The sequence below is a fragment of the Adiantum capillus-veneris genome, chromosome 6 (assembly GCF_014529385.1).
Source record: "Adiantum capillus-veneris isolate H3 chromosome 6, ASM1452938v2, whole genome shotgun sequence".
NCBI classification, from domain to species: Eukaryota; Viridiplantae; Streptophyta; class Polypodiopsida; order Polypodiales; family Pteridaceae; genus Adiantum; species Adiantum capillus-veneris.
In genome coordinates, this window is record NC_140936.1 from 132,712,232 (window position 1) to 132,784,320 (window position 72,089).

A 72,089-nucleotide genomic window follows, 5' to 3' on the forward strand; every position below is an offset into this window, starting at 1 on the left:
ACTCCCTGTCCCCCCCCCCCCCCTATTCGCGTTGTTGTCGGGCCCCCCCTTCGTGTCACCTGCCTGGCTTCCACGCCATGGTTTAGGTCCTTTGGACTGCCCATTGAAATGGTCTCCCTCCACCTACCCATTGACCCCCTTTTCACGTGACCTCCCCAGTGGCTATAGCCCATCTGTGTGGATGGGTTTCCTAGCCTCACTCTTATCTTATTGCAGACATAGCGAGAACCATGAACATAATTTTTAATCCATGGAATGAAGCTGACTCGACTAGTGCATGGAGGCTACAAGAGGGTGTCAATCTCTTGGAAAACAACATACAACTGGCATCTAACACAAGCTACACTCAAATGACCTAAGTTATCAAAAGCTAGTCGCTAATCGGCAAGCAAACCATGATCGTTACAACATCAAACGACATCCGAATGCTATGAAACTTCTAAAACAAGTATATAAGACCTAAGCACCCGTGCTTATGGTCTCAAATCTCACTTTCAATGAAGTGCAAAAATTGCGATTATTAACTGCAGTGAGATTTTGACCTAATCGTTTCTGACCCCAAATGCATCTAAATGCTTAGCGATGATGCCCCAATACCCTATGCTTATTTTGTGATTTCCTAGCTTAATTCCTACTTATGATGAAATTAGGCCACGGATTGATGACGTCAAAAGCTACGATTTATCACTATATGTTTACGTCAATGCGTAGAGCTCTTACCTGTGGTTACAACGCAACAGATGGCACTACAATGTGACAACCGACAAGAGAGATAGAAGCATGAGAAGGAGAGAAGTGAGCTCCATAAGCTCATACTGTGTATTTCTTATCCAAAAACTTAATAATAACTTTACGAAATTGGTTTTTATACCTTAGCTAAGGTTTCTTTGGTAAAAAACTAATCATCTGGGAGCTCTAACTAAAGATAAATTGATACAATCTGGAAGCTTATAGCTCTGGCTCATGGATTACAATATTCACTCATTCAATAGGAGTTACAATATTCTCGATTTATCAAAAGAATAAGTGTTTTTACAATAAATTTCCCGAAAAATGTTACATGGGTTAGCTTGCTACTAACATTCCCCTCCTCCTCGACTTTGTCGTCCCTTGACATTGTTTCATGAACTGAAATAGTCTTTGGTGGACGGTTGGTGAGGTGGTCTTTAAGTGCCTAAAGCGCTTTTTGATATCTGATGCGTCGTTCTTTCTCAGGGACTTGCAAAAATTGAATGGTAGCTTTATTTTTGAGCTCTATGGATGGATATTCGACGAACCTTGCTGTCAGAGTGCTTATCACTGGTCCGAAAATCTTTGTACGCCAAGTGAAGAACCCGGTGTAAAAAGTTTCTTCGAATGCTAACATATTGCTTGATGGCAAGAACATGTATCTAGCATAGAAGCCGTAAAGAGCTTCTTCCCACTCAAATCATAGCATAAGCCTTGGTTACCTTCTAAAAAGGACATCCATGGGGCTCCTGCTTGTTCAGGCTCGTGAAAAACTTGGATACATGTGAGCAACATTCTACAAATTTTAAAAAGAACGGCACACGAGAGGTCAGGGAGGCTCTTAAAGATGTTCATGGCGCCCGTTAGGGTTTTCACCATGTATTCCTCAGTTGCCGGTCCTTGCTCTAGAGCTAGCAGTTTCGGGTAGTTAAGCAAAGTCGGTCTTTTCTTCTTTAATGCTTCATGTGCTTGCCATGTCCTTACCCTTGGTACATGACACAATGTTGGGTCTTTCTGGATTGAGGGACGGTGCCCTTGTAAACAAGATGGATACCTTGAGTTTTTGTTGATTCAATTTTTCCTCCATGTGGGGCAAAGAGCATCTGACCCCTCTTCTTGCATTTTCTTGTAAAGTCTTTCTTTTACTTGCAATAGCTTCACCTTTATCAAAGGATAAGGCAACGATTGTTGATGCCACTGAGAATTGATTTGATTGGGAGTGAGCTGAGCTACATTGAGAACCCTCAACTCCCAATCCATAGCCGCTTTCCATTCAGCATCCACTTCTTGAACAATCTGCTCTTTAAGTGCACCTTCTTCAACTTTAAAGAGCTGGACCATTGGCACTTGTTCCTTCTCTGTGATTGGTACCTGGAATTCAAATCTTCCTGTCTGCCCTTCAATTGGTTGTGTTTCCATTTCTACAAAGGAGATTGATGGTATCTCTAGATTTGGTTGTTCAGATGTACATGCCTCCTCCCGAGTTTCCACATTCCCTTGTCTCAGCAACTGATTGGCTTTCTTTAATTTCTCTATCTCTTTAAGCAACGACTTTTCTCTTTGTATACGCATTAGGGCGAGGTCCCTTTTTTGTGCTTGTTACAACTTCAACTCAAGTTTCAAGTCTTTGTTTCTCCTTTCTAAAGTCTTGTAAACTTCATCAGTCCCCTTGAGTGAAGCTACTACTAGGTTTTCCCTGATTTTCTTTAGAAATTCCGCTTGGTCATTGATTCTTTGTTTTAAGTATTGCAAAGAGGCATTTGCTACATTCAACTGTACCTAGAGCTTTTGTACTGACTGAGTAGTGCTTATAAGTTCATTTGTTACTTCAGTCAACTGTTGGTCCTTGCTTTTATAGGCATCTGATAACTTTGTGAGGAGATCCCCTAATTCTTCCATTTCCTTTTGTTTCTTTTCCTTGACGCTTTGGTGTTGTTATGCTTCATTCTTGAGCTCTTTGATTTGGCCTTGAAGATTTTCAATGATATGCATCCTGTCTTCAAGCTCGCCTTTGGAGAGCATCAATCACTTGTTCAATTTCTCAAGATTTAACACTGCTAAGAGCTGTTGTTCGCATTTTCTCCGTCATCAGCTGCATCTGCTTTGCATATTCATTAACTTGGATGATAACTTCATTCGTTGTTTCTCACTCTTCGGATTCTGCTTGGGGCTCTTTAGAAGGTCTAGTCTCGTCTTTGGTTGTTTCCTTAGGCTGTTCTTGATTGGCTTCCTCCTCTTTTTTCTCATCTCCTTTTGTATTCCCGCCTTCATCTGATTGGTTAGTTGGTGAGGGGCTTGGACTAGGAAAAGGTTGATCTTCTTGTTCGGTATTGGGTGAGGGTGGTCTTAGAGACATCTCTCCCTGTTCCTGTGTGTTTCAGTTGGTTCCCAACTTCTACTTGCTGTGGTTGTTGATCAATCAACTCTTCTCTGCTTTCTCTGAGCTTCTAAAGCCTCTTGTATCTTCAAGGCTTCGGCTTCCGCATACATCCTTTCTAGCAGGTCCTTCATCTCTTCTTGGATCTTCTTCTCAGGGTTTTTGGTTCTAGAACTTGAGTTCCCTTGGACTCCATAAATCTGGATTCTGTCCAGCAGCTTGTCGACTTCGTTCGTAAGCTTCTTTTTCTCTTTTGAACCTTGCCTTTTTCTGTTGAGGTTCTTAATGATGGGCGGCCACTGCCTTTCTTTTCATCTCTTCTCTCTACGCCCTTTTTTCCTCATTGTCTGAAGTTTCTTCACTGCTATGGACTTCAGGTGAGCTTTTTGTTGACTCTTCATCTGATTTATAAATCCCTTTCTTCTTTGATCTAGTGGCTCGTGGAGAGGGTTGAGCTGTGATTATCTATGTGTTCTGATCTGGGGCTAGCGGCAAGTTATCAGCCATCCAAATAGCATGGTATGCAATTTGGGTCAAAACTTATGGAGCTCCCAAGTATGTTACTCTTCCTTCCTTCTTTGTGCTCTTTGAGTGTTGTAAGCACATACTGAGCATGATCTATTAATTATCTTGTTGTTGACTTCAATACCTGCATGAAGGTGGTTGCGACAGTATGATTTGGGCTAGTGTATCTTGGTGTTTCTTGGCAAGGAAGTGAAAGTGCTAGTGATATAGACGAACGGGATCCTCTACTTGCTTTAGTATAAGGTTGGAGAAGGTGGCGGCATGTACTCTTTGTGAATGTACCAGTTGTCTTCATATCTTTGACTCTCATTGTCATACCTTCAGTGGACAGCGTTAATGCTTGAGCCAATATGTCTTTGTTAATGACTACTTCAACCTTCTATCCTTGCTGATCTATGATTAAGCAGATCCATCCTCTTTGATTGTTGATAGTAGTTCATAAGCTCTTTGGAAGTCTGCTCCACATGGTTCTTGATCATAAAATTCCCAAAGTCCTAACCTCCTGTTGGCTTCTTTTGTTGTTGGCATAGCTACTACATCACAGACTTCTTTAGGTAGCATTTGCAACTCTACTTGATTTCCATCTTTACTTTTGAATCTTTCGGTGAAGACTGTGGTGTTGTTCTCCTCAAGCTGTTCTTTTGTGACAGGTAGGTTACTTTGGTCGTTTTCACAGAACTCGGCTCCAACTGATATGGTGGCAATTCTTGCAGCTTTTCTTTTTGGGTCATTCTCTTCTTTGCTTTCTCAGCAGCTTGCATTGCAGCTATTAGGAAAATACAGTTTCAAAGCTGGAAAATTCTATTAATTCCACACTGACATGCCATGTGTCTGAATTGCTGGCAAATGATGTCCATTTTGCTTCAAACCAATTTTGGAGCATGCATAGATGCATAAAAACATGTAAAGATCAAAACCATTCAATCCAAGCAAAAATTACAAGCAAAGTAAATAATCGCGATTATTTATAGCAAGGGAAATTTTGTATATTTTTGCACTTTTGACTTCACAAGGTTGAAGAACATGTGATTTAGCTACTCTGAGTGAAGTGTGAGCTCATTTGAGTGTATAGGGTGGGAAATGGTGCCACATTTAGTCTTCAGACCGTGAAGCAGTAGATATGAAAGGATTTTGAGTTTTTGAGATCCAAATGTGATCAAACTTGAATGATGGGCTTGTCACATCATGTACTTTGGTCCCATAAGGTCAAAGATGAAATTTGGGTTTATTCTGGCAAAAATGTAAATAATTGAGATTATTAACATTTTCATCAAATTGAACATTTTTTCTTGCAAATTGGTTCTAGATATGCTATAGACCCTTTGTGTGAGATATGGGAGGTTTTGGATAAAAAAATGTGACGAATAACTCAAAATTTGGACTGAAGAGCTTTTAGTGCGTTTTTTTTTTACAAATATTGAGATTTACTTGATCTTTTGTGTTCATATTTGATATGTGACATGAGGTAGATGTGTACAAGTGATAGGTGAACCATGATGATGATTTTCAAGCCAATTGTGCAAAAAAGTAAATAATTGCAATTATTAACAACAATTGAATTTTATGCTTGAAAAGACAATTTAATGACCTACACATCTTCATTACATCCAAAACAAGTTTTGAAATGAGTTTGGTAAGATTTGGTCATGTCGACATCACTTTGTGCTCTTGTTGACTCTGAAATCAACGGTTTTTGTTACCACTTGCCGTGTAGAGTTGTTTGATCACTGTTGAAGCCATGGACTTGTCCGCTACATAGTCCTGATGTTGCTCATCCAATTTGGGCTCATTCGAAGTCAGTTTGACTCCATATGTCAAAATTGACGCTTTGTAGTCTGCGAGCTGTTTCCTACTATTAGAAAGCTTTCCTTGACTGTTTTCTTGAAACCATCTAGGTACATTGTGTATAGACCTTGTCCATAAACTGCGCGTGGAGTTAGAATTTAATTATGGCATGTGGCAAAAACCTAGATTATTTACTTAGGAACCCCCTCGACCCTTGGTAAATGATCATCTAATGATATAGAAGTGTTCTACTATCTAGGGGCATGCCGTAGTTCAAGTATTGTCCAATTCGGTTGAGTTGACAGGCCGCTATGGTCGTTTTTGTGTTTTAGGAATCCGTACACATCTGGGATTCTAGGGTTTTTTATGGGCTTATACCTGCTACCCGTCTGCATAGAAATATCCTTTGATGAGTTTAGAACTTACCCCTCATGTCTCATGTGAAACGACGTTGAAAAAGGGTGACTGTGGACTCCAAGAATCGCCCGCGAAGAAGGTAGAGTGCTCTCTTCTCCAAGATTGACTAGTGGAAATGAGGTGATTTTGGGCTATGTAAAATATCTTTACTTAGACTTCCCAAACTACTTCCCCCCCCCTAATAGGCCGTCAAATCTATGTTAGACTCGAAAATTTCCTCAATCGGACTCCGTTAGCTCATTTTGCAAAGAGTTCACAAAAACAGGCCCCGGCGGCCTAATTTAGGCCTCCCTCTTTCGTTTGTCGTTTTGATCAAAAAAATTTGTGCATGTTCGTCTTGTCCCCTTGATCATCAGCGTATTTTCAATTTCTCCATCTGAGCTCATTTGCTATTTATTATTAATTTTTGACATGCTTATTAAAAAAATCAAAGAAATCAATAAAATGCACTAAAAAAGAAAATTAAAAGATCAATAATTCAGAAAATCCATTAAAAAACTCTATTTTATTACTTTTTGGTGGATTTCTCCATTTTTAAGCTCCAACATCAAGAAAAATTGATGAAATTTACAAAAAAGGCTATTTTTTGACGTAATATCTGATAGTATATACACTATTTACACTCATCGAGAAGATGTTATTAGTTGAAATTCCCCTGTTGATGGTTTCTAAGGGCATTATTAGGTCATTTTACAAAAAACCACACCTTAACGTCCAACTTTTTCCTCCCTCTTCAAACATTGCCCCTAATTAATGAAGTTTCTTTCCACCCCTCCTAGATGGAGTACTCCGAGACGATTGTGTGCATAGGTTGAACATTTGTGTCTATGCATAGTCATGGTTGGCTCTATCATGCTTTAAAGGTCAATGCAATTCAAACCAGTATGCGGTGCAAGAGTTGGGTCTTGAGTAGTTAACTCAAGGGTTACCGTGGTTGAGGTTTCTTATTGATGTTTTCTAAATAGTAGATTTTGTAATTTATGTGTTCTTTGCCTGATTGTATCGTCTGGATGCTTTGGCACGCTGATTTCCTGAGCTATAGGTATCAATGATGACGGTTGCTGAGATTTAATTCTCCATTGGTATTTTGGTTTTCCGTTGATAAACTGTTGTGGTGGAGTTTTTTGAGATTTAACTTTCCACTGATTCATCGGCTTTATAGTTTGTGGAGAAGATAAATGCTCGTTTGGTTTCCAAACCCATCTAGTGTTAGTTTCTCGTTTGAAAGATGTTTTTCTCTGAGTTGTTAAATGTGAAACTTTCTTTAGCATGGTAGATGAGTTTTTGGGCACCCAAATTTGAGACGGATTGTCCTTGAGTTGTGCTTTTGGTACCCAAATCTGCCTGACTCCTTGCATGCTGCTTGTAGCATTTGCTTGTCTAGAGGTTGATGTAGATTGATTATTCCCTGGTTTCTTTTGTGGGCGACCTCTTTTCCATTCCTCTTTGATCAGTGCAATTGGAACTAAGAGTTGTTCTCCTTTAAGTGATAGTTTGAGTTGATTGGTATCCCAATATGGTACTGCCTTGTATGTCCCCATCCATGAGATTCCAAGAATCATCGTTTCATTCATATGTTCATATGGTATGCATATAAATTGATGAGGGCACGAAAATCCATTTACTATCGCATTCAAGTTGACAATACCCAATGCCGGTGTTGGGTTTTTGTTACATTCTTTGATATGCAGATATTCCCGCTACTAAAGACTGATTCGTAGCTTTCTTGTAAGTGGAATAACTAACTGCATTCATTCGAGCTCCGGTATTTACTAATGCATTTGTGCTATGATTCTTCAGTTGTACTGTGATGCAAATGTCAATTCCATCCAAACATTCATCATCCGTTTTGATACTGCATCATTTTGTGATTCCCATAGTCTTTCATCTGGTTCCAAAGTGTTGATGGGAATAGATGTTTGTTGATTTTTGAAAGTAGCTTTCCTCTTGAGTACTCGAAGTTGAGCTTCCTCTTGAGCTTCATCAATAACCTACTATTGTTTAATCTTTCTCTGCTTTGTTGCATGCATTTTCTCTAGTAAATCATTGGTTACTGGTAAATGGTACTTCTTTAAGCGACATCCACCAATCCAGTTAGCCATTCATTCATCATCTATAGTGGACAACCTAACTGTTCCACTTGGAGATACGTCTTCAATGATAAACGGTCCATTTTCCTTTTTCTTGAATTTGGGAATGTGTTGTTTAAGGGAATAAATTAAAACTAGGTCCCCTTTTTTGAAGAATTTTGTGACTAGATGTGAATCAAAAAATAGTTTTTGCTTCCATTTTTGTGCATAGATATGAGCTACAACTGTTAGCCTTTGTTCATCAAGATTTTCTAAATCTTCAAGTCTCTCTGACAATTTATGTCCGGTCCACTCAAGATCTTTAGCTACCCTTAGCGTCGGCAATAGAAATTCCATCGGTAGTATGGCATCAAAACCATAAACAAGGTTAAAGGGTGTAGCATTTAAAGTTGTCTTGAATGAAACTCTATAAGCCCATAGAGCAGCATGTAGATTCATTTCCCAACCAGTTCTTTTTGAACTAACCACTTTAGTCAATACCGATTTATTCATGTGCTCAACTTGCCCATTTTCTTGTGGATGATATGGAGCGGATTTGTTATGGATGACTATAAATCCATTCAGCAGATACTCAATTACTTCATTGAGGAAATAAGTTCCCCTATCACTAATTAACAATTTCTATTGGAAGTCCATATCTTGTGAACACATTCTCATACAAGAATGCGGTTGTGGTTCTAGCATCATTCTTCATGGTTACCTTAGGCTCTGTCCACTTGGTCAATAGTCCATAGCTACAATGATATATTGAGCTTGAGTTCTATAAGCAGGTGGTTGTATTGGTCCGACAAAATCTATGCTCCATTTTGCAAAAGCTCTAGCCCCCAGCATTGGTCTTAAAGGCATGCTATCTATCCTTGTTGGCATTTTTTCTTGTTGGCATGCGTCACATCTTTGAACATATTATTTGGCACCTGCAAAAAGTGTTGGCCACCATATGCGTGCCATTAAAATTTCTCTAGCGGTGGTTTCACTAGAAAAGTGACCTCCAGCTAATCCAACATCTGCTTGTTTGAGAGTGGGTATATATTCATCTTCATTTGCACAGAGACGCAACTATCGATTCTTTCCTCTTCGATACAATTGGTTTCCAATAAGAGCATAGTCTCTTGCTTCAATATTAATAGCTCTTTGGCGGCGTTTACTCATATCCTCCGAAAATGTTCTACTTGATAAGTTAGTAACTATGTTGCACTTAGGAATGAGTAAGATTTGAATAATGTCACATGAGATATGGGTGTTTGTTTTTGGCATTGAAGACAGATTTTCACAAATGGGTGAACATCACTCCTCATGGTTGGCCAAAATACTCAAGTTAGTTTGGTCTTCCACAAAGTGAAGTCCTAGTATGGTCATGTACATGTGTGCTTGATTTAGGTGTTGGGTTTTCTCCTCAGGATTAATACACAAAAGTAATATTCCATCTTGATTTCTTTTGTATAGCCTTTCAACTAATAACTGATACATAGTTGATTGTCCAATCAATCTTGGTGTAATAGGAAGTGATATTTGAGAATCCACTTGAGCTATAGTCATCAATGAAACCATATTTTTTGATCAACGGGGTATTATTTCCACGGATAATAGATATGCATTTGGAAGATCATCGTCTACCCCTTTTGGTGGTTCTCTTGAAATAGTCCTTGATAATTGATCCGCTCTTTGGTGTGTGATGCAACTGTAGTGAAATCAAATTCCAAAAGAATGATGAACCATCTCACTATTCTCCTTGTGTTGCATGGCTTGTTGATCAAATACAATAAAGCTTGGTGATCCACAAAGAACACAAATTTATTGGCTAATAAATAATGTCTATACTTTTTTATGTCATAGATTATCCCTAATCCTTCTCTTTTGGTGGTTGCATAGTTTTTCTCTGCCACATTTAGCTGTCTACTAGCATAAGGAATGGAAAAATCCATTTGTCCGTCATCCTGGTTGAGCTAATATACACCCAATGGCAAAATTGAAAGCATCAACATGTATATGGAATATTTTATTCAAATCTGGTGCTTTCAATATTGGGACTAAAGCGAGAGCTTGTTTAAGCTTCATAAAGGATTCTTCACACTCATCAGTCCATACAAAGAGTGTAATGAGGCCATACATGGGTTTTGCGATTATAGCATACATATAAATGAATCGTCTATAATATCCACAATGTCCCATGAAAGCCTTAACCCCTTTGACTGTTGTTGGTCTAGGCAATTCAACAATAACATGAATTTTATCCATATCGGTCGTTATCTCGTTTTTAGACACTATATGTCCAAGAATTTTTCCTTGTTTGCCCATAAAGGTGCACTTTTCAGGATTTAAGCAAATCTTATAAAGTCTACATTTTTCAAATACTTTTTGAGATGTTCAAAATGATCAGCCCGGATCCATGAATGTACACATAAATCATCCATATATACTTCCAAGAAATTCCTAAGATATCCTTAAGATATTCTTTGAAAGCATGGCTCATCAATCTTTGAAAGGTGGCCGGAGCATTAATTAGCCCAAAAGGCATAACCCTATAGGCAAAAATACCCCATTCAGTTGGAAAAGTTGTTTTATGCTGATCTTTTGAATCAACCAAAAGTTGATTGTACCCCAAAAGCTGTCTAAAAAGCTGTAAGCTTCTTTTTATGCAACTCGTTCTAAAACATGCTCGGTGATTGGAAGAGGGTAGTTATCTCTAATAGTGGCTGCATTTACTTTTTTGAGATTGACACATACTCTTAATTTTCCATTTTTCTTGGGTACCACCACAATTAGAGACACCCAATCTGTGTGTTCAATTTTATAAATGAATTCAGCTTCCTTGAGATTCTCTATCTCTTCTTTGATCTTTTTGGCAAATGTTTCATTATATGTATATGGCCGTTGTCTACTTAGTTTTGCATCATCTCTCATAGGTATGGTATGTTGACAAATTTTTGGATCAACACCCTTGAGATCTTTATAAGACCAAGCAAAGATATTCTTTCAATAATCTTAACAAAATCTCTTCTTCTTCTTCAGTCAAGTTGTTCACAATGTAGGCAGGTCTAGGCTCTTCTCCTGATTCGGCTAAATCTATTTTCTTTGCATTTCCAGGTCCTTCATATGACTCACCCTACTTTATTAGTTCCCTTATAGATTGCTCTACTATGATCTTTCGGTCTTGGAGAGTATATTTCGTATAATGGGATGGAACACTCATTTTACATTTTTACTCTCTTCCAGGTCTTTCATATGACTCACCCTACTTTCTTAGTTCCCTTACAGATTGTTCTACTATGATCTTTTGGTCTTGGAGAGTATATTTCTTATAATGGGATGGAACACTCATTTTACATCTTTACTCTCTTCCTCAATTGTTTCCATTTCAGTGGTATACACCTCCTTTAGAGTTTTCTTCAACTCTTGATATTTTTTCTTTCGTTCAACCCGTGTCATGGATGATTCATCATCTTGGTGCCTAGGTTTAGGTTGAGTTTCTTTTTTCATTTTCTTTGATGTTTTGGATGTTCCTTGCTTGTTGTCTGAAGGATATCTACCTGTGATTTTGTCTTTGACACAATCATGTCCATCTATCTGCATCAAAAACTGTATTCTACTAGAAATTGATGGCATAGGTCTAGATTTCAAGTTTTTTGTTTCTCTTTATCTGGTATACAATTTCTGTCTTCTTGGTTTTTGGTTTGGAAAGTCAAAAAACTTTTCCTCTCCTCCTTTTAGGAGTAGTTGGGCTCTCATATGTTATTTTTCTGACCCAGAATCATCAGATGTAGTTAAATGTTCTTCAAACTCATCAGTAGCATCATAATAGAGGTCTGAAAAGACTTGTTGAGATTTCAGTAAGTCCTTGGGTTCCTTAACTTCATCTTCAATTTGAAGTATTGAGATCATTTCTATGGGAATTATGTCATAACGATCCTCATTGCAAAATTGAGTAGGCATAGACGTATTCACACACACATCCATTGTTGCCAAAATTTGAGTCAATTCAAATGGCTCAAACAAATGCTCCGAAAAGGGTTCACCTGAATATATGCTTCATCTGTACAATCCATTTCTAAGATACATTTTTCTCATTTTAAACTCTCTTTTTTTGAGGCTCCATACATCCAAACAAGTGTATCTTTGTTTAACCAAGATGGAAGCTTTGATTTAGCTGAAGAGACTGAGTCAAATTCTTGAATGATTGTTTTCATTACATCTCTATAAGTGTGATCTTTTAAATTAAGCCTTGTGATTGATCCCACTTGCTCAAGTACAGGTCATTGTTTCTCCAATCTTGAATGAGCTGTACTTGCCGCATGAATGACCTTCCTAAGATGATTTAATAATTAAGTTTCTTTCCAAAGTCCACTATTGCAAAAGTATGTTGATAATCAATTCCATGAGAACTAACTATCACTTTTTCAAGCAGTCCTAGGGGTTTTTCTATGTGTCCATCTGCCAATTGTAATTTCATTTGAGTTTGTTTAATGGCCGGTTTTTCCCATGATTCCCATATTGCTTTTGTGGCTATGGCTATGCCAACCCCGTTGCCTAGTATTGCCATGGTTTCTATATCATTATATCTCATCGGAAGGGTTGTGTTTCCTTCTTCCCCCTCGTAGTATTCTCTGATTTTGTTCATAGGGACGGATCTAATCTCCTTGTTATCCAATTCATGTTTCAATTTACCCAATTTTTTTGCAATTAGCCCTGATATCCCCACCTTCTCTAGAGTTTTTTGTAAATCATTCCATAAATATGGTCTGATTTTTAACAGTTCTCCCAAGGTAAGAGTACATTGAATGGGTGCTGATATGATTGAATGGATTTTCTCCATCTCTATGGTCTGTTCCACTCTTTTTATCTGAGTGGTTTTGTACACTACGGACTCATCTTCGTTGTCTCCTAAGTAAGAGGGTAGTGCTTTTAGAGTTAATGACTTAGACATTCCCGATGCTTCAGAACCGCAATCCCCATACAAAGATTGTATATCATGTGCATATGAGGAGCTAAATTGTTTAACCAGACTTCCTCTATAGGAGCTGATTTCAAAGTTATGCTCCCATCATTAATCTCTCTCACTTTTTTCCATAAATGTCATGGCCAATCTTCCTCCCCAAACAGAACTCCATCTAAAGCATCTTCATTGTCAAGCACTATGAGTTTTGGCTCTTTAGTTTCAAGGTGGGGTTCTACCACCACTTTGGATTTCTCCTTATTGGTTTCTACCACAAGCTCCTCTGGTTTTGCTATACTCTCAAGCTTGGGTTTTTTTTGCCAGCATTTCTTGAGTAATTCTTACCAGATTTTGATAAGCTTCAAGATTAGCTGCTTCTATATCTGGAGAAGGATAGTTTTTCCATCGATTTTTCATATTTTGGCATGCTTTAAGTCCCGCTTGAAAAGCTTCCAAAGCTACATTGATTGGCGCAAATATTTTGTCTACCAAAATTGATCCTCCAGATGTTATTGCGGTTTCCTTGATTTCACTCCCAGTTTCTTTTACTTTTTCTGGGAATATTTTTTTAGATTTTCCTCAATTTCCTCCTTTTGTTTTTGTTTTCTTATCTCATATCTTTGACGTCTTCTTTTCTTGGTCTTTTGGGAGGAATAATTAGTATTCTCTAACTCATCAGAGGAGTTATGTTTCTTTTTCTTAGCTTGGGATCTAGTGATCACCTTGATTGGAACAATAGGTTCACTTTCCCAAGAGCTACTAGGTATCACTTGGACTACATTCATCACAACTTTTCCTTTGTTTAACGGATTTTTTGGACAGTCTTCAGGAAAGTGTCCTTTTTTGCAGCATTGTGTAAAAAAAAAATTCAACTAGCGTAATGTTCTTGTCAGGTTTTGGGCATTCATTTTTCCAATGATCATTTGCACCACAATTATAACAGTTTCTAGTCTTTGGCTTAATCATGGATCTTACCATTGGAGGTCTAACACCTTGATTAGCTACAAAGTACATTGGTGTAAGCTCTGGTGTAGCATAAGTCACAGGTTCTTCCATTGAAGGTGGATGTGAATTATATCACTCTCCTTCTAGCATTACTGTAGATGGACTAGGGTCAACATAAGGTGTAATAGGCACTAGTGCTTGTTCATCTATGAATTCTTCCGAATGCATGTACTTTACAGGCACTGCATTATGTCCAAGAAATGGAGGTTGTTGACCCAACACTGGTCGTGGTCTTTCCATACCCATCGGTGGTCTTTGTGTTGGGGCCATATTAGGCTGATATCTGTACATGGGTTGTCTTTGTGGTCTCATAGGTACATATTGAACATTTCCATCGTATTTTGATCGGTAATAGCACTCATTGGTCTCATGGTTTGTCCATTTACCCTCAATAGCACACCATTTTTGTGGCCTAATTGGTTGTCCCTATTGAGGTATCCCTTGCCCAAGTCCTCTCATATGTGTTTTTTTGCATTTTATTCATCATTTTGTTCATACTTTTGAGCATGTCTTCTATGGCTATAAGTGGTTCTTCAAAAAACTGTTCCACTTGTGTTGGTTTTGTGGATGTTGTTTTCTCACTCTGAGTATCCTTAGGGACATCTCCTTCATTAAAAATATCACAATTGTCTCCCAAGTCAATAGCATCTGATACACACTCTTCTAGGGTTGTATGCTTCTTGCTATACAATATAGCATGAAGTTCTTTGTTTAGCAATCCTTCTAAAAACAATGATACTAACCTTTCTTTTTGTGGTAATTATGGGCACCTTGCAATGTGTTGCTTTATCCTAGTTGCACAATCCCTAACAGATTCACCTTGTTTCTGTTTGAAGCTGTAGATTTGAGCTATCGTATTATGTTTGATCCCAGTTTTGGAACATGCACCTACAAATCCCTGAGCTAATGTATTTAAAATCCATGATTGCCCTTGGTGGAATGTTTCGGAACCATGTCAAAGCTTTTCTTTCTAAAGTCATTCCAAATCCCTCAAATTGAGTGTGGAAATCAAATATGCGTTCTGCTCTTAGCACTTGCTTGGAACTAGCTAAGTGGTCATATGGATCCTTAGATCCATTGTATTTTTTGACTCATTTTTAAAAATCAACTAGTCTGACACATCTGTTTGGCTTAGCTCTAACTCTTCTGGCGGTTGGTTCTGTCTCGAGTCCTTCAAACCAATCTGTTGGAAATAGTGACTCATGTAGCTCTGCACTTGCTCTAATGTCACTCGGTTTTCTTCGTGATGAGGTAGGTTGTGGTTTTTTTAACATTGCTCTCAAAAGATCTCTCGTGGAGTTCCTCTCTTGGAATAGGATCAACAAGAAAAAATGTATATGGATAAAAACGGGACTAAGTATGTAAAAGTGGAAAATCCTGATGTGATAGACAAATGGGGGTTAGAAGTGAATACAATAATTTCGGATATGGTAGCAAAAGAAGGTCCACCAATTGTAGAATTCGAGGGATACGATCAAGTTGATCTGAAACCTTTGAAATGGCTTAGCACTAATAATCCTAGGATTGGAGGCTATTGTTGGGAGGATAGGAACATCAAGGATCTTTTATGGACCTCTCATGCCAAGCCAGGGCAGTTAACACCCATGAAGATCATCTATATCTTCAAAATCAAGGACAAGGGTTCAACAAATCTACCATCTTACCTATTTAGGGATTGTTATAGAAAATAACTTTGTTATGATGAGTCCTAAGGAGGTAGAACAGATTCGATACCAAGGGTACTCTATAAGAGATTGGATATTGGGGCAAGGACCTGAGTGGCTCTGATTTCCTCTTCAAATTCTATGTCATGGTCATCAATGCAAATGGCATACTCTTAGTTAGGATCCAAGTAAACTTAAGCTCCATGGACATTAGTAAACTTATAAAAGGTAAACTTAAGCTCCATGGACATTAGTTTTATAAAAGGTGAGTATGTGCTATCGCACTGTTGTTCCGTTTCCTGACTGAGTCGAATAGGAAGACATTTCAGAGGTTGAGTCGAAATAAGTGTCTCGGACTTCTTCAAAGATAGTGCCCAATCGATCATCTTGACTCACACTCTCTTCAGATACCTTACTAGTGGTCTCTCCAAGTATGCCTTGATTTGCTAGTGTACGACTAGATCTAAGGTTCATATAGACTTGTTAAGCCCGGGATAGAGTACTTACCACCGACGGATTATATTGTTATCCGTTTTTCCACTTGACTTGAATTCAACTCATGTCAAGCTCTTAATTCCTTGCCTGCAACCTAATTCCCGTGTCAGCTCTAACCAAGTTAGCAATTTTCTCTCAAGGACTGTACAATTTTTGCTAGCTATTGTTATTGGTCCGTGTATATTACTTCAATCTGAGCTAAGTGAGTCAGCAAATGAGATTTCCAAATTCTATCCTTGCAAAGAGCTAAAGGACTAATCTGCAACCAAAGAAACTGAGTTAACAAGTATTAATTTGGATCCGATGGAACCCAAACTTGACCAGTGACCTTGTATTATGTTGTTCTAACACTGTACAAGCAAAAAGTCCAAAACCTTGTTTCTCAGACTCAAAAGTGAATAATCTGATTATTTACTATCCTCAAATTTTCTCACTTTTTAGAATTGTTTTGCCATATAGACACCTTGTTGTAGTCTCTGGACAAGTTTCATTGAGTTTGAACAAGATTTGTCCAAGTTATCAACATTTTAGTGTCCGTAGCTCAATTTTCGGGATCTGGTTTAAGTCTCACTTTTGTGATCCAAATTTCACAAAACTTGATATGAGTAGTCTACTTGATTTGCTTGACCTTGTTGTATACTCAGTTGTGCAAAAAATCTCAAATCTAGGACGTATGTAAATAATCAAGATCATTTACTTTTGGGGGTTTTTTAGCATTTTTTTTGCCAAGATGATGATACAAACAGGTAAAGCAACTCAACTTGAGCTCCCTAGCAAAGTTTCACCAAGTTTGGATAAACCCTGCTCAATTTGTCAACAGTTTTGTGTCTGCAGAGTGCCTTTACCAAACTGGCCACAATTTTCACTTTAAAGATCTAAATCTTACCAAATTTGATATGAGTGTTCAATAGAACTTGATGGAACATGTGGTATGCTTGGTTGGCCAAAAACATTAGACAATTGGACAGAGGTAAATAATCACGATTACTTATTTCTGCTAAATTTTAGCATATTTTTGGTCACTTGAGTATACACACATGTTAAACACTTCAAATTAAGCCTCTGAGTCAAGTTTCACAAAATTTGAACAAGATTTATCAAGTCAAACTCAATTTCTCGACAATCAGTATAGATTTCAGTTTTTTCCAAGTTTTTGGTATGTTTTGTGATCCAAACTCTATGAGACTTCACAAAAGATGTTTGTAATCATGCAATCTCTGATATCAACCTTGATCAAATTTGAGCTAAAAGTAAACAATCACGATTATTTACTTCTAGCCTAAAATGAATAATTTTTGCGATTTTTTCAATGGTCAATCTTTTTGTGACATATTTTAAGCCTCTGAGTCAAGTCAAAACTTAATTTGTCCTAAATTCTCAAGAAAATGTAAATAATTTGAGTTTTTACAAACTCTTAAAAATTTATCTCAAATGCATCCCTATGCTTACCCACTTGTTCATACATCTTTTATGAGTATAATCTCCAGCTAGATTGAGTGGTTGACAATCTTTTGATGCTGTTTCAAGCCGTAGACTTGAAAATTTGGAGCTTCACATAAACAACTCACAAATGATTCTTTCGGTGTGACCAATGATTTGAGATCCCACCTCGGGTACCCTACTCCTAGGTTCTATTGCAATTGGGTTGTGGAAGGTGTCCACAAACACCTGTTTTCTTGTTTTTTATGGTTTCTTGAGCCTTGATTTTAAGATTTGTCTTGTCCATCAAACATTCTCAAAATCTTAACCTAATCCTAGAATCCTACAAGGTACTTAGCAAGTACAATCTACTCCAAGCTACCTCTACACAACATAAGATGACACTCTTATGCTATGCGGTTTTAAAAAGAAAGTTAAAGGACAACTACACTAAACGCTCTTGTTTTCCCTAGTTTAGGTCTACTCATCCCCGGCAGCGGTGCCAAATGTGGATGGGTTTCCTAACCTCACTCTTATCTTATTGCAGACATAGAAAGAACCATGAACATAATTGTCAATCCATGGGACAAAGCTGACTCGACTGTGAGTGTATGTGTGCCCTTTACTTAAAGGCCCATCAAACAGGGTACCATAAGTTATCGGGGTTAGGATTTTAATCATAACTCTTTCTTTAATAAATGGGCCACTTGACCAGGATCTGGAAGTTGGTGGGAGCTTCTTCTTCTTCTTCTGCTTCTCTTAGGGTTTTAGGCCCCTTGGTTGGGATCTGCAGATTGGCTAGGGTTAAGCTCGGGGAGCCCTCACCTTCTGGGTCTTTATTGGCTTGGCACATTAGCAATTTGTGATAGAACAAAAATAAGGATTCACTGTGTGATAGAGATCTAGAATTGTGGAGAGAGAGAGAGAGAGAGAGAGAGAGAGAGAGAGAGAGAGAGAGAGAGAGAGAGATGAATTTATCATCCTTGGAAGGTCACTTATGACCCATGGGACCAAAAACATGCATACAAAGGATGTCTCCTCTCATGGAGGAGAGGGTAATGGTTGTTACATTGGCATTGAGAGACATGAGGGTCGATAAGGCTGGGATATGATCTATTTGTTTTAAAAGGACAATGTTAGGATGCGATATAGTATTTTAAAATTATGGGGGAAATTATGAGGCTAGGGGGTGGTGTTTGGCGCCATGATTGGGGGCTTAGGAGAGTGAAACTCCTGTATGATGACCTTCCATCTGTGGTATACTACCCACTTGACTTAGGCTTGTTCGCTCTCACTTTCTTGAGCTCCTTACCTTTGAATTCGATTTGAGTCAGAGTAAGTTCCTCAACAATTCAAAATCCGGTGTCTTTTAAGAGGCGTGATTGTTGGGTAGCCAAAGCCATCCCTCCTTGTTCCCAAACTTGTGTATAGCATGTCCACTCAGTGTGTGCTTGGTGTTGAGCTTGTTGGTAATTTCGTCTACTGCATTGTGGTTGATGTAAATTGGTGTCATGCCGTGTCACGTACATAATGTGAAATAAAAATATTCACCCCACTTTTGACACTTCTCAATGCATGGAAATAAAAGCAATACTGTACATATTGTGATATATTCAAAGTGAACATTATAGTAGCTATCATGTGCATATCTTACTGGGGAGTTGAAGCCATGGGTGCAGTTTTGTTTATGTTAAATGATTCTAGAATATTGTGATATGTGCTAAGCAACCACTATAGTCACTATCATGTGCATATCTTGTTGGGGAGTTGAAGCCATGTGTGCGGTATTTTTTAATGCTAAATGATTCTAGAATATGTGTAATATGGGTTTAGAATATGGAAACTCCGTTTGGATCATTGTAGCGTACATACACCACCTACAAGTTCTATGCGGGCAAAAATTGTCGGCTGATGGATGGCATCGTAAAACTGCATGGAAAGTGAGCCAAAATGGAACATTGATGAAAACTGATTCATATCTATTATTTTAATGCTTATGCAAGTGACTCCATTGATTTAGAGATTTTTCTAACTCCGTTTGGGCTTTTTGACATCAAAGATGTTCTTTTTTGGGTAAAAAATGAGGTGAGAAGGATCTAGTTTTGGTCCAAAGTGGAAAAATGACTCAAAAATTGATACATCAGCAGTGAAAATTCTCTGGGAAAGAGAGAGAGGAGTACTTTTAAGTGAAAAAACCAGCAATTTTTCACTATTGTGCAATTGCTTTCATGGTTGCTCAATCTATGCGTAGTGCAATCCTGCCTCTTCTCAATCTTGTCTCTGAACTTGTGAAGGAGTGAGCTAGGGTTTTCACTTATCAAAACGGTGTGTGGGCTTCAATTTAGAAGCTCCAAAACCTTTGCAAAATCAGAAAACGGTCGCTGTGAAGGTGGAAGCTCGTGTATTCCTTTCAACTGATGTTACAACTATGTAATTGGGGGCAAGGCTACATGATTCCATGAAAGAGGTTTGGGTTTTGAATGGGATTTGGGCTTGTATGAGAGTTGAGGTTTTATAGCTGAAACTTTACTCTTTTGAATTTTGTGAAAGGATCCATTATTAAGGCTAAGAATATTATCCATATACCTATAGGTGTGATTAAAATATGAAAGCCTATATTTTGCTTCTGAATTTCTCATGGTATTAAGAAACCATTTATTTTCAAAGTGGGCTAGGTATAGGTTACACATGAGAAGGGAACAAGAAGACCCCATAGGAATATCTAGGCTTTGGTTGTAGCAAATGACCCTGACTATACAAAGCAATTGTCAAGAAGCCATGAGACAAGAAAAACCCATAGGAATACCCAGGCTTTGATTGTAGCAAATGCCCCCTGACTATACAGAGCAATTGTCAAGAAGCCATGAGACAAGGTTGCATTATTTAAGCTCATTGTAGTGAGAATTATGTGTTGAGTTGATCTTTTTTATCCATCTAGGTCTGTTAACAAGAGAATGAATAAAAGACTTTTCAAGTTAGCAATATTAAATGCAATCTTAATCATTTTTTCAAGGCATGTTTTAACCCAAGATCACCACAGAGGGGGATGTTCTTGTAACATTGGGTGATATCTATAGAAAACATATGGAAAATTTGTTTGGGGAGGTTGAGAATAATCTCTAGTGTGAATCTTTTTACAATTTAGTATGGGTTATAATGGATTTTAAGAAAATCCAAAAACACCTTTTGTTTTACTTCACATACTAGTTCAAATTCAAATAATTGAGATTCAAGTAGGAAGTAATGTCCTTAGTAATATTAGTAAAGACACACTTTGAGGCTCCATTTGAATTTATGTCTTTGATGTTTATAAGTTGGAAAGAGCAAAGGTACTTTGACAGAGTCAATAGAATAGCCAAGATCTAAACAATTTTTAATGATAATGCTCGTGACATCCCTAGGAGAAAGGTTAAGATGTGAAAATTCATTTCCAGTAAGTCTTGATTGTGCAGCCAACCAAGCAAGATTTTTGCACATAAAAGTTGGATAATTAGCGGCTTTATCAAGGACAACAATGAACCAATGTCGTGAAAGTTTCTGAAATTTCAACTTAGATTTGGAGTAATCCAAATACTATCAATAGATAGCCAATTTTGCGATAGGAGAGAGATCTTTTGAAAAAAACATTGTTTATTGATTATATTAAATATATTTTCACAGTAAAGTATGTGTGTGTGTGTGTGTGTGTGTGTGTGAGAGAGAGAGAGAGAGAGAGAGAGAGAGAGAGAGAGAGAGAGAGAGAGAGAGAGAGAGAGAGAGAGAGAGAGAGAGAGAGAGAGAGCTGGCTTGGACTAGAGGTGAGCACCCACACAAAAATATATATTCATACTAGTTATTAGGCCACACAACTAGGCAACCCAGGCTACACAAGTTGGCATATTGGCTAAGGCCACAACCACAAAAGAGCTAGCTCTACTACCAACACCTGTGAGATAGAGGCTTCGTAAGTATATCTATTAGGTTGAGTGTAGAAAAACAACACTAAAGATAAGTGATATTTTCCAATACCTCCTCCCATACAAAATGGTAATGTATCTCTACATGGTTTGTGCAACACAAAACATCAGGCTATGGACAATAGCAATACAACTTAGGTTGTCAATGTATGAAAGAATCTTTTGATAGTGTAGCCCAACTCCACTAGAAACTTGCTCATCTAAGAAGTTTTGCATGTTGTAGCACACACAACAAAAAACTATGCCTCTCTAGAGGATAAGGAATGAAAAAACAGCCACCTATGGTAGCATTATCCTCAAGAGATGCAGAGTATACTCACAACAATGATCACATGAAACTAGGAACATGGAATGTTTGTTGACTCAAAGCATGCCATTCCTGGACATTATGGGTAGAATGTAGCACCCCCAACACTTGAGAAATCTTTCACAAATATTTTTCATTTCAAGTCCATGGGAGTGGAAAAGCCTCTCCTACATGGAACCTCTCCAATAGCTTGACTACTAAGAAACACATATACCACCTTAAGCCTTCATGACCTCCAAGCCCAAGAATAGGTGAAGTAGAGCAACATCAATCATCTTAACATGTTGGAAACAAATATATTTGGTCTCCACTCTATGTGCTTGGTGTTTCTTCCTGTTGTAATCAAAGTCGTCAGCATAGAGAATGAGAATAGTGAGTCCAAACTCAACTCTAGAAAAGTACAACTCGTAATCTATGATAGTAAGTCCAAACTCAACTCTAGAAAAGTATAGTTGGTAATCTATAATAGAGCACTTGAAACCCTTCTCCCACAGAGTGCTCATTCTAAGCACATGGAACTTGACGTGTACCTTAGAGAGCCTTTTGCATATGGTACACGTGGTCCTTATTTCCAAAATAGCAAATCATATCACTTGGAAGGTTGACTTCACATCCATCTAGTAAATGGACTAGTGATCAACAAGTTACAATTCACAAAATACAACTTTTGAGACTTCCAATCAAACTTTTTTATGTCCTTCTTTGGTAGATGGACATAAGGATCACAAAAAAAAAAATCTAGATGCTCAAACCAAGGCTTCATAAAATAGGAGGTGTCATAAAATCTGACTATGACATGGATAGTAGCGAAATTTAAATTACCATAGTGAACATTTCCTTTCAGAGGTTTTTTTAAGGAGGATAAGAAGAGTACTTGATTGAAAGTAGCAAAATGAACATTACACCTAATTACATGTAAAAGAGAGAGAGAGATAGAGAAATTGACAACAGTTGAGGACCGGATTTACTTGGAGCCGGCGGTCCCCCATCCAAAAGGCTTTTGTATTATAGATTCTCCCATGTAGAGAGACTTGATACAATACAAGATGTGTGTTCCATGATACCATGTTGGTGTAATGAAGATGGAAAGCTTCATGCACCAAGATATGCCCTTAACTATCTTACCAAAGCATTAAATTGTCCCCGCCCTCATTCCCAAGACCTCAAACACCTTCAAAGGTGGAGAGCACTAGCATGGAGTGAGGGAAGGTGTAAGGTTTCCATCTTTCTTGCAAAAGAAATCACTATGTAAAGTTTTGTTCGAGTTTCTGAATGGCAAAAGTTGCTATTTCTAGCAGTTTTTAGTGATCAGATGTCGTTTTCGTATTGAAATTCTTGTAGAACTTTTAATTTCGGTCAAAGTCATGTTTTGTGAAATTTTTCCATAAATAGAAAGTTTTTGACCACCGGTATGGTCAAGGATCAATCGGCTCGTCAAACTATGCACCAACCCGATTTTCTTAAAAATAGGGTCCGGACGTCGGAGGCTACTATTTATGGCAGGTAGTTGTATCTATTACCTGCAGGTGTGTCTCAAGTTAGCAAGTTTCAGAATTGAATTTGGATTAGAGTAAGTCTAGTTAGCCTAAGGTTAGCATTTTCTAAGGTATGTATGGCATGAATGTGGATGTGCGTGCATGGGTATGTATGGGCATGGATGTGCATGCATGGTCATGGTTATGCATGGGCATGAGTCCCCATCATGTATGGCCATGGGTCATGAGCATGGCTAGTCTTGTGAAAGGGCATGGAGAGTGTAGCATGGAGGCTAAGCATGGCCTAGATAAGGTGGAAACATGGGTCAAGAGTGAGGTGTGGCATAGTATGGGCAATGAGGCATGGACTTAGGCCACCACACCCCCTCAAAATAGTAAAGAGCTAGTGCTACCCCCCCTTGTGGAAATCGATTTGTAGATGTGTGTGTGTGTGTGTGTGTGTGTGAGAGAGAGAGAGAGAGAGAGAGAGAGAGAGAGAGAGGGAGAATAGGTAAGTGAGATAGGCAAGTGAGGACACCTTACTAGGGAACCCCCACACCTAGCATGGCACTTGGAGGTGTGTGTGTGTTTGTATGGGATCTCTAGTTCCAATTTAGCAAGGCAAATCGAACCTCCTTGAGAGGGATGCCTATATAAGAGTAGCTTCAACCCTCTCTAGACACACACAATCCCCAAGACAGTGCAAGGAAGTGTTGCTGCTAGAGTGAATTTTTGTGAAGCCTTTTCTACATCACATAGTACATAAATGAGATCTTAACCAAGGGTAATTAAATTATGTTTATGCTAATCCTATTGCTCCATATCCTCTTTTCTCTAGAGGATTCCTATGTTGAACCTAATTATGCTAGCTGTCTACAACATTAAACAATATATTCTCTATTATAATCCATGTGAAGTTTTGTCAATGGTTTCCATATTGTAGTTCCATTATTGGATTAAGGAGCACCTCACTTCTTAAGTATATTTAGTTTTTTGAATCGAGCATAAGTTTATGCACATAACTATCATTACTAGTTAAGTATGTTGTGCATAATTATGATTGTAAAGCTCTTTCACCTATGATTCTCTAAGATATGGCGAATCTTTTTCTCTTTGTTATGCACCCAAATTGAAGTATAATTAAAGTGATAAAAACCTTGATTTATCCATAAAATTAGGGCAAAATTATGAGAATTCTTGCATACTAAAAGATGCATAGTTAGATTCTTGTTTTGCACTAGTAAATTATGCATGATAGTGCGTAAGTTAATCAATTGGTATTTGCATAGTTATAGTCTATCATTGTGTGTTACGTAGGTGCATCTAGTTAGTGCATTAATCTTGATCTCATATTGTATATGGAAGAAGTCTTGGTTATGATAATCTTAGGGTGAGTTTATGAGTAATTAGGGCATCATCATCTCGTTGTATTCTTGAGTTAGCTTTCACACTTATAATTGTGAAAGCTTTGTACATTAGCCTAGAATTAAGTATAAGATTAAGGCTATCCTTGTCAAGTTTTCTCATTGGTTGTCGTGGGAATTTTTCGTACCACACATAGTCTGTTCGTTTTTCCGAAAGAACGTCTAATCCTAGTAGTGAGAAATGGCTCCCAAAATAACTCGGTTTGGTGGTGCTAACGACCGTGAGACGGGAACTAGAAACATGGTGACCAACGGTAAAGCACCAATGAGAGAGGGAAACCCGGCTATCTCACGAAGCGACGAGGAGGAAATTCATGAGGTAGGGTGGATTTTAGTTTGTACCTTACATAAGCATTGCATTACGATAACTTTAGGAATGTCTAAACTTCCCTGAGATATGTTGGAAATCCAACTGAGACAACGGCATAAGTACTTTAATGGTTTTATCTAAATTTAAATAGGAAAAAAATGTTTTATGGAAAGATTGCATTGAGGTAGGAAAGAATGGTTGTTAGGAAAAACTATCTCAACCAAATTTCATTCATTATTCCAATGTCGACTTAGTCCGAACCCCCTATTGATAACAGGGCGGTAGCTCGTGAAGTTATCGCAGGAGCTAAATCCACGACTTGCTTTTTATGTGGTGGATATGTCCATCGCTTTTTTTTGATGCGGTGGATATGTCCATGGCTTGCTTTTGATGCGGTGGATATATGATTTTACTCGGAGAGTTACTCCAGGAATTGGATGGATCATGGACTGGTTGTATGGGTGGCCAGTTGACAACAGGTGGAGTTAACACTCGTTGGAGGTCGTCACGACTCCAGGACATTGGAATTTTTAATGAAATATTGTATTGTTGAGTACTTTTTCCTAGGAAAGATATGTTTTGGTGCCGATCTTTCTTGATTGAAGGGATTGTCTTAAGGAACTTGTATTGAGGAAATATAATGAAGGAATCATAAGTGTCGAACAACAATGTGTTAGTAATTAGGCCACACAAAGACTCTGTGTGAGTGCGGGGTGGAAAGTGGGGGCTTGGCTTGGTGTACCAAAGCCTACGAGACGGGTGGTCCCTGTTAGGTAAAGGCGGTGTGCCTCACCGTGCTTTGCCATGTCCGTCGACCAGTGTCCGGCTACCCACATTTATCTCCTTATTCTTTATACATACAAAGAATAAGGAGCTCTCACTTACATTCTCACACGATGCTCACATAATGAGATTTGGGAGCTCCACCTCACATCCTGTGTTGTGCTCTCTCTCTCTCCTCTCTCCCCTTCGCACTCTTGGTGCACGCGCACCTCATCCACGCACTCACAGTCCCGATCAGACGGGAACTCTCTACCCTATATGATAGAAATACGAAATTAGATATCTTATTACGCCAGAGTGGCAGGAACTCGGTGTACGTGTCTTTAAAAGTTATGGGAAAAAAAGGCACCGAGGTTTCTTCTCTTCCTGGAAGATGAGATTAGGACCGATAATACGTAGTTATGCTTCCCCTGTGGGGCGGAGCTAGTTTCCTTTCATTGGTGACTTGACTCAACTCATAAAGTGATGAGAGACCATCCATTGGTTTCATTCTTAACCAATTTTAGTTTGCTTCCGCATAGGATATAGCGATAGTCAGGTGTCCTCCAGCTCTGTCAGGGTGAGACAGGGAGGGGACCTCACAGCTGGTATGAGAGCTTAGGGTTAAGAGCCTAGGTTAGTTTGGAAAAATTCGTATTGTCTGAAAATTTTAAAAACAAGAAAAATTGGATAGCTAATCCAAGGCTTATGCGTCATTTTTTGGAAGATCCTGTGGTTGAATATCGCAAGTTCCAAGTCTTCAAGCTTATTTATGAGAGTGCCTATCGTTCTCCAAACTATCTTCCCGATGGAGCATGATGGAGCTGCTGATGAAGGCTCACACTCCTCATTCGACTCGGGTAGATAAAGGTTGGGAGCTTGACTGGAGCAATGAAGGTGGGATTTATCATCAATGCTTGGAAGCTGGGATGTCTTACCATAGACTTAAAGAAACTACGCTGGGCAGATGAACTGAGAGTAGTTTAGTTGTACTACTTCTTGGGTACAAACTCGACTATCACTGTTCCCACTTATCCAAGAGGCACGGAGAAACCCTTGAACGAATGGCTATGGGAGAAAGTGGTGGAGATAATTTCATATCAAAGACTCAGAACTTTTTCCATTCCTCAGAGTACCCCTAAGAATATGGATCTTGTAATTTACTTCCGGATCTCCAATGAGTATAGAAACTACTATACCAATCAGTTAGAAGATTGTAGAAATGTGACTACAAACACCCATCGTTTGTATCACCATATTCCAAGTTAGCCGGCAATGCGGATTCTTTAGATGCTGCAAAAATTTTTAATAATTTAGGATGAGATACCCTAAGCCTCTTTTGTAAGGCTATCCTCGTAAATATTCACTTTATGAACAAAGAACCAAGTCTTTTGAATTGAGTGTCTTAATCTTGTGTCTATTCTGAAGTTAAATCTTAGTCGTGTGATAAGTCTTTAAATTTGTCAGTCTACCGATCTTATGAAATCATGTAGGTACCTCCTTCTGCTCTTTATACAGCAATTTAGGAGAAAAAACTTCTTCTCAAGCAAGCGCAGCCCCCCAACTTCAAAGGTGAAGGGGTTAACGTGGAACAAGATGCAGAGGTTTGGATCGAGGCCATGGAGGATTATTTTGAAGCTTCGGGAACTCATTCGTAGAATCAAACTATGCTGGCCATGTTCCGACTTACCGGAGACGCCAAAATATGGTGGAAACAACATTGTCGGGACTCCAACATTGTTGGATCTTCTCAGTCATGGGAAGAAATTAAGACTACGGTGACTGAACGCTACTTACCCCCAGCTCATAGGGCCATCAAAATGAACGAGTTTTTCTCACACAAGCAGCTATCCTTGACTGTAAAGGAGTATTACTCCAAGTTCGTGACTCTGAAGAGATATGCGCCAAATATGACCTTGAAACAGCAAGGGGCCAGGTTCTGCCAAGGCCTCATATAACCATTAAACAGTAGATTGAAAGCTCTTAGACCAACAACATTGCAAGATGCTTTGTGAAGAGCCAAGCCATTAGCTGTGGAAATCATGAAAGCAGCTAAGGGCAAAAGAAATTACTTAGCGAAGAGGGCCAGAAAAAATAATTGATATAACAGACAGACGAACCTTGCTTATCAGAATCGTCCCGTGGTAGCTATTTCAACAGCTACCGAATTTCCCAATGTGCGCTGCTATGAATGCCAAGAGTATGGCCATTATAGAAACAAGTGTCCCAAGAAGTCTCGTGCATCCGGTGCAAATGCAGTACCTCTCAATGCCAACGGAAGAGGTCAACCGAATAATCGTGGAGGACGAGGAAGAGGAGGCAGAGGACGAGGGCATGGTGCAGTTGCTAGGGCAAATGCTACAGTTGGACAACCGATTGTAGGAGATGAAGCAGACGAAAGGGCAGTGCTGCATGCTGCCATAGATAATCATGGTACTCGCGAGCAGTATGTTGTTATTCAAGCTCCTGGTGTGCCAAGGTGATAAAGCTGAATTCCTCATAGACTGTGGAAGTACGCATTCATTTCTATCTCCTAGATGCATGAGAAAGTTAAAGCTAAGCCAGTATCCTGCGAGTAGACTAGTAGTAGAACTAGCTAATGGGAAGAAAGTGTTATCTCAACATTCTGCAGGCTTGAAAGATTTTGATTTAGAGGGTTATGCTACTTCTGTGCAGTTTCGTACTTTACCTTTAGGAATTTATGACGGAATTTTAGGAATGGATTGGTTGAAAAAGAACCAAGTCCATATTCATTGTGCTCAAGGAAACTTTACGTTCATAGGTAACCTCGGGAATGAAGTTCTAGTTCAAGGGAAAAATGGGATGCCCAAGGCTCATTTAGTTAAAGCCAGTAGACTTTCAAAGGGACTCAAAAAGGGACAACAGATTTACGTTGTGAAGCTTAACAAGGTGGAACAATCAGATTTGAACGTTCACCTAGAATGGTTGAAAGAATATGCCGATGTTTTCCCAGAAGATTTGACCAATCTACCACCGTATTGTGAGGTAGATCATGGAATAGAAACTATACCAAGGTGTGAACCTGTTTCTAAGAGACCGTACAAGATGTCGTGACCAGAAGCTATAAAACTTAAAGAACAACTTAGGCAACTGATCGAGCAAGGGTTCATTAGACCTAGTACTTCTCCTTGGGGTGCACTAATTCTTTTTCAAAAAAAGAAGGATGGATCTTTGTGGCTATGCACAGATTATCATGGGCTTAACCAAGTGACTGTCAAGAACAAGTATCCAATTCCAAGAATTGACAAATTGTTGGATAGACTCCATGGATCCAAGATCTTTTCAAAGATTGATCTTTGATAAGGATATTATCAGATCAGAATATTATTAGGATATTACCTTTGACAGGACTTCTGAAGAAAGGAATGCGAATCGATTAGAAAGTAGAGCATGAAGATAGTTTTGCAGAGTTAAAGAGATATTTAGTGTCTTCTCCTATATTAAAGCTTTCAGATTTTAGTAAGGATTTTGAAGTTGTGACCGATGCCAGCACTCTTGCCTTAGGAGGAGTTCTTACTCAAGAAGGGAGACGAGTAGCTTTTACCTCTCGCAAGCTTAGAGATCATGAGAAGAATTATCCGACTCACGATCTAGAACTTCTTGATGTCATCCATGCATTGAAACTATGGAGACATTATCTTTTGAGTCACAAATTTCAGCTAGTTACCAACCACAAGATCTTAAAGTGGATCTTTACGCTACTTAACCTCAACATGAGACAGAGGAGGTGGATTGAACTTCTTCAAGAGTACGATTTGGATATCAAGTACCGACCTAGAAAGGACAATGTAGTTGTAGATGGACTTAGTCGAAATCTTTCCTCAATGCTATCTTTATACCCAATAATCCTATTCTGGAAAGGATTAGAGAAGATTCTTCAAATGACCCAGAGTATCAACGAGCGACTGTTAGTGCATATTCAACAAGGAGAAGGATCTAAATTAACTTCTAGACCGGCTAAAGACTATTCTCTTCAAGGGGAATTTCTTTATCTTGGTCAAAGACTTTATGTACCTAAGGATCTAGCACTAAAGAAAGCAATTTTATTTGAGGCTCATGATAGCCCAACTTCTGGACATCCAGGGTATGCAAAGACCTTGAACACAGTCAAAAGAAGTTATTCTTGGCCAGCAATGAAAGGCGATGTTATTTGTTACGTAAACCAGTGTTTATCTTGTCAGCAAATTAAAGCCAAACGAATCAAGCTTCCCGGGCAACTCAAACCTCTTGATATACCTCAAATGAAATGGGAGTGTATTAGTATGGATTTTGTCACCAGAAAATCTTTAGTCTACATGGGTTATCGGGAAGAATAGTCAGTGATAGCATTAGGAAAAAATTGGACCCCCTTGGGGCCATGTAAGGATCCCTAATTTTAAGGGATTAAAGCTAATTTTGTAGGGGATGGAGGGAACAAATACAATAAATAGGGCTACTTTTGTAGCTCTCTCTCTAACTTCTCTCTAGATAGGGGAGGGGGGGAAAGTAGGGAATGAGGGTGGTAAAGTAGGAGGAATAGGGGGGATAAAGTAGGAGAGAGAGGGGAGTAAAAAGAGAGAGAGGAGTAAAGGTAGAGAGAAGAACCATTCTCTCTCTACCTATCACCAAACAAAGAAAGTAAGTAGTTATGACAAAAGCCACTTTTCAGTTCGTGCATCAATTTACCCCCAAAAAATGATTTTTTTATAAAATCTTCAAAATGGATCTTTTAAGCTTTCAAAAGGTCCCTATATATATATATATATAAAACAATATTTTTTAAGAAGAATCTAGCGTTTATAAGCTCCAAATCTAAAATTCCTTGAGTCCCTCTCTACATTAACTCCAAGAATAAATAGGCAATGCCACATCATCAAAACGTCCATCTAATAAAGCCTAAAAATTGAAATTTTTAAAATTTAAAAATTTCCCTCCTTTGAGCTAAAAAATTGAACCTATATATGAAAAAATATATTTTAAAGTCTTTTTATCCCAAAAATTGTCTGTTTATCCCAAAAAGTATATCTTATCAAATTTTTTTCCCATCATAACTTTTCACCATGTCTCTTCGCGACATAACCAATGAATCACCTGCGCTGTCATCTACTAGGTCAACTAATGTCAGTCTGCGTCTACCGATCGAATTTGCTCCCACAAAAAAAAATGACGAGAAAGCATCTCAACCGACATCCATACGACGGTTTCGAGGAGAAACCAATGTTGACTTGTGGCTTGATGGAGGGTTGTATCCAAAAGATCCGCTCGTGGGCTGTCATCCGACATTCCGTACACTCCCAAGCTTAATCAAATATGTGGGAGAAGGAGAACGTGGTCTTCTTGGGTATTGTAAGAGATTGGACTCCAATCACGCAGGTGCATCGGCATATTTCCGACAACAATGTCAAGTGTTACACAATCATTCCACAAATCTCCAACAACAACTACATTCCATAGAGAAACAACTCAAAGATCTTAAAGAGGAGATGAAAGCTACAGAAACAGAGGTAACTAAGCTACAGATTGCAATGATGCACCTAAAAGCCACTCCATTTGGCATGTGTGAGCATAAGACGGAGTTCTCTTCCATTGAAAACTTAGCATCTAATGGAGGGGCACGTAAGAAGCGGATCACGGCAACCAGGTATTTTTTTAAATTCACAGTGTTTGTAACTCTCAAATAATTTTCATCAATTTGTAACTCGGTTCACCTTTTGAAATAGGACATATATACAAGATGTGTGTGGAAGTTTTAGACAAGAGGACCGTTGCAACCTTCTCCTGGGATGCATCTCAAAGGAAGATATACTTCACATCATAGGTTGTGAAAAGGCCAAACACATGAAAGATGCCATCACAAAGGAGATCCTAAAAAAGATCTCTAACCTTGTGTCTGAGGATGATGTCCAGAGAGCTTGTGATGAGGTTGGGATCAGCACAAATGCATACCATGCACTTCATGGATTGATGAAAGATGCATTACGAGAGCAAGGCATCACCGAGAATTTATTTCCTATTCCACATAGGGTCCGACTTGCAAAAAAAGCAAACAATGATCTCGTTCGGGAATCCCTTGGCGAATACGAACACATTGAAGGATCCATGGTGTACTCTTCCACGAGTGCCATGTCACGTGGTGATATAAAGGGAGGCAATACTATTCCTAATGGGACAAAGTCTTTTAGTTATCATCAATTCAACAATATTTTTGTTGACTTGAAATGACTACAACGAGCTATGGTTAAATTTTATGCTTTGTCTCCACAAGGTAATACAAGTTGTAATGTCGTTTTTTATTTGTATTGAATATCATTTAATATAACAATTCAATTCTTGTGTTGTTTCAGTACTTGGAGAGAAGCTCATATTTATTCTTAAGCTAAATGAATGTCAAATTGTCAAAGGACGGAGATTGGAACGTATGAGTGTGACACTCATGAATGAGGCAATGTTTTTTGCAAAAGTCGATGCTATCGGCGATCATTCTCAGAAACCATCATTTAGTGTACAATCGGAAAAAGAAATATGGTGGTTAAGAGCTTTTGAAGTTCCGAAGGAGACTCATGAGGTGTTGGCATGGGTCTTCTCTATGATCCCGTGGATCACAGAGGTTATTAAGGCACAACTAGAGGGAGAAAAGCTAGAAGTAGATGGAGTAGGTACATTTGATGTTGAGTGGCACTTAGGAGGTGATCTAAAAACAATCAAATGTATACTTGGGTGTAAAAAATGTGCTTCATCACTTCTTCCTTGTCCATATTGTGTACGAGGATACAAGGAGAGTACTCGTGGCTCCACGTCTTCAAAGAAAAATGTCAAGGGAAGTCAAGCAACAGGGTCAATGGATGATGATGCAAGGGATTGGGTGTGCTCGGTGTTGAAGTGTCCTATCATGGAGGTCCCCAATCGGTCGACAAAAGATAAAACATGGCATCCCATTATCAATTTTCCACTTACAAATGTACACTTTTGCACTTTGCATGCCTTTATGCGTATATTTGATTGCTTGTTAAAGCTTCACATAGAGTACGCTTTCACAATGAAACCACTTTCTAGATCCGTGGAAGCCATTGGAATAGTTGAAACAATTCTAAATTTGATTGGATGTCATGGTGGCAATGTTTCTATCATCGGTGAGGTGGATAATATGCATGAAGTGCCACAAAAAGTATCTATGAATGGTGTGAAAGCACGTAGGTTTTTCAAGAAACCAGAGATGCGAAAGGAGAGGGGTGAAGAGGATGCTCCATGGGAGCTATGGAAAGCGCTTTGCAAGTGTACGACCGATCAAGATTCAAATCCCGTGCTTGTAAATCTGCGTGGGCAAGTGTGGCACCACTTGGAGTTAGTGCTTCAAATCATGTGGAAACCCCAAACCACGAGCGAGCAACAAAATTTGTTCAAAGATCACATTTCAAATTTCACTAAAGCATTTGTGCAAGAGTGGGGAGAGAGAAATATCACACACTACATGGTAAGTTACCTTGTTCAGTTCAAATTTTGATGCTATACATAAATATTTATTTGATCTAAGCATTTTTTCTTGATGCAGCATATTTTGTATGCGCATGGAGCATTCTTTATGTCAAAATATGGTTCATTAGACATGTGGAGCACTCAATGAATGGAAAATCACATTATCGAGCCAAAGGTGTTTACTTTAAAAATACACGTCACGGTGGTGGAACTACGAGATCCAACTACATGAAGGAGATGTTTGATTGGTTCTTTCGTTGTTCTTTGGGGAGATGTCATGCCATAGAGCGAGCACAAAAGTCAAGTCTTGCCAAGGAGGTTAGGAGACAATCTCGACTTACTGCTAAAGAGAAATGGAGAAACTCCACCGGACCCCTTAATCATGCTAGGTGGCGTGAAAATCGCCATAGAGTGGGCAAACGTTGGTTACCCAACATTTAAAACAAATGATGCTATGCGATATAATGTTTATGTTTGTAGATGTCTTTGTTGAGTTGCATATAATACTTCTCCATTTATCTATTTTTTGTTTTTTATATTTTGATGATATTAAGAGTTTTTTTAAGTGGCCTGGTCAAGTGTGAAGAGACCTTTAAAAAAAAAAAATAGAGGGCTTTTAGTGAAGAAGGAGTCTCATTTTCAATCTTGCCCCTTATTACACCATGGCACGCACAAAGCAAACAGCAAGAAAAGATCAACCTTTTTTTGCTCATTCTCACTCAACCGTCCAAGGTGCTCAAAAACCACCTTGGATACACGAACAAGAGCTCATAGAAGAGATGGAGAGAGAATGGTCAGGTGAAGAGCAACAAGATGGACAACCTTCACGCAAGAAGAAACGGGTAGTGACATCAGACACAGAAACCGAAACGCACAACGAAGCACAAAGCCCACCATGGAGCGGACAGGAGATCCCAAGCAATCATCGAGTTCCGGCCGGGAAGACATTGCCATGTGGCTTCGGCGCTTTGCCATCAGATCAGCCTAGAGGTGATCATGGGTTACTAAATGAAGAGGATTTTGAGGATGTAGCAGACGAGCAAGTTGGAGCGCAGGGTGGAGCTGAAGAGCCAGTCGGAGCACATGGTGGCCTTGAAGATGTGCAAGCTCCCCCTCGTAAGCCCTCTCGTAAAAAGAAAAAGTTTTTCAAGGTTCGCCCTCGCAAGGCCCATGTCCCAGATCCTACCATCCCTCAACAACGGGCTCCTGCTGTGAAGCGACGCATTCCAAAGGCGTTGCAAGAGATTCGTCACTATCAAAAAAGTTCAGACCTTCTCATACGCAAGGCACCATTCGCACGTTTGGTAAAAGAGATCATGCAAAGTTATCGAATGGTGTTTTGAGTTCAAGGTATCGCCATAGAAGCTCTGCAAGAAGTGGCAGAATATCATCTAATTTCTATTTTTGAAGACACCAACTTGTGTGCTATTCATGCAAAACGGGTGACAATAATGCCCAAAGATTTAGCTCTTGCGCGTCGAATCAGAGGACAAAGAGATTGAATTTGACTTTTAGGCAATTTTGCCAATGTAAAGATATCTTTTTGAAATATAACGAGTCGTGGCTTTTTCAAATATAACGAGTCGTGTACATTTGTTTTAAGTGATAGGTAAAGCTAACTAGAGAGAGGAAAAGAGAGAGAGAGAGAGAGATGTGGATAAAAGAACTGTCAACCAAGTTTGGTTGATTGAATAACCAAAATAACATTGTATTCTTATAAGTTTGGTATAAATAAGCTTTAATTAGGCTGTCTAGAGGCCTGCCGCAGAGGCGCGCGAGAAGTCAGAAGTAAATGTTACTTCTGACTTCTCGCGCGCCTCTGCGGCAGGCCTCTAGACAGCCTAATTAAAGCTTATTTATTCCAAAATTATAAGAATACAATGTTATTATGTTTTTATTGATGGAGATTGGACTGAAAAAAACTCTATATTTTGATTCAGAGAATTACACAAGTGTATCACAAGATAGAACCAATCATATACTATCTATCGTACAATAAACTCAATATAGAAGTTGAAAATTACTAGTTGAAATCAATTTCCATTTGAATTTTGAAATAACAAAGTACAAAGATCTGATATATCTCATTACATATTTGAAGGAGTTAATTACAAGATTTATGCATCTATTGACTGTTTGAGCCAGCTAAGATATGGCGAGCAATGTTTTCTCGGCGCTCTTGGGCGCAAGGAAGCTGTTTGTGCAGCACATCCCAAGCAATTTGTTCCACATTGCTTAGACCTACAGCTTGGCTTAAGGCCACGTTACAAAGCACACGACCACGAATGTGTGTCGCAAATGCAGCACTGGCCAGAGATTTATTTACAAGATATATAACTTGGGAGGCTTGAGATATGGTTGACAGGCATAGGATGCGGCTCATTGCTTTCATCATTGACACCCAAAATTGACCACAAGGAGTGTACTCCTTGTGGATTATCGCAAAGCCGTCCTGGGGAATCTTGCCAAGGTAATGCGCAAGAGATGACTGCCATCCAAAAGCTTGGCGCCTACCATCTCCTCCCGGACCTGCATGCTCATCCAGCTCCACAACATTCTACAAAGAAATCAATAGGTAAATAAGATTTCACAATGCAACAATGAAAATTAACGTAATCACAAAACAAAAATCAATTAATACCTCTTGTTTTTCGTCGTCTTCATCGTTTATGCCTTTGCTGTCAAGAGAAATAGATGAATTGGGAGCCATAGTGACACTCTCAAGTTCATCTATATGAACAGGCATAGGAGTGCGTTGGGCTTCAAGCAATGTGCGTGTAGCTACAAACTCATCCTCCGACACAGATGAGTGCGGTGCATCTGTCACCGCCACCATTGCCAACTCCACTGTATCTACCACACTCTCTCCAAGGGGAAGGAGGCTTCGATCCAAAGGATCGGAAGAGGGGTCAATGGCAGAGGACTCTATAGTGGCACAGAGGATGGACAGACACTCATCCATGCGGATGCCAAAAGTCTTTTCAAGATCATGTAAAAACAAATATTCCTCCCCATCTATCACAATTGGGGAGAGGTGTTCAAAAAAAACCTCCGGAGTTAATGTCTCCTCCGACGCATTTGCAGAGGGCTTAAAGGATGCTTCTGCACCCTCATCACCCATGGATTTGGCGGCATCCATGACACCTCCTGGGTAGGTTAGGGCAAGAATATTGCCCTCTTTGCTTGCATCCCAGGGCGCTGTAATGGGCTCCTTTGTGTCCTTGACGACACCCCCAAGGCGCAAATGAGGCAAACTCACCTCAGATCTTTCAGGCTCCTCCGCAAGAAGAAACACAAAAGTCGCCAAGCGACTTAGAAACTGGGTGCCGACCTTCTTCTTTTTCAAACGTGAATCTTCAATGTACTGACCTGCCTCACCCGCAATTACACAAAATCGTTGAAGGCGCTGGGTGAAAGGCCGATCGCCTTTGTGTATGTAGTGAAGCAAATCGCATGGAATCCACAATTTCCCTTGTCCGACAATTGGTACAACATACTTGTTGATGTAAAATTCAAAAAATTCTAAGATAGGTGGAAAAGATTGGCTGTTTAGGTGAATAGTTGCATTCACATCAGGGAATTGGGTGAAGAAATTGTGAAGATCGTCACGATCTTGCCACTCGGTTGTTTGTAAAAACGCTAGGAAGCGTTGTAATGCTGTGGCTTCGGGAGGGGTGGAGGAGGATGCCATAATGCTAACTCTTAAAGTAGAAATGCAAAGAGTGTTGGAGCTCAAATGAGAGTGTGAACCGGCAAAGAGTGTGAAAATGGTAGGATTTATGAGGCTTTATATAGCACGCCCCCCCCCTCCCCCCCTCCCAAAAAAATATCAATAATTAAAATATTAAACAATTTTCATTAAGTAACACAAATAATAAGAAGTTATAAAAAACTTACAAACTAAATTACAATCATTTAACTCAAAAAACACATCACTACAACTTTAAGATAATGTGCATTGCCAAAATTTGATACAACCATCTGCTTGAACTTACAATTGTGATATTATAAAAAATTTAAGTACAAAACATAACTACTCTAATGATAAAATCAAATTCTCTTCCGTCGTCCACGCCTTTTCAATTTGAATCATTCTCTCCATGCGGCTACCAATCTAGCAAAAAATAAATAAATTAGCATACCCAACTTAGAGCAGGGAATAACAAAAAAAAACATAAATATAACATAATTAAGAGAGAAAAATCATTCACCTTACGTCGTCCGATGCAAAATTTTGTATCTTCTCGACGCTCTAAACCCATTATCACTAAGTGCTCCCGCACATTGGCCAATGTCCAATGCTTGTTCAGTTGGACAGTTTCAACGGCACCACTTGACAATTTGATTGCAATATCAAATACCTCAATTGTAGCATCGGTGGATTGCAATGGAATCCATTCACCAAGCTTGCACATCCACCTTTCATAGAAGTACCGCACGTAAAGAGTGGAGCGCACCTTGATGAAACGGATAGCAATGCCGAAACTTCCAACCTGACACCGAAAGCGATCTCCGTTGTGAAGTCCTTCAAGATACCCCCACTTCTCCCCAAGGATGGCTTCCAATGTATCGTATTGTAGATCTTTTCAAACATACATAGTATTTGTATGATGGAAAGGCAAAGATCCAAAGATGCTAGCGAAGACATGAGCAGGACAACACCATCCAAGCCCAACTGAATGCGAGGCTTTTCCAATATTTAATGATGCTCTCACATCAGCTACAATCTTGGATTTCAAAGACATTACAGTGAATGCATCTGGCTTTGGCCACTCCATGCTACGCAAGGTTGTAGCCTCCAAAGGTTGTAGCTCTCCATAGCCTTCCTCATCTGTAGGTACAATGTACTTGTGGGTGTAGAAGAACACCCTCTGTCGTGCAAGGTTTGATGAAGTTGTGTTGGAGAAGAGCATATCCCCAAGACTTGCATGCATGGCCGTAAATGTGCCTGAAAGGCACGAGAGTGGTTGCTCCTCCAGAAGGCTAGAAGGAAAAACATCTACAGAGAAAAAAAACAGTCCGTGAGATGTAAAAAGTCTATTTTTTTGTTACCACCAAAACCATTGAAGTGCAAGGGACATACAATTACAAGGAAAATCCCTTGTGGACCCACTACTCCCCCCCTCCCTTTTTTCACCTCCCTCTTTTACCCATCCACCTCCCTCTAGGATACAAAGTAATAAATGAGTGGACAACCCTATTATTCTCTCTACTTTCTTAGGTTCTAGACTTATATACATTGCTTTCTTCCTATTGACTGGAGCCTAATTAACCTTAATCCTATATGGCCCAAAGAGAGTCCACATTTTTCCTAATGGAGATGTGAACTTTACTTTGAAGTTTTGGACTTCCCTTTTTCAAGCAATTGGAACTCAGCTATGCTTCAATACAGCATATCATCCTCAGACTGACGGGTAGACTGAAAGGGTAAACCAATTAATCGAGGATATTCTTAGAGCTTATTGTTCACAAGAGCCAAGGAAATGGATTCAACATCTTCCTTTAGTAGAGTATGCTTATAATTCTTTCGATCATAGAAGCATAGGAATGTCACCATTCAAGGCACTCTATGGACAAGAGTGTATAGCTCCACTGAACTTTTCTGATCCAACTATTAAAGTGGAGGCCTCAAAGCAAATGCTAGACGACATGGAAGTGCAGACTAAAGCACTTCTCAAGGATATTCAAGCAACTCAGGACAAACAGAAGCATTATGCAGACAAAAAGAGATCTGAAAGAACTTTTAAGTTAGGGGATAAGGTATTTCTCAAGGTTAAACCCAAGCAAAATAATCTATCCTTGGGAAAATTCAAGAAGCTTAGCCCAAGATACTGTGGACCTATGAGATTATAAAGGTTGTAAGTGACCAAACTTAGAAATTGCAGTTACCCTCAAACCTTAAAGTTCATGACGTTTTTCATGTGAGTTTGCTTAAACCCTATATTCCAAATCCCGATCATCTTGTGGATGTAGAACAAGTCGTTATTCCTAATCAAGGCGTTCTCGAGCTACAACCTGATTACATCCTTGAGACGCGGGAAAGAAAACTAAGGAATAGAAACATCATCGAACATCTAGTCAAGTGGAAGGATTTTCCATAAGAAGACGCAAGTTGGGAAGATCAACTAACACTTCAGAAGGATTATCCAGACTTACCCTTGAGATGAGAGCATCTCAATTCTTTCACGTTGGGTAGAATGTAAGGTTTCCATCTTTCTTGCAAAAGAAATCCCTATGTAAAGTTTTGTCCAAGTTTTTGAATGATAAAAGTTGCTATTTTTAGTAGTTTTTAGTGATCAGATATCGTTTTGGTATTGAAATTCTTGTAGAACTTTTAATTTCGGTCAAAGTCATGTTTTGTGAAATTTTTCCATGAATAGAAATTTTTTAACCACCGGTATGGTTCAGGATCTCGACCGGGTCGTCAAACTGTGCACCGATCTAGATTTCCTTAAAAAAAGGGTCCGAATGTCGGAGGCTGCTATTTATGGCAGGTAGTCATGTCTGTTACCTGCATCTCTGTCTCGAGTTAGCAAGTTTCAGAATTGAATTTGGGTTAGTATAAATCTAGTTAGCCTAAGTTAGCATTATATTTTCTAAGGTATGTATGGCATGAATGTGGATGTGCATGCATGGACATGGATGTTCATGCATGGGCATGTGTCCCCATCATGTATGGCCATGGGTCATGAGCATGGCCAGTCTTGTGACAAGTGTAGGCATGGAGAGTGTAGCATGGAGGCTAAGCATGTCCTAGGTAAGGTGGAAACATGGGTCAAGAGTGAGGTGTGGCATAGTATGGGCAATGAGGCATGGACTTAGGCCACCACACCCCCTCAAAATGCTACCCCCCCCCCCCCCCCCCCCCCCCCCCCTTGTGGAAATCGATTTGTAGATGTGTGTGTGTGTGTGTGTGTGTGAGAGAGAGAGAGAGAGAGAGAGAGAGAGAGAGAGAGAGAGAGAGGGAGGGAGAATAGGTAAGTGAGATGGGAAAGTGAGAACACCTCACTAGGGAACCCCCACACCTAGCATGGCACTTGGAGGTGTGTGTGTGTGTGTGTGTGTGTGTGTGTGTGTGTGTGTGTGTGTGGGTTCTCTAGTTCCAATTTTAGCAATTTAAATCGAACCTGCTTGAGGGGGATGCCTATATAAGAGTAGCTTCAACCCTCTCTAGACACACACAATCCCCAAGACAGTGCAAGGAAGTGCTGCTGCTAGAGTGAATTTTTTGGAAGCCTTTTCTACATCCAATAGTACACAAAGAAGATTTTAACCAAGGGTAATTAAATTATGTTTATGCTAATCCTATTTCTCCATAGCCTCTTTTCCCTAGAGGATTCCTATGTTGAGCCTAATTATGCTAGCTGGCTACAACATTAAACAATATATTCTCTATTATAATCCATGTAAAGTATTGTCAATGGTTTCCATCCGTTGATTGTAGTTCCATTATTGGATTAAGGATCACCTTGCTTCTTAAGCATATTTAGTTTTTCTTAATTGAGAATAAGTTTATGCACATAATTATCATTACTAGTTAAGTATAATGTGCATAATTATGATTGTAAAGCTCTTTTCACCTATGATTCTTTAAGATATGACGAATCTTTTTCTCTTTGTTATGGACCCAAATTGAAGTATAATTAAGGTGATAAAAACCTTGATTTATCCATGAAATTAGGGCCAAATTATGAGAATTCTTGCATACTAAAAGATGCATAGTTAGAGTCTTGTTTTGCACTAGTAGATTATGCATGATAGTGTGAAAGTCAATCATCTATTGCAGTTGGTACTTGCATAGTTATAGTCTATCATTGTGTGTTACATAGGTGCATCTAGTTAGTGCATTAATCTTGATCTCATATTGCATATGGAAGAAGTCTTGGTTATGATAATCTTAGGGTGAGTTTATGAGTAATTAGGGCATAATCATCTCGTTTTATTCTTGAGTTAGCTTGCACACTTATATTTTTGAAAGCTTTGTAAATTAGCTTAGAATTAAGTATAAGATTAAGGCTATCCTTGTCAAGTTTTCTCATTGGTTGTTGTGGGAATTTTTTGTACCACACATAGTCTCTTCGTTTTTTCGAAAGAACTAATCTTAGCAGTGAGAAATGACTCCCAAAAGAACTCGGTTTGGTGGTGCTAACGACCGGAGGCGGGAACTAGCAACATGGTGACCAACGATAAAGCACCATTGAGAGAGGGAAACCCGGCCATCTCACGAAGCCAAAATGAGGAAATTCATGAGGTAGGGTGGATTTTATTTTGTACCTTACATAAGCATTGTATTACGATAACTTTAGGAATGTCTAAACTTCCCTAAAATATGTTGGAAATCCAACTGACACAACGGCATAAGTACTTTAATGGTTTTATCTAAATTTAAATTTAAATTTAAATAAGAAAGAAATGCTTTATGGAAAGACTGCTTTGAGGTAGGAAAGAATGGTTGTTAGGAAAAGCTATCTCAACCAAATTTCATTCATTATTCCAATGTCGACTTAGTGTGAACCCCCTATTGATCACAGGGTGGTAGCTCATGAAGTTATCGCAGGAGTTAAATCCACGACTTGCTTTTTATGCGTGGATATGCCCATGGCTTACTTTTGATGTGGTGGATACATGATTTTAGCTGGAGAGTTACTCCAAGAATTGGGTGGATCATGGACTGGTTGTATGGGCGGCCAATTGACAACGAGTGGAGTTAACACTCGCTGGAGGTCCTCACGACTCGAGGACATTGGAATTTTTAATGAAATATTGTAATGTTGAGTACTTTTTCCTAGGAAAGATATGTTTTGGTGCCGATTTTTCTTGATTGAAGTGATTGTCTTAAGGAACTTGTGTTGAGGAAATATAATGAAGGAATCATAAGTGTTGAAAAATAATATGTTAGTAATTAGGCCACACAAAGACTCTGTGTGAGTGTGGGGTGGAAAGTGGGGGCTTAGCTTGGTGTGTCAAAGCCTACGAGACAGGTGGTCCCGATCAGTCGGGAACTCTCTGCCCTGTGTGATAGAGTACGAAATTAGATATCTTATTACGCCAAAGTGGCAGGAACTCGGTGTATGTGCCTCTAAAAGTTATGGGGTAAAAGGCACCGAGGTTTCTTCTCCTCCTGGAAGATGAGATTAGGACCGATAGTACGTAGTTATGCTTCTCTTGTGGGGAAGAGGTAGATTCCTTTCACTGGTGGCTTGGACTCAACTCACTAAGTGATGAGAGACCATTCATTGGTTTCCTTCTTAACTAACTTTTGTTTGCTTTTGCATAGGATCTATCGATCTTCAGGTGTCCTCCAACTCCGTCAGGGTGAGACGGGGAGGGGACCTCACAGAAGGGAAGAGAAAGAAGAAGTAACATACGAGAAAGAAGTAGCGTCCTCTCATACCATTACTAATAGAGCTTAGCATGGCATAGTAGCATAGTAATGGAGATGAAGAAGATGGCTAGCATAGCATTGAAGCATCGCTCTTGGTTGGATTTATATTCCATAGCCAAGAGTGTTGGTGTAGGCTCTTAACTTCTCAAGCTTGGAGAAGGAGATGAACTCTTGCACTTTCACAAAGTGAGAATGAGGAGTGTGTGTGAGAGGGAGTATACCCCCCCAAGCACCCCCTTGCTTGCTTTGGTCGAGCCCTCCTTGTAGCTTAAACTTGAATCTCATTGGACCCCTCTTAGCCTAGCCAATTACAGGCACAATGCATTTCAAGCAACAATGGGTAGTCTTTGGACAAGTGTCCTCCTTACCCCTTTGAGAGAGAGGGATTGATAATACCTAGATAATTGTTTAATTAAACGAAACGCTCATTGGACCCCTTTTAAGCCTAGCCAATAGGATTCAAACACTCCATGAGGGTAAAATGAGGTGGAACTTGACATGTGTCCTTGTTTCCTCTTCTGGATTGGGCTTGCCTTGAGTGAGTGTGTGTGTGTGCCCTCTCATTCTCTTAGCTTGTAGGCTCGCCCCCCTCTTTGTAGGACCTTGTTGACTTCAAACTCCTCAAGCCCCTAGTCCCATAAGCATGGCAAGTACCTCAAGCACCTTAGTTGGCAAGCACGACAAACAACTCAAGCACCTTAGTCAGCAAGCACGATAAGAACCTTAGTCAACAGGCACGACAAGCTCCTTAGCCAGCAAGCACGACAAGCACGTCAAGCTTGGGCCGGGTCCCCACCTCAAGCTCAGCCCTAGCTTGCCTAAGGTCCTAGGTCTAAGGACTTTTAACATTAAGCTTTGGAGGTCTTCAATGAAGCTAACCCTAAGGCCATTTAAGCTCCAGTAGTTGGCATTGCTCTTTGCTAAACCATCTCCCATTTGGACCCATTCTTTGGTCCCGTGTTGAGATAAATCTAAAATCACATGTCTATATTCTAACTCTTCTTCCTGTTTATTCTCCCACATTAAATGATCAGTTCCATATGAGAAAATAATTTGGGTTAGTTAGATATTAGATTTTGGTGCAAACCATATCCACAACCACTAGATTCTTCCTTAAACAATATAGATTTCCTACAGAATGCAGCTCTTGCATGATGCCAAACTCTACATAGAATAAAAGAAACTTATTAGGGTAAAATTTCCACCATTGCTTAACTCAAATAGTTGTTTAGAAGTAAAGTCTCCACCATTGTCAAGTCGAACAACTTTGATAGGTTGCTTTGTCTCTTTCTTCACCAAAACCTTGCAAGTGAATAAATAAAATCAATGCCTCATCCTTGGTCATGAGAAATTGTACCCACATAAACCTCCTGAAATCATTAATCAACATTGAATACTTGGTTCCACCAAGTGATGGACTACCATTCATAAGTATATGTTTGTATGAACCAACTCCAATACTAAGGTAGAACACACATAAAGATTGTGGATTTTGTTTCCCACATATGCAATTAAACACCTCTCTTAGGCTCAACATTTTTCAAGCAAGCACCATGTCAAATGTACATTTCATTTACCTCTAGGCTAACTTTGTCAAGCGCCATGCATTTTCTTGATAAAGCTTAACATAGAGCCTATTTGGTTTTCTCTATGGAATAATGAATTTATTTTAATTGTTCAAGTTGTGGAACCCCAACTTATCACAAAGTAACTCTTGGACAAATCCACTTATAAAGTAACCACTCTTATAAAGTAACCACCGTATATATGCTATAGACAATATCCATTTTTCACCGTCGGTACTTATTTATACAAGCAAAGTTCATTGGGCCTTGCCTCTTGATGCGATCTTTGCACTTAGTCCTATTGCATTATTAAGTTTTTATGTTCTTTCCCTATTTATCAATCCCAATCCATCAAATTTTTGCAAGATTCAACATTGGGGTAGGAATTTAGGGTAGGGTCACACAATTGGTGGCAGTGGTGGTCCAAGGGGAGGGGATTCTCCCTTCGGGAGTTAGTATGGAACTCGATGGAGGGAATCAAGGTGGCACCTTGGGGAGGTCACCGGATCTCTCTGGGCAAGGCTTTTTATTCACTACAGAAGGGAGGAAGAGGACTTCAGAGTTGTATGCAAGCATTGCCAATCCAAAGAAGATTCTAAAGCCTTCTCACTTTGATGCTCGTTCCTTGGCAGAGGAGGTACTGCACGAGGAAATTAGGCACAGTCAGAACAAACCTGAATATGGATACATGCTATGCAAGTAGAGTTTAACTTGGAGATGTATAGGTTTGTAGTGCTCAATCAGCAGTGCTCTATTTTATGGGCCATTGGATGACGACGAAGAACCTATGGGGGTGGGTAGCGGCAGTGAGACAAAGAACATAAGTGAGATTTGCCACTTTACAATAGTAGGAAAAGGCTTCTATGTGATACGGTGTGCTTCTGATCAAATGGTTCAGGACCTTGTAATGAAATGAGGAATTTCAAAGGCTTCTCACTTTGCTTATGCAATGCCCTGGATGCCCGAGTTCTGTCTATATGAAGAGTTTATGGACTTTTGCCCGGTATGGGTCACACGCAAGAGTTTCCCTCTCTTGCTAAACAACTATGTGGACTCCATTGCTACTTGGATATAAGAGTCTGCATTCTGTTGAATATGTGTAAGCCAATTCCTAAGTATTTGGATTTGAGTATGGGCAGCTTTGGTAGCTTCCAAAAAGATCTTCCATTCTCCTCGTTTCCAAATTCTGGCTACAAATTTCATAGGGTTAGTCATTACGCTAAGGATTGCCATGAGGTTGAATTTGCATGCAACCCAATCAAGACCACTTGGAGATGTGTTAATAGGGAGGTCATGCCCAATATAGTTGACACAAGTCTGGAAGACATGGCTAAAGATCAGGATCTATCTTGCAATGAAGCAACTCAAGAGAAGAGTAGCCCACTGGTGGAGATGCAAAAGAAACCTGTCGTGCCTATCAAACCATCTAAGATTAACAAAGAGATGCGATGCTCGTCAATAGAGGTTCAAGACACAATAGAATTGATCGTCAACCCCGCTTGAGGGAGAGATGTTGGATGCTAGCCGTCTAGGCTCGAATACAAGTGGTGACCAAAAACCTGAAGATTGATCTCATGAGCCATCTTGTGAGTGTTTCAGGCACTATGACTAATACGATTAGTCTTCTAAAACGAAAGAAAAAGAATAAATAAATTTATTGGTCTTCTTTCCTTGGTGGGATTATGCCTCCTATGTATTGGCTTGGGTCAAGGAGTGAGTTGTGGAAGGACTAACTCCTTGGTGGTGGCAACCTCGAGTCTTTCTATGTTCCCTATGGTGAGATTTTGGCCTCAAGGTGGCACCCTTTATGAGCTGATGGAGCTGGTCTATCTGGTGGTGTGTGATGTCGATGCTAGCAGTTGCCATGGCTCTGATGGAACATGGCTGTATATGTAAGTTTTTTTGGTTTCTTTTTAATTTTTCAATACAATCATCACTCACAATTTGTGAGTTTGGAAAAAAGGATAGTTGGCATGCTCTTCAGTAACATCTTGTTTATCTTCTAGTCCATTTTGATGGGGCTCTAGCGCAAAGGTATCCCTTTCTTGCTATTTGATTCACATGGAAACTCAACCCTATATCAAACTATATTTCATATTCAAAACCTATGTTGGCTTGTATTATTGGCTTGTATAAGGCCATAGGGTTGTGGTGAAAAAATGGTGCAATTTTTCAATCGTTGGTGCAAAGGTTGCTGATGGTAGGTTTTTCCATCATTGTAACTTGGTCAATTCATTTTTTAATGCTGACTTGACTTTCTTTCATTTGTCTTCATTTTGTTTGTAAATGGGTCCCTTCATTTAAGGATCTAACAACGTTCTTTTCAACTTTTTGATTTAAAACATACTTTGTTAGTTGTAACATTTTCTTTCATTTTCAAATAATTTATAACTAAAAAATTCTAAATTCTCGTTAAATGAAAAAAATTGTTCACAACAACTAAGATATTTTTTTGACTTTTGGTTTTAAATATTCAAATGCCACCTTGTTACTTTAGTGTAATATGTATTATTATTAGGGATTAGACTTAGACATTCCTAATAATGATAAAACACATTTCAAGAAAAAAAATCATATATACGTTACAAGTAACACTTGATCAAGAGAACGTTGCAAGAAGAAAAATAGCATTAATTATTGCCATCTTCATGAAATATTATTATTATTAATTTAAATTTTCACATAAAATTACTTAGACCCATCATTTTTAGAGATGTTTCTATAATTCAATGATCTATGTCAATTGATCATACTTCAATGTCATCTAAATGCCGATATTAATTTTAAAATACCAACCTATATTGAAATAGTCACATTGGTTTCTTTATGTAGTTCACTACAACATTTATCTCAAAAAAGCAACAAACTAAACTTCCAAGTTTGGCTAAATTTGGTCAACAAGTAGCTTCTCCATGTTTATTATTGAAATAACTTAACCAACAACAAACTAAAGTTCCAAGTTTGGCCAAATTTGGTTAACAAGTAACTTCTCCATGTTTATATTGAAATAACTTAACCTCTTAGTCATCTTTTGCCATATATCTATTGCTCCCTTTATAATATACCCTCTTTCTAACCTTTCAAGATATTTTTTTGTCGTGAAAAGATAAATAATACAAACACAACCCTCATCTACTTTGCATTGCATTTCCTTAACATGCCATCGTGATTCTTCACCTTGTTTTTATTCACATCTCAAAAAGGCATATCACATCAAACCAACCTTGTTTCTTCACAACCTCAAAGTTTTAAAAGGATCACGAATTCAAAGCTCTTTCAATTAGTACCCCATTCACCTTGTTGAAAGAAAACAAGCCAAAGAATCATGAAGGCCTACTAAAGATAAAACCCATTATTAGGGGGAACAAGAGTTCTGGGGAGTGGGTATGAATGAGTGCTTACAATCACATGCCATTTTTGTATTTCAATATAAAATTTTATTGTCCATTATAGACACATAATCACAAATGGCTTATATGTTACATGGCCCCCCACTTAAACAACAAATTGAAAGGCTCACATTTGCATTTCTAAAACAAAATAAAATGAAAAGGAACTAACATAAATGAAGGGACCCATTGACAAATTAGAATAAAAAAATTTAATATTCTCATAGAAAAAGTTAGGTCTAATAAGCAAAATATATAATAAATTTAAAGTTTTTGGTAATTCTCACATTCTATAAAAAAAACTATTTGTAATAAAAGCATTGAAGGAGCACATTGCCAAATTAAAACAAAAGAAAATTTTAACGTTTTCATAGGAAAAGGTAAGTCTAATAGGCATAAGATATAAAAAGTTATAAAATTTTTAAATTTTGTGAAAAATTTATATGTAATAAAAACATTAAAATAAAAAGCTACATTGAAAATTTAGAAAAAAAATATTTTAATGCTTTTTTATAAGAAAAGATGGATTTAATAAGCGTAGAAAATAAGGAAACAATTTAGTGACATGAATTTTTTTGAAGTCCTTAAATGAAAGGGCCCTTTATGAATTCCTCACATCATGGGATCAAACTCGCTCTTTCTACTCTCATTAGATCGAATCTTCGTAGATCCCACTTCAAGTTAGCAATTCAAGCTTGACACGTCTCAAATAAGCACGACGTAGTGAGCGACTCCGACCTCATGACCGCATCAAGCGAGAGAGAAATCTTCGGGCTGAGCCATCCACCTGAGAGCCATTCGATATGAGAAAGGCAAGCATAGACATAAAAGAAAAAGGCAATCTTCTTCTTGTAGCTCTGTGATGTAGCCTCTCCTTCCAACCCTCAGGTCACTCCTCTAATTGGCTGGTTGCCCACCATTTTTGACCTCCCTCCTCTAGCTTTGCTTGTTATTTCCTCCCTTTGACAAAGCGACATCTCACTTAGATTCTTACTAAAAGAATCAACCCAAAATCGTATGCAGATATTCCTCCCGGGGGATTCACCATGATAAACTTACCGCACCACGTAAGTGCAGGGGAGGGGGGTTTTTTTACAAGCTACATAAACGTATAAGTTAGGGACAGGCCCCCAATAATTTATCTTCTAGTCTTAAAAATAAGGGAGGGGGGTATCATATTTGGGGGGGGGGGGGGGGGGGGGGGGGGGGCTCACTCGGGTTGATTACTTGTAACAATTGGTCAGCGATGTGCACTAGAACTCGGACGAGTTTAGGGAAAGTTTTTTATCAGGTCACATATAAAATTTTGCATCAAGCCGGTCATAGATTAGGGCTGATTTGGAGCAGGTCAAGGGTTGATTTACACCAACTTTGGATGGGTCAGAATTGGACACGTAGCCAGAGTGCAGCCTGATTGGGTACATAGTTTGAAGTCAAACTAAGACAAATTGAGGGCATATCATTAGAAGTGGTTCCTTAGTACGTTACCCGTCACTATGCTACACACTCTTTGACTAGTTCTACTCAATTAGATTATGTGAGACCTAAATTTTATATGTAAGATAGGGGTATGATAGTTTTTTTCGTTGACTACCGTATAAGCGTAGAAAGGGGGGTCATATTACCTAATATGAGTCACATATAGGGGTTTTATCAAAGTTGTCCGCTCGTAGGTGGCGTCCCTTTCTGTATATAGAGTGAATCCCCCGGGATATTCCTATCCTTCATTCTCTAAAGTCTTTTTCACGTATACCCAAAAAGTGAATGTAGACTTTAGAGAATAGCATTTGAAAGACTAAAACTTTTAAAGCTCTTAGGGACACGTGTCTAGCAAAGAAATTTGAACGACCTTCACCCTTGGGGTGCTAAGGCCTTTAGGAGGCTAGTAAAGTTTGTCCCTTCAACGTTTTCTCAAATGACATCATGGGAAGGGCCCATCTTGTACCACTCCATGTGTTGAATGTAACCCTTTTTGAAAGACATAACCAAAGTCTACTTCACAAACTCACCTATCTATATATATATACTATATCTTCAAATTGGAAGACTTTTGATTAAAGTAGTTTCCACATGGTTGCAACTTTTTCTTTTGCCTCCCTTGATGCTCTCTCTCTCTCTCTCTCTCTCTCTCTCTCTCTCTTTGTGGCCATTGGTGTGAAACTAACACATGATTCTCTCTCTTCCCCATTCTCAATTCCCATCTCTCTTCTACTCACCTTTTGCATGTGTCAAACAAATGTGAGCAGTGAGGTGGGCTACATTCAATACACAAACTATAGGCCTAAATAAAGCTTCCATAAACTGCAAATTCCTATGAGTCTCCTCTGTTCTTCCCTCTCTTTCTCACTCTTTCTCCTAACAGCTAAGAAAAAAGCATGTCCAAGAACCATTTGAAACCTAAGCTCTATGAATTTTGCTCTCAAATGCATCTTCCATTAAAATTACTAGTAGCTTGACTCTCCTCTTCCATGCAAAGAAGATTCATATCTACCTCTAAAAATAGGATCATTGGCGCGCGCGCACACACACACACACACACACACACACACACACACACACACACACACACACACACACACACACACACACACACACACACACACACACACACACACACACACACACACACACACACACACACACACACACACACACACACACTTTGTGTTACTAAGATTGCCTGGCCTTTTCGGAAACACTCCCTAAAAATACACTAGGTTGGGTCTTCATTATGTGACTTAGCAAAAAAGTTACCACCCCTTTTCATTGGGTAAATCGGGCAGGTTCTTTATTACTGCCGTATAGATGCTGGTTTAGGAAAAACTCTCATTACTTGGGCATGAAGGCGGCCATGCTTCACAAACAGCGATCTCCTCACTCATGGTTCCCGCTCATGACATAGAACTGGCAGTCCCTCCTCCTTCCCCTATATAAATAGGTGAGGGTGCATCTCTGCCCCTCACTTAGCTCGGGTTGTTCAGTCTTGTTTAAACTAAATAACCTACTGTGTGCTTCAACACGAAATTATGGAGCTCACTACTCACGTCTCTCAGGTTTTTACCTTTCCCATGCTTACTTCCTGTTATTTGATTTTTGATAAGGTTGTACATTGAACAAACATCAGGTTGTACTTCCTGTTATTTGATTTTTGATAAGGTTGTACATTGAACAAACATCAGGTTTTGGCCGTTACAGCAAAGTAAGTACAATGGCTGTTGGCATGATAGTGGTATAAACATTGCTCTGAACCTTGCCTCTGGGTATCAATTGCCTGGTATTTTTGAGGTATGAGGGTTGGCTTTTTGACATTTGCTTATAACTACTGCTGCCGTAAAAAATTGGTTTTTTCTAAAAAACATCCTACACTTTATTTTTTATGGCTGCTATGTGCAGTAGGACTTAACTGGATCCAACAATTGGTTTATTTTCTTTTGATTACCAATAACCTTGGGGATTTTTTTGATACTGTCACCTCTGCAGTTTAATGCCGTTTACAAACTTTTCATAAAGCATTGGTTTATTGGCAAAAACATCTTGTCGACTGCGGTTTTTTTGTATAAATAATGGGGATTATTTTTTGGATTTTTAGCACGGGAAGCCTTGGGGACTATTTGATACTGGGTGTACTAAATTTTTGAGTGGGAACTATCAATTAAGCTTGGCATCATGACCACCGTGGCTTTAAGCATGCTAAAGCCCACCGTTTTGGGTTGACTAAGTACAAAAAAGGGGGTTTTTCTACGCACTAATGTTGAAGGTAAGTATATGGTAACTGCCGCTTGGCCTGACATTGGAATGGTAGGTATCCTATCGGTACATAATGGAGCTTTGGGATGGGGGTATACCCCGGATGATTATTGATTCTTACGCTTGGTACTGTCGCTACTGTAACTTGGTATCATGATGACTATCACTTATAAGATCTGGTAAAACCCTCCGTATGGGGTAGCTTAGTGAATTTTTGGCCGTTTATTTTGCCCATAAACACGCTGGTGTTGCATATTTTTATGGTGACTTTGGGGGGAATATGGCCCGATTGCATTCTATGTATGGACCTGTTCGATATTCGTTTGATTGTTCAAGATAATGCAATACTATTTGCATTCATAGCTTGCCCTTGTTTTTTGGTTTGACAGTTGGACGGGCTAGGATACCAGAAAAGGTCTTTACCACTTGGGCTTGCTATGAGATTGTGACTTATAAAATTAGGAAGGGCTGGATTCCATTGTAACATAAACATTATCAGTTCTAAATATAGAACAACAAGCTTAAACTCGTTAATAATATTTAGGCTTCTTTACTGACAGAACCTCATTAATTTGGCAGATAAAAACTCAAGTAGTTTGTTTTTTTGGGGGAGCATACCACTTGGAGTAGAAGGGGGTATGGCCCTCTAGTAAAGTATAAAGTACTAAATAAACTTTGGGATAGTAAAGCCTTTTTAGAAAAATTGCATAAGTACTTTGGACTAAGCTTGTAAGTTAAAAAAAAATTAAGAGATGGACATGGATAACAACTGGTATAGTCCATTAATACCTGTAAAACACATCCAAGACTAACATATCTGTTGTTTTATTTGGATGGATGTAGGCAAGGACTCTATCTTATCTTGGAGGTTTTTTTTTACTTTGGCAAGCTGACCTACACTGGATTGCACACTCAGTTATGATTTGGGGAGTTTTTCTACTTTTTGTATACTAGAATGGGACCTCATTCCTACAAACATTGTACATAAATGATTCTAATACTGAGTTGTTTCTGTACTTATCTGTTCTCTAATCCATTGCCAGCTGTCTTTTGAATGTAAAAGTTCAATTATGTCTTATTATCTAAGATTAAACAACTACACACACATCCTATACATAAGGTTTTTCTTTCTAGAGAAACCGGGATGCTGGCTTTGGAAATTAACTCCGAAATTGAGCTCTAGGTTAGACCCACAGTCTATAATCCCTTGACTGGTTGACTGGTGTTAGGTGGTCCTTCATAGACTCTATTTCTTGTCTCCTGCTCACGACTACTATAGTCTTTGACTTTGTCGGTTTAAGGTTTGCAGGCCCACAACTATAGTTACTGGTTTTATTTTTATTTCCGTTTATGTATGAACTGTTCCTTTTTCAGGACTGCAAACCCTTTAGAAAGACAACCCAAATGAGCACTAAACACAACTCTGAAAATCATGCAAAGATTCTCAAACAGATTAAGCTATACCTTAAGGACCATAAACCAAAGAATTCTTTGGCAATTAGAACTAGACCCTTCCTTACTAGGAAAGCCAAAGATTGTATTACTTACTACGGTAAGAAAAAGTAAACCTCACCACACTTTTTTGAAATACTGCAGACTCTTGCTCTCTCACAAGGATTGGAATTGACCTCGGAGCCCCTCTCAGTGGCCACATCTCTTATATTCAAATGTATTAGCAGCTTGGATGCTTCTCAACTAATATATGACTGGGCTCTTACCTTTGACAAGAAATTGTCTGTCTTATATATGATGTCTTTTAATGTTTGGGTCAAAATTTTGGCTACTTTGGATAAAGACTCCATGGAAGGGGTGAATGTAATTACCCAATACATAGCCCAACTTCCCTTTCTGTCTGCACAATTCCAACAAGAGCTTGCCCTATTCTCTTCCTCAGGTGCTGATCTGTCTAACTAAGGAAGCTATGCAGTCTCAATTACTCTTTTGTCTGTACCGGCTACTCCAACTATCCCACAAACTGGTGGTATTTTTTGTCGAGATAGTGCAGCCCTTGAAGCGGTTAAGGAATTTTAGAGTAATCTTTGTTTCCTCAATGACTCTAACCTCCTAGAGATGGTGGCTAAGATCTCTAAAGTTTTTACTGTCTTACATGTTAGACAAATTGAAATAGAATCCCTTGGGGTTGACCATCAGCTTTAGGTCCTGCCCAACAAAGAGTTCTTAGCACCCATTCTAAGTGAAACTTGGGTTTACCTTGCTAGCCTCCCTGCCTCTACCGCGGAGGATTGCAGACTCAAGATATTGAAGGAGGATAATTTCTCGACAAAGGGGAGCTCATCAAAGCACCCTTCAACCTCAATCTCATTGACCACTCCAAATGTCCCTCCAATGTTGGCCTCTACATCCGTACTAAAGTAAACATGGAATTCGCTAAGAGTAACCTAAATTTCTACACTGAATTGATTTGGAATGTCTTTTGACCTTATGTAAAATGTGCCTGCAAATTTCGTGACCCTAAAGCCTCTTGTGAATCCAGCATCATGTGCATACACACACACATACACACAAAGATGAGACACAATCTCAACTTTTATGCACAAAATATGTGAAAACATTTTTTCTCATCACTCATGCCCAAAAGTCAAGCCTCCTTTACGAGAGAGAAAGCCTCCTGAGAGAGAGAGAGAGAGAGAGAGAGAGAGAGAGAGAGAGAGAGGGAGAGAGAATTATCATCCATAGATGTCAAATATGACCCATGGGATTAAGAACAAACATTACAATGGGTTCATCTATGTCAAGAGATAGAGAAGGATCATGTGCACACACACACAAATATGGAGGCAAAAGATTGTACTTCTTCTTCTTCATAAACTCAAGATAAGAGGTCTAAAAAACATAAGGGAAACTAGTACAATGATCTTATATGAACCACTAGTGAGTGAGGTGAGTAGGCAAGTGTGCCATCACTCCGGTAGGTAGACCATCTTGGTGTAGTTCAACTGTAGTATCACTAGTGAAGAAATGCGTATCCACCAAGGTGTGCCAGTGATGATGACTGTCGATGATAGTAATCCAGTATTTGTACATGTTGAGCTTGACATCTCAACACTCCCCCTCAAGCTCAACACCATCTCTCATATGCCAAGCATCACTTGAAAGTAGCTTCGCCGCTCCAAGGGCCTTTTTGAAGAAATCTGCAACCTACTCATCTATCGCCACGTACTCTAGGTCAATGTCGCCTGATAAGGCCCTCTTTCTGATGAAGTGGTACCTCAATATTCTTTGTCTTGGCATGAAACACTAGGTTTCATGCCAACTGTATGCTGCTGAGGTTGTCACAATAGCTAACAACCGGCCTCTGTACATGTACTCCAAAGTCATGAAGTAGCAATCACAACCATGCTATCTCACATCCCGCCACTACAACACCCCTGTAGTCTACCTATGTACTTGAAAGAGCAATCGTAGGTTGATTCTTGCTGCTCCATGTGATAGCAACACTTCCAAGTGAGAACATGAATCCACTAGTAGACCTACAATTGTATGTACTACTAGCCAAATCTGCATATGTGTAGCCATACAACTACAACTTCACATCTGCCCTATAAAAGAGTGAATAATCTAAAGTAGCACTCACATAGCGCAAAGTATGACTCATTGCATCCAAGTGTGGTTTTCTGGGAGACTGCATAAACTGATTGGCCAATCCAATTGTGTAGCTCAAGTTTGGATGTGAGATAGTCAAGTATATCAATCTACCCACAATCTTCGTGTACATGGTAGCATTATCACGCACTTGACCTACATCATTCCTCAACTTCAAATTTTGATCTAGGGGCATTGCACTTGGATTAAAATCAAACATATTAAAGCCTAATGAAATGAGGAATGCTACAATCCTCTCATACCAAGCTCTAGGTGCTTTCTTCAGCCCATACAATGCTTTCTTTAACCTGCATACAAGGTCACGTAGCCTCATATTTGCACAACCTTGTGGCTACTCCATATACACAGTTTCCTCCAAGTCTCCATTCAAAAATGCATTCTTTACATCCATTTGTTTCAGCACCCATTTTTATGTGGCAGCCACTATAATAAACACACAAATGGTAGCCATCTTAGCTATGGGGTTGAACTTCTTCTCATAATCAATCCCATAAGTCTGTGCATAACCTTTGGCCACAGTCTAGCGTTGTACCTGCTCACATTGCCATCAACATTATTTTGTATTTTGTAAACCAACTTACATCCAATTTCCTTCTTATCCTATGGTAATGAAACCAATTCCCATGTTCCATTTTCATCAAGTGCAGCCATCTCTTCATCCATAGCTTGCGCCATTTTTCATCCTTAACAACATCCTCAAAACATGTGGGATCTACTTCCTCTATAATCTTCGCTGTAAATGCACAATGACAAGCTACATAACAGTCAATCTCTACACATGATTTGTTGCTCTTTCTTACCTGCATGGTCTAGGATCACTTCCAGGTGTCCTATTCCCTGCTTGAATTCTTCTTGCACCTGGAGTCTTCACAGAGGGTATGCAAAACTCCTCATCCAAACTCTGTTCATAACCATTGCTATTGCCATCATCATAACCAACACTCAAATTTGGCAACTTAGGGGCATCATAAACTTTTTCCTTTCCTTTCCTTGATACATTTGAGGAGTTTGCAAGACTCACTTTTTCATGTAACCTGTCACTCCATGGATTCTCACCATAACTTGCACTAGAGGACCCTTGTGGCCCACTCAAAACTTGTGATTGTGTATTTTTTGCAGCCACATTCTCTCTTACATCAGCCCCCAGATCATCTTTTACATTAGCATACCAACTTGCCATTTCATAAAAAACAACATCCTTGCTCACCCTCACTTTATTCGTGACAGAATTGTAACACTTGTACCCTTTCTGCTCAAGGAAATAGCCAATAAACATGCATTTTTCTACTTTTGGATCAAGCTTACTTCTTAGCTCATCCGGCACATGCACATAAGAAATACATCCGACCACTTTAAAATCTGGTACATCTGGTTTTTTACCACCACTGAAATTTTCTTCAGGTGTCATATAATGTACTGCAGTAGTAGGGGTCTTGTTCATAATGTAGACACCTGTACAACAACCTCATCCCAATAACAATGAGGCATGTTCTTCTCATTCATCAATGCTCTAGCCATTTCTTCATATTGCATGTTCTTTTGCTCAGTAACACCATTTTGTTGCGGAGCAGATCTGCATGAAAATTGCCTTTGAATTCCATGATTTTTCAAAAAACCATTGAAATCATTGGAGAATTATTCTCCTCCTCCATTTGACCTAAGACACTTTACATGTTTTCTAGTCTATTTTTCAACCATAAATTTGAAATTTTAAAATGCATAAACACTTGATGTTTTTTATTCATGAAGTAGACCCATACCTTCCATGTATGGTCATCAATGAAACTCACATAGCATCTACATCCACCCATACATCTGTATGCACTAAATCCAATGCATTCCTACCATAAAGGGTGCTTTTTCTTGCTTTCCAAATTGACAAGCTTCACATACTTTTTGCATTTCAACAACTCAAAATGTAGGTAAGCATGTAACCATCTCTTTAGTGTGCATCATTTTCAGCCTCTGCAAATTTACATGACGAATACGTTTGTGCCAAGTATGTATATGTGAAACAACATATGCACCTCATGAAAACATGGCAGCATTCACCTTGGGCACATTTACATCCAAAGAAAACATTCTACCCACTTTCTTTCCTTATGCAACTAGCCTTCCAGCCTTCTTATGCTCTTTGACAAAGAGACTATTGAAGTTCAACCTGACCTATAAACCCTGCTCAACCATTCGCCCAATAGAAACCATGTTCTTTGTAACATGTAGTACATCATCGAGGTACTTCACTTTACCATCTATCATAGACAATGGCACATTTTCTGTATTCATAAGAGGATGTGCAGTATCATCCCCAATTTCTACATAATGAGGACTTTGTAAAGTTTGCATTTCCTTAAACCATTCACCCTGGCTGGAAATGTGATTAGATGCACTAGAATCCACATACCAGACATTATCACTTGATTTTGCAACATTTGCAGACATAGTATTCAACATGTGATATATCACAAATAGTATATTACGCTCATCTGCATTACTACTAGTGGTTGGATAATTGCTTTCTTGCCTCCTTCCTAGATAGTCGCGCTCAAAGTGACCAAGTCTTCCACAACCCCAACATACTGCATTTCTATGTTGACTTGCATTATTGTGTTGTGCATTTCCACGACCTCTTGGACTCTCCCTACCTCAAAAGTTTCCTCAACCATCACCTGTGTTTTGACCATGATTGTTGTTTTGTTGTTATGCTTTGTGGTAGCTGTTAAGTATGGAGCCTGATTTACCCTTGTAATTTTCTGTGGTAATAGCGCACATTTGTAAGGCCCCCATTATGAGGAGAAGCCATCGTGCGTGAAGGAAAATCACTCACCGGAAACCAAAATTTTCACGAACAAGAATCAGGGGCAACTTTAAAGGCCTCGGGGGCGGAGGCCCCCGAAATTTTTTTCCGTCGGAATATTCTTTTTCGCCGGAATATTATGGCCGGACGGCGACCGGAAAGAGGTCGGAAAACAACCGATCGGTTGGCCGGTGGCCGGTAGTCAATCGCCGATGGCCGGTGGTAGGAAGTCAATGGCCGGCGGCCGGTGGCCGAATTCAAAAGCGGACTTGTCTTCTCAAGGGCGGCCACACATGGGCGGATTGGAGGGTCCGATTTGGACTTATTCGCACAAGGGCGGCTACACATGGCTGTCTCTCATTAGAGAGGGCAGCCCTTTTGGCCTATAAAAGGAGGCCATTTCTACACACATTTCATAGTGTGAAGTTGATGCAACAAGGTGAGTGTGAGGTGGTGAGAGTGAAGCAAGGCGGGAGCTCCATTAAGGGTATAATCCCTTTGTAAACTACTTCTTGTTTTGAAGTACTAAAGCCATTGAGTGGCTGCTTTCCCGTGGACGTAGCCCACATTGGGTGAACCACGTATATCGTGTGTACTCTCTCTCTCTCTCTCTCTACTCTATAATCTCGTGTATATAAATCTGTTTCTCTCCATTAAGTAATCTACTCAATTATCTATTTAGCTATGTCTTATTTCCTAACAACTGGTATCAGAGCAAGGTTTGCTCGTAGCTAAATTATCTCAAGGAAAGGATTCCTTGAATTGAGTGGGAGTTATGGCGGAGGAAGGGAAGCTCAAGATTGAGAAGTTCAATGGCAAAAACTACCAACATTGGAAGATGCAGATTGAAGACTATCTCTACCAGAAGGACCTCTATTTGCCACTAGGCGGTCTTGTGAAGAAGCCCGCAACAATGGCAGATGAAGCATGGATTGTCCTTGATCGAAAGGCACTGGGAACAATCCGGTTAAGCTTGGCGTCAACGGTGGCCTTCAATGTTTCGGAGATGAAGACCACGGAGGACTTGATGAAATCACTTGACGACTTCTACAAGAAACCATCGGCATCCAATAAGGTATTTCTTATGAAGCGCTTGTTCAATCTAAAGATGACAGAGAATGGTTCAGTTGCAGAACACCTAAATGACTTTAACACAAACATAAGTCAACTTCGATCAGTGAAAATCAATTTTGATGACGAAGTGCGAGCTCTCCTTATACTATCATCTCTACCGGATAGTTGGGACAGCCTTGTGATGGCTGTAAGTAATTCTATCTCTGGCACAAATACTCTTAAGTTTGATGATGTTGTGGGTGTTCTCCTAAGCGAGGAAATGCGAAGGAGAAGCACAGGAGAATCATCAAGTGCTACACTATCAGTGGAAACAAGAGGAAGGCTTAAGGAGAGGTTCAAAAACCAAAAGGGTCATGATCGCTCAAGGCGGAGCAAGTCACGCACAAAGTCAGTTCTTGAATGTTGGAACTGCGGCAAGAAGGGCCACGTCAAGAAGGATTGCTGGTCCAAGAAGAAGAAGGAGACAGAGTCTCAAGACAACAAGCAAACATCGGAGGCCAATGTGGCAGGTAAAGTAGAGCAAGATGCTCTAATTCTCTCATTAGACAATGTGTCTAATTCCTGGATAGTAGATTCCAAGGCTTCATTCCATGCGACACCACACAAGCAACATTTCCAAGACTACACCAAAGGTAATTTTGGGTATGTATACTTGGGAGATGATGAAGCTTGTGAGATTGTCGGCAAAGGTACAGTTTCTGTCAAAAGTGCTAACAGAAATGAATGGAAGCTTAAAGATGTTAGGCATGTTCCTTCTCTTCGCAAAAATTTGATCTCTACAGGACAATTGGACGATGAAGGTCACAACATTGCATTCGGAAACAAACGGTGGAAGATCTCAAAGGGATCTCTGGTGGTTGCCAAGGGTGAAAAAGTCGGTACACTTTACTTGTGTACTGTTAGCACGCAACCTTTCAGCTTGTGCAGCAACTACAGAAGTTGACAGTGCGGTGTGGCACTACCGACTTGGGCATATGAGTGCCAAAGGAATGCAAATTCTTCAAACAAAGAAGCTTCTACCAGGTTTGAAAGAAGTGGACTTAGAGTTCCGTGAAGATTGTGTTTATGGTAAACAAAAGAGGGTAAAATTTCAAAAATCAGGAAATGAAAGAAAAAATAAAAAACTTGAGTTGGTTCATTCTGATGTTTGGGGTCCTGCAAGTACACCATCACTTGGTGGCTCATTGTACTATGTAACATTCATAGACGATGCGACTAGAAAAACATCGGTTTATGTCATGAAGAATAAATCCGATGTATTTTCCATATTTCAAAGGTGGAAAGCCTTTGTGGAGAATGAAACAAGTACCAAGGTTAAATGCCTCAGATCCGACAATGGAGGCGAATATTGCAGCCAAGCTTTTGAAAGCTTTTGTGCTAGCAATGGAATTCGGAGGCAAAGGACAACCCCAAGGACACCTCAACAAAATGGGATTTCGGAAAGGATGAACAGGACAATCATGGAACGAGCACGAAGCATGCGGCTACATGCAGGCCTACCACTTGAGCTTTGGGCGGAAGCTGTAAGTACGTCTGTGTACATAATCAATCGGTCACCCTCAACGGCATTGGATGGGGGAGTTCCAAAAGAGGCATGGACAGGTAAACCGGTGAATTATGCATTTCTCAAAGTGTTTGGGTGTGAGGCTTTCATGCACATAGATAGAAGCCTAAGATCAAAGTTAGATGCAAAGTCCAAAAAGTGTTTCTTCATTGGCTATGGAGAAGGAGACTTTGGGTATCGCCTATGGAATCCTGAAGATGGTAAAATCTTAAGGAGTAGGGATGTAATTTTTAACGAACAAAATATGTACAAAGATTACTTGGAAAGAAACAAACAAAAGAAACAGGTGATGAGTACATGGAGCTTGAGGACGGTGAAGACTCAAGGACTACAAACGGTGACAATGTGCAACAACGTCAACCAAATGAGGAGCCTCAACCTATTCCCCGAAGATCTACAAGAGCAAGTAGACCTCTAGAAAGGTTTGTTCCTTCCTTCAACCATCTCTTGATCTCAGATTCTGGAGAGCCGGAATCATATGAAGAAGCTATGCAACATGAATCCAAAGAAGAATGGACGAAGAGCATGCAAGTGGAGATGGACTCACTACATCGCAACCAAACATGGGAGTTGGTTGAGTTGCCTAAAGGTAAGCGGGCACTTCAAAACAAATGGGTGTACAAGCTAAAGAAAGAAGAAGGTGGGAAGAAAAGGTACAAGTCTAGGCTTGTGGTAAAAGGTTTTTCTCAAAAGAAAGGTATTGACTTCAATGAAATATTTTCTCCTGTTGTAAAAATGAACTCAATTAGGCTTGTCTTAAGCCTTGTGGCTGCTCATGATCTAAATCTCGAGCAAATGGATGTAAATACAACATTCCCTCATAGTGACTTAGAGGAGGAAATCTACATGCTTCAACCAAAGGGGTATGAAGTAAAAGGTAAAGAGAAAATGGTTTGCAGATTAAAGAAGAGCTTGTATGGTTTAACGCAAGCATCAAGACAATGGTACTTGAAGTTTGATCGATGGATGTTGGATCATGGATTCACAAGATGCAACTCGGATCACTGCGTCTACACGGAGAATTTGGGAGATGGGAAATTCATCATCCTAATGTTGTATGTTGATGACATGTTGATTGCAAGTGCTAACATGCAGGACATCAAAGACCTAAAAGAGGAGCTGTCCAAATCTTTCTCAATGAAAGATTTAGGTGCTGCAAAGAGGATACTTGGTATGAAAATATCAAGGGACAGGACGAAGAAGACAATAAAACTATCTCAAGAAGATTACATCAAGAAGGTACTAGAAAGGTTTGCAATGCAAAACCAGTTTCTACACCTTTGGCTGGTCATTTTAAACTAACGAAGGATATGTGTCCAAAGACACAAGAGGAGATAGCCTATATGTCTAAAGTTCCATATGCTGCAGCGGTAGGTTCTCTAATGTATGCTATGGTTTGGACAAGGCCAGACATTGCACATGCAGTGGGAGTTGTGAGTAGGTTCATGGACAACCCAAGTAAAGAGCATTGGCAAGCTGTGAAGTGGATACTTAGGTATCTAAAAGGGACAACAACAAATGCTTTGTATTTTGGAGGAACTGATATTTTTCTAGAAGGGTATGCTGATGCAGATATGGCAGGTGACAAAGATACTGGAAGGAGCACTACTGGCTATGTGTTCACGGTTGGAGGCACAACAGTAAGCTGGGCTTCAAAGCTGCAGAAAGTGGTTTCACTTTCTACCACGGAAGCAGAGTATGTAGCAATGACGGAGGCAAGCAAAGAAATTCTGTGGCTTCACAGATTCTTAGAAGAGCTTGGATTCAAAAAAGACAATTGTGTCTTGTACAGTGATAGCCAAAGCGCTATCCATCTTGCGAAGAACTCAGCCTTTCATTCAAGGACAAAGCACATTGAGGTGAGATATCACTTCATACGCACTCTTTTGGAAGAGGGACAACTAAAGCTAGGAAAGGTGCATACAAGTGAAAATCCTGCAGACATGTTTACAAAGGTGGTCAACAAGGAGAAGTTGAGCTTTTGCTCATCTTCAATCGGCATTCAAGGATAAGAAGCCAGAATGGAAAGCAGTCACAGGTTTGGTTTGGAGATCAGTCTCCAAGTGGGAGATTGTTAAGTATGGAGCCTGATTTACCCTTGTAATTTTTTGTGGTAAAAGCGCACATTTGTAAGGCCCCCATTATGAGGAGAAGCCATCGTGCGTGAAGGAAAATCACTCACTGGAAACGAAAATTTTCACAGACAAGAATCAGGGGCAACTTTAAAGGCCTCGGGGGCGGAGGCCCCCGAGACTTTTTTTTTCGCTAGAATATTCTTTTCCCCCGGAATATTATGGCCGGATGGCGGCCGGAAAGTGGTCGGAAAACAACCGGTCGGTTGGCCGGTGGTCGGAAGTCAATGGCCGGTGGCCGGTGGCCAAATTCAAAAGCGGACTTGTCTTCTCAAGGGCGGCCACACATGGGCGGATTGGAGGGTCCGATTTGGACTTATTCGCACAAGGGCGGCTACACATGGCTGTCTCTCATTAGAGAGGGCAACACTTTTGGCCTATAAAAGGAGGCCATTTCTACACACATTTCATAGTGTGAAGTTGATGCAACAAGGTGAGTGTGAGGTGGTGAGAGTGAAGCAAGGCGGGAGCTCCATTAAGGGTATAATCCCTTTGTAAACTACTTCTTGTTTTGAAGTACTAAAGCCATTGAGTGGCTGCTTTCCCATGGACGTAGCCCACATTGGGTGAACCACGTATATCGTGTGTACTCTCTCTCTCTCTCTCTACTCTATAATCTCGTGTATATAAATCTGTCTCTCTCCATTAAGTAATCTACTCAATTATCTATTTAGCTACGTCTTATTTCCTAACAGTAGCCTCTTCCTTGGCCTTGTCCATGACCTGTACCACCAAATCGATAAACGAGGGAATGTTCTCTTGAAGATGGATGCCTCTTTTGAGCTCTTTGTCCTTAGGACCCAAATCTCACAGACATACTTCTACTATAGCATCATCATCGACTGTAACACCAATTGATGCAAGTGACTCACATATGTTATTTATCTTCAATGAATAGTCATTGATGGACATGCTTCACTTTTGTACATAGTATTCAGGTTAGTCTTCAGCCAGCTTCCTTGCCTTTGTGTTGGTCACATCCAATGACAGCAAGGTGTCCCAAGCCTCCTTACGAGATTGAGCATCCTGTATATTCCCAATCATAGTGCTGTACACTGACAGAAAGCCAGTACATGACCTTCTAAGCTCCCTAGTTCCAATCTTTAAATGTATTAATTTGTGCAGTAATCGCACCGTCCTCTGGTAGTAATGGTGCTATCTCATGCTCTGTAGTCCCAATAACCTTTGCCCATAAGAAAAATGGTCATTCTAAGATTCCAAGCATGGAAGTTGTTCTTGTCAAACTTCTGATTGATAACCTGGTTAAGCCCATCATTGTTGGATGACATGTTTCCAACCCTTTACACAGTCTTCGAGCACCCTACTAAAATTAGTCGGTTACCACCTGTAACCACAATCTACATGCATACATATGTTTCATTGTACTAAACATTGTCTATGAACACTGCAGCCAAACCAAAGCTTTCTGCACCACCAATATGTAGATCTGCAAAATCCCAAACCTTGGCATTTTTGCATGCGCACGAACTCTAACTCCAAAACGAGGGTCAAAACGCGCCGAAAATGAAAATTTGGCTACACAGCTACAGTCCTTTGTAGTCCAAAGGACTGCATAGAACCCTCAAATGGACACTCTTCAAGTGGAATCACCTGAATTGGAGATCGTTGAAGATGGCTCCCAAGAATACCAAAACCGCTTCCTAGACTTCTCCTGCTTGCTGCTCTAAGCTCCTCAGACACAATTAGGCTCTGATACCATGTTAAGAGATAGAGAAGGAGAGACCTTGAGCTCTTGCAAGCGTGCACACCCCCCCCCCCCCCCCCCCCCCCCCCCCCCCCCACACACACACACACACACAAAGATGGAGATAAAAGACTATACTTTTTCTTCTTCAGAAACTCAAGATAAGAGGTCGACAAAGCATAAGGGGAATACAAAATAAAAGGGAAACTATTACAACGGTCTAGTATGAACCGCTAGTGAGTGAGGTGAGTAGGCAAGTGTGCCATCACTCCGGTAGGTAGACCAACTCAGCGTAGTCTTGCTGTAGTATCACTGCCAAAGATATGTCTATCCACCACCAAGGAGCTCTAGTGATGATGACTATCGAGGATAGTCATCCAAGTGTCGTACATGCTGAGCTTGACATCTCAACAATCTAAGTAAAAGATGACAATACACATCAGTTAAGGACTAAGGGTCCATCGAAGGGTTAAAAAAAAGAAAGAAAAATAACCTAGGAGGGTCAACTATAGGGAGATCCGATTTGGGATTTGGATGATGGATTTACCACCTTGGTAGACTGCTCACTTACCTTTCTGTGGGATTCGTATACCTTCTTGAGCTTGTTTACTTTAACTTTGCGTTAACTTTTGGTCTATTCTTTGGTGATTTAGAACATTTTCCCCTTAAGAAGGCGATATAATGGACTTATCCATTCTTCTTTGTCCTTGAAGGTGAGAATAAAATGCTTGGGTGGCACATGCCTGTGTGGCATTGATCCAAGAAACGGTTTTAGGCTTGATGTTGTCAGGTTAAAGAATGTCATTGAGTTTGGCGATTGCTTCTTTAAGAGTGTCTTCATTGGTGCACCATGGTGAGTGAAATCCTCCAATCTTGACTTTAAGGCCAAGGGATTCTTGTAGTCAGCATTCTTGCAAACTATCTGTATCTTGGTGTCAATCTTTTTGTGTGTCGCTTCATGGACTTCCTTCACTACCTTGACGGTCTTGGTAAGGGAGGCTTCAACACCTTGGGATTTTGTGAGTAGGGCTTGGCTCACTGCTTCCTTTGTGTCCTCTAGCTTAAGCAAGGGTTCCTTGAGTCTCACACTTTTGCCAATGAGTTCTTAGGTGTGATTTTCTTGGTGCCCAATGAGATCCTTTCTTGGTGCGGCTACCAGCTTGCCACAAGGAAGCTCTTGCGTGAGATTGGGGTACCAAAGGAAGACATTTAGGCATCCTTACTACCTTGCCAAAATGAATGGGTTTAGCAAAATTTGGATGCCTAGATTGCTGATAATTTTTTAGGAGTTAAAAGGTTTGAAAGGTTACTTAAACCTTGATGGTTTGAATACTGCACTTGATCTTGGTTACACTAGAACCAAGCAATGATGATGCCAAGAGCAGTAGTCGCTAGGAGCTTCAAGTGTGTAGAGGAAAAGTGGGCAAGATTCTGGCGGATCTAAGGTTGGCCATCATCAAGAGTGTCGAGTCCGTAGATGGGCAAGTAGGCAAGGGTCACGTCTTGCTGAAGGTGGGTAGGTGGGCTAATGGCTGTTTTGGCTTGAGAAGGTCGGGCTGAAAGGTACCCCTGGGACGCGCTCACCCACTGGGAGACAAGGGGGGAGAGAAAGCTAGGGTTTGTGTAGAGAGAGAGAGAGAGAGAGAGAGAGAGAGAGAGAGAGAGAGAGAGAGAGAAGCAAGCATGGCCCCCTCGAAAGATGCATTAAACGTAAAGGCTACTATTGATAAACTGATGTATATGGACTTTACAAGCATGCAGCAATTGCTGAATTGAATATGAGCCTTTTTGTGATATTTGATGTGAAAGAGAAAGCCAAGTGGGATGCTTGGAAGGGGTTTTCACACGTCAAAGAAGAGGCAATGCAAGAATACAGCACGAAGGTCACCCATACATAGGAGGGTGATACACTCTCTTGGTTTTATTAGTCATGATTAAACGTATGGCATCTTGCTTATTTAATTAAGTATTCAAAAAGATTTAGTACTCTTAACATCAAATGTTGGCCTGCTACTAGTTGCTAGTATGCATATTTGGTTTTATTATTCAAAATTGAACCTATGACAGCTCGCTTATTCAATTAAGCATTCCAAAATATTTGTAATCACGTCAAATGTTGGCTTGATAGTAGTAAGCATATTTGGTAAATGGTTTTGAGTATATTTTGATTTAAAATTTTTCCATATGATTGTCCCGAGATTGCTGGTCTATTGGTTGAAGGGTGTTCACACATTGTTCGCAAGTAGGGATGTGGCCCCATTGTTGGTCTATTGGTTGAAGGGTGTTCACACATTGTGTGCAAGCATGGAAGTGTCACCCATGATGTCTCCACAAATGTTTGGCCCCAATAATCATGATGATGCACCTAGGATCTTGAAAGGGTGAAATTACCCACCTAGTGGATCTCCAAAGTACTGAGGCGTTCCGGGGCGGGCAACAAGAGAAGCGACCTCTAAACACCCTCACGGCTCCCGTGCTGCTCAATTGGGGTTGGGGCTACCTCAAACAAAGCAAAACAACAACAAACCCACAACCAACAACAAGTGAAGGGGAACCACCTAGTTATAGAGTGAACTAGGATGCAAAAGAGAAGAATCCTTGAGCAATACAAGCGACAAGGAAGGGTACACTATCACTAATATCAATGCTACACACACACACACACACACACACACACACACACACACTCTGAGAGAGAGAGAGAGAGAGAGAGAGAGAGAGAGAGAGAGAGAGAGAGAGAGAGAGAGAGAGAGAGAGAGAGTTTTGTGCAATAATTAAGCTTCAATTTTAATCATGATTTGATGTGGGTGTATAAACAACTTGGAGGAAAATCAAGAGACACAACAAAGTTTGATGATGTTGTGATCTACACATTCCCTTAGGGTTATGGGAACCCTCTTACCATACAACCCTCTTCTAATGTTTTCCCAAGCAACAAAACAAACACAAAAAATCTTGATACAAGCAAATACTACAAAAGAATCTCAAAATGAAAACACGTTACCTTAAACCAAACAAGGTGAGGTTGCCAAGTGTGAATTAGAGAGACTCAAGAGAGTTTTGAATCGTGGTTGCACCCAACTTTTTGATTCAATGGATGTGCACGAGTAAGTACAACTTTGATTGGAAGTTATGAATCACTCACTCCCATTAGGCAAAATTTGGACTCACAAAGGGGCCCTTTAAGGAGTTTGACTTTACCTCTCTCTACCAAAACGGGCGCATGGATAAATTTTTGCAAACAAACTCCAAAGTTGGTGGAGGTTCAACAGTTAGAATGTCCTCTTTAAGGTCTAGCTACTGATATATAGCATGCCATGAGATTCCTCATATTTTAGAAGATTGTTTTTTTGATTCACTTAGATTCCGACAGAGTTGTCATATCATAGGTGAATAAAAAAAAGAATCTTCTAAAATATGAGGAATCTCATGGCGTGCTATATATCAGTAGATAGAGCTTGAAGAGGACATTCTAACTGTCAAACCTCCGTCAACTTTGGAGTTTTTTTGCAAAAATTTATCCATGCATCCATTTTGTTAGAGAGAGGTAAAGTCAAACTTTTTAAAGGGCCCCTTTGTGAGTCTAAATTTTGCCTAATGCTTGCAATGCTACAACTAGCTCAAAGAAGCTTTCCTATACACCACAAGTAAGGGTATATAGAGATCTCACTCTCTCTCTCTCTCTCTCTCTCTCTACAACTAAGATGGAGAATAGTACACTCAAAGTAGTGAGCAATAGTGTAGAGATCATGCCTTTACAAAGGAGAAATGGCTCTATTTAGAGGTGAGGAGAGCCCTTATTAGGATTATCTCCTAATCAATATTTACATAGAAAATCATGTTTATCAAATTTTTGATATATTATTATGAGAGTGGGACTCTTGTCTCTTGAGTCACATGGATGTGGGCTCAAGAGGAGAGAATTATTGAGGTGAAATAGAGAAGATTTTGGAATCATATAATATGGTCCCTCTTTTGTATTATTTTGGGTGAAAGAGGAAAAAGTATATAAGTAAATGAAAATTATATAATAAAAGTGACTAAGGGAGTAGAAGCTAGTTTTTTGTTTTCACAAGGATGATGGTGGAAATGTGGTGGTGATTTGTATAAAAGAAAAAAATATTTATGATATTAGAGGATGTACACATTGGTAACAAAAACATACTTATGGTGCAAGAGGATGAAAGAAGGCATACATACGTCTAATAAAACACACACCTAGGTATACATATTTAAATAAAATACCAAAATAAATTTAATAAAAAATTCCTATATTTAGTCCCTATATACAATGAGATATTTACACATAAGAAGGCCATGATATACTTTTAATTTCTATTTTATTTATTTATTTTGGCTCAACTAGTTTAGTGAGTAGCTAATTGAGGGTTTTTAAGGAGATAAGGGAAAAGTCCCCTAACTCACACACGCCTATGTATAGTGAAAGTGTGAGGATAGCCACAGTGTTTTGAGTGATTTTGATAGGGTGAGGTAGCTCACTATGACAATTCCGGATAGCCAAAAAACAACTATCATTAGTCCTGCCTAGGATGATGGTACATTCATGTACCATCAAAAGGCTTCTTTTTCAATAAGAGTGGTTGCAAGCTATTTTCCGTGTTTTGTTCCTCAAACAAGTCTTCCTTTTGTAGTCTTCTTCACCTTGTCTTGAACTACTGACACAAACCAAGCTACAAGACCTACATGATGATATAGCTTCTTGGTGATGCTCTTGCAAATCCTTTGGTAGAATGCGACTCAAGTAGGGATTTTGTCGGTACCCATTCACCTTCTTAGGATGCTCCTTGCCATATAAATCCATGAGCTGATAGTAACTTGAATTAAATGATTTTTTGACCACATAATATGGACCTTGCCATCAGGTGTTGAATTTGGCATCAAACCTATTGTCAAGTCGATTCTCATACCTTAACACCAGCCCACCTTCTTTGCTATCCTTGTCCTTAACCTTTTTATCAAGCTTCTCCTTTGCTTGCATAGCTTTCCTCTTGTAGCACTTGTAAGCTTTTTCTCTTTTTCACTCAAGTTTGACTAAGGTAAGAAGTCGATCCGTCCATGTTTCTTGGTCATCTTGTGTCCCTTTGCTGTGAAGCTGCATGGTTGGAATGTTGAGCTCAATAGGCTGCAAGGCCTCTTGATCATAGACCAAGTGAAATGGTGTGAAGTCTGTGGCTTCCCTATATGTGGTTCGATACGGCCACAAGGCACCATCCAAGAAGTCATCCCAAAACTTTATCTTGTTTTGCACCATCTTTCTAATGATGCTTGCAATAACACCATTAGCCTTGTCCATTAAACCATTTGATTGTGGGTAGTAGGGTGTGCTATGACGATGTAGTAAAGCCCTTCACAGACTTCCATGAGTAAACCCTTCCTGAACCCCACACCATTATCAGAAACAATTTCCAAAGTTGTGCCAAATTTGCAACAAATATTAGTGTATACAAATATGCTCACTGTTTTTCCATTTAACCTTGCCACACTTTGAGCCTCTACCCACCTAGCCATGTAATCTACAACCACTAGAATGTAGAGTTTACCATTTTTTGTTCTAGGCAAAGAACCCATAGCATCAATGCTCCACTTTTCAAAGGGTTCATTTGCAAGCACAATTTGCCTTGGACCATATATCAATCTTCTATTTCCATTTACTTGACAATTGTGATAGATTTTACACCAAATGTTGGACATCCACATGCAGGCTTGGCCAAACATACCCTGCAAGCAAAATCTTCTTCACAGTTAACTCTTGGGCAAAATGACCACCACATGCCTCTTCATGCAAACCTCTAGAATGGCTGGAATTCCTCCATTGTTGGTACTCTTCTACACACCTGATCCTTTCCTCTTTGATAGAGGGAGCCTTCTAGGAAGAGATAAACGCTTTCCTTCTTCATGAGTCTCCTCTTTCAAGCTTTTGTGAAGTCTTGTGGAAAATCGCCCTCCAAAATATAGCCAATAATGGGAGCCAATGACTCCAATCCCTGGTATCTCGGTTGCTTGACAGCTGTTGCTACCATGATGACCTACACTTCTTTCTCAACACATGTAACTGATTGTTGTGCAAGTAAATTGGCATCTTCATTTTGTTTCCTAGGAATATGATATAGTTGCACTTCTTTAAATTGATTAAAAAACCTACAAATGGCATGAACTTTTGTCCTTAGGCTTTCATTCTTGCATGTCCAAATGCCTAAAATCTGGCTCATTAATGAGAAGTGTATCCCCTTTTACCATGAGACGTTGTATACCTTGGCTGATGCAATTCTTCAAGTAGTATGTCATAGTCTGCTTCATTGTTGCTAGTTGAACCTGGTAGATTGACCTTCTCTTTCATGAACACCACTCCTCTTGGGTTGAGAAACACTAGTCCTTCCCCTGCTTTTCCTATGGCTCGTCAAAAAGCTCCATCAAAGAACAAGGTAAAAGCATTAGGAATACTTTTAGGTGGTGGCAATGGTGAGTTCTTTAGGATTCAAGCACTTTAATCTCCTTCTCATGCACCCTATAAGTGAGGATCCCTGCCAATTGTGCACGTACACTATCTTCTACCTTGAAAAAGTATTAGAATTCTTGTAATTCCATAATCCACTTTGAGATCCTAGTACTAACATTCATTTGAGATGACACCCAAGGGAACAAATTTTTTGTAGTGAGAATTACAAAAGGTTTTGGTAGCAACTAGGATCTAAACTTCCTCACCACAAACATGAGAGAAAGCATCATAAGTTCTACTTCCATGTAGCCTCTCTCCAAAGCATTCATGACCCTACTATCAAAGTAGATGGGCTGCATCCTGGTACTGTGGAAACCATGTTGTAACAAAACAGCCCCAATTGTTTTCTTGCACTAAAGGTAACAAAGAATGTGTACTCCCAACAAGGAGGCATGAGTGTTGGTAGTTGTGACACAATAACTTGAATGTTACAAAAATATTTTCAAGCTCATTAGACTAAACAAACTCAACTTGTTGTGTCAATTTTTGCAAGGGGTGAAGTAACTCCGAGGCTAAGTGAATGAAACGTGACATATACTTCACCTATTGAATGAATGAGATGACCTCCTTAAGACTCTTGGGTGATGGTAACTCAGTAAGAGCCTTTGCCTTTGAAGGATCCACCTCAATGCCTTTGTAAGAAACTTGGTGACCAAGCAAGATCACTTCATCCTCACCTATATGACACTTATCGGGGTTAAGTTGACCTCCCATTTCATAGAGCTTCTTCAATCCTTCTTCTATCCCCTATAGATGCAACGATTTTGAGCTATAAATGCAAAAATAATCAATGAACACTCTAATTGAATTTCCAAAGAGTGCTCGAAACACCATGTCCATGAAGTGTTGGAAAGTTTTAGGAGTATTTTTCAGGCCAAATGGCATGACTCTGAAAGCATAATAATCCCAAGGAGTGATGAAGGTTGTTTTCAGCTGATCCTCCAATGTGATACCTATTTTAAAGTAACTTGAGAAGCCACCACAATCATACTTCTCGTGACCAGCTACATCATTTAGTATATCATCCTGAAATGGGAGGAGAAAGTGATATCTTTTTGTTGCCTCATTCAGTGGACGGTAATCCACGCACACCCTCCACTTGCCGTTCTTCTTGGGAGTGACAACAACGAGAGAGACCCACTCTAAATTCTCCACTGGTGGATAAAGGAAACCTGCTGCCAGAAGCTTTATTACCTCCTTGAGTAGAGCCTGCTCCTTGATAACTCCTAGCTTTCGTATCTTTTGACCTTTAGGTATGGCCTTAGGCTTTAATTCAATCTTGTGTTGAACAACATCTACTCCACGCATGTCAATGTATCCTTTAACAAAAAGTTTATAAAACTTCCTTAGCACACATTTGAATTGCTCTCTTTTGTCCTTTGAAAGTATTGTAGACAGCATACCTTCTAACATTCCTTCATCTTTCACATTTTGGTTCTCTTGAGGA